The sequence below is a fragment of the Dendrobates tinctorius genome, unplaced genomic scaffold (genome assembly GCF_039654945.1).
Source record: "Dendrobates tinctorius isolate UK_male_01 unplaced genomic scaffold, ASM3965494v1 ptg000138l, whole genome shotgun sequence".
Taxonomy (NCBI): Eukaryota; Metazoa; Chordata; class Amphibia; order Anura; family Dendrobatidae; genus Dendrobates; species Dendrobates tinctorius.
In genome coordinates, this window is record NW_027361806.1 from 17635264 (window position 1) to 17707352 (window position 72089).

General features: G+C 44.8%; 2 protein-coding genes across 2 annotated transcripts; both read right to left on the minus strand.

Moving 5' to 3' along the window:
- Positions 1 to 7641: 7641 nt before the first annotated feature.
- RPE65 (retinoid isomerohydrolase RPE65) lies at positions 7642 to 48945 on the minus strand. The gene is made up of 14 exons (XM_073544762.1): positions 48746 to 48945; positions 47804 to 47886; positions 47269 to 47419; positions 31628 to 31735; positions 31397 to 31538; positions 30547 to 30694; positions 30338 to 30419; positions 25142 to 25274; positions 16560 to 16699; positions 15140 to 15269; positions 14831 to 14945; positions 11782 to 11876; positions 11590 to 11701; positions 7642 to 9201 (listed from the first exon to the last, which is right to left on the minus strand). The coding sequence occupies exons 1-14, from the start codon at positions 48754 to 48756 to the stop codon at positions 9050 to 9052; spliced, it is 1602 nt and encodes a 533-aa protein (XP_073400863.1). The 5' UTR covers positions 48757 to 48945; the 3' UTR covers positions 7642 to 9049.
- A 3933-nt stretch (positions 48946 to 52878) lies between these two features.
- Positions 52879 to 70454, minus strand: DEPDC1 (DEP domain containing 1). Its single transcript, XM_073544764.1, has 12 exons — positions 70292 to 70454; positions 66908 to 67173; positions 66546 to 66702; positions 63002 to 63123; positions 62283 to 62413; positions 62159 to 62206; positions 61828 to 61968; positions 58575 to 59417; positions 56111 to 56283; positions 55859 to 56035; positions 54755 to 54928; positions 52879 to 54462 (listed from the first exon to the last, which is right to left on the minus strand). The coding sequence occupies exons 1-12, from the start codon at positions 70337 to 70339 to the stop codon at positions 54322 to 54324; spliced, it is 2421 nt and encodes an 806-aa protein (XP_073400865.1). The 5' UTR covers positions 70340 to 70454; the 3' UTR covers positions 52879 to 54321.
- Between the last annotated feature and the right edge of the window lie 1635 nt (positions 70455 to 72089).

Below are 72089 nucleotides of genomic sequence, written 5' to 3' on the forward strand. Positions count from 1 at the left end.
TATCACCGCCGCCAGTCACTTCTTCTGTCCCTGCCGCCTCATTCCCTGTAACAAGTCGTCATCCGGATGCAATGCTTGTGCTTCTTCTATCACCGCCCCATAATGACGTTTTGTTTTAGTGAAGGAGGTGAAGTGATCGAAGCTGCGGTCACTTCTCCATCATTGCTACTAAAATATTAACTTTTTGCTGCAGTTTAATGCCTTACTGCCATTGGATCCAATAGTACGTCCAATGGCAGTACCCCTGCTTTGATGTGGGCTCCGGTGGTGAGCCCGCATCAAAGCCGGGACACGTCAGCTGTTTTAAGCAGCTGACATGTGCCCGCAATAGGCGCAGGTGGAATCGCGATCCACCCGCGCTTATTAACTAGTTATATGCCGCCGTAAAACGCTAACAGCAGCATTTAACCAGCGCTTCTGGCCATCGGGCCGGAAATACGCGCATCGCCAACCCCGTCACGTGATCGGGGGTCAGTGATGCGTTGATATAACAACCAGAAGTCTCATAGAGACCTCTATGGTTGGTGATGCCGGATTGCCATGAGCGCCACTCGGTGGTCGGCGCTCATAGCAGAATTACAGCATTGCTACATATAGACGATCTGCTCATCGCCTATATGGAGGCTATTGAAGCAAGCCAAAATAAAAAAAAATGTGAAAAAAGTAAAAAAAAAAAAATATAAATATAAAAGTTTTAAATCGCCCCATTCAAAATAAAACAAAAAAAAAAATCACACATACACATATTAGGTATCGCCGCGTTCAGAATCACCCGATCTATCAATAAAAAAAAAGGATTAACCCGATTGCTAAACGGCATAGCGGGAAAAAAATCAAAACACCAGAATTACGTTTTTTTGGTCGCCACGACATTGCATTAAAATGCAATAACGGGCGATCAAAAGATCATATATGCACATAAATGCTACCCTTAAAAACGTCAGCTCTGCGTGCAAAAAGTAATCACTCACCCAACCCCAGATCACGAAAAATGGAGACACTACGGGTATCGGAACGTTGCACTTACTCTGTCGCCTAATTGGGGGACACAGAACTGTGGGTGTTATGCTGCTGTCCACTAGGAGGCAACACTATGCATAATCTGAAAAAGATTAACTTTGGCTCCTCCTCTGCAGTATACACCCCTGGACGGTGTCAGCCTTCTCCAGTTTTTGCTTAGTGTCGCAAGGAGGCACACCTAGGAGTTTTTTACTCCGTCTTTTTTTTTCTTTTTTTCCTGGATTTTTTTCCAACGGACTACAGATGAAGCAAAGTGGGTCTCCAGCGAGACTCCCGGCATGGCTCCCTCCTCGGTCCCCTATTAGGGGTACCCGGTTGAGGTCGAGGTGGCTATTCCCCATGTCGCTCCTTCCCCAGTCCCTTGGGTACTGGTTCGAAGTTGAGAACCCCCCTCCCTCCTCAGTTCTTTTTAGCTGGGTTGAGGTTGAACTGACGACGAAGCCCCCTGACGGTGACTGCAGCACCCTCCCTAATCCCCCTCTGGGGGTATTAGGTTGAGACACCGCAGGTAGGGCCTGTATCAGGCACCTTTCGGACGCTTACAAGCCCAGGGACCCCAGTCCAGCTGCGGGCTCCTTTTGGGACCGGGTGAGGTGCAGCAAGGTATAGCACTTGTCAGAGACCGGCCTCCCTGCGCCCTGTCTCCGCAGCAGCACCAGCTGCATAGCGCCCCAAAGGGACCCTCCTCAGGGCCCAGTGCGCGTTCAGACCCCACCGCTAGCCTTACTTTTCATTCCGGAGGGGGTCTCGGTTAGATCCTACCCCCCCACGGCAACCGCGCCGTCCTGGAGCGCTGCTGGGCATGAGACCTCAAATTTAGGCCGCGGCTTCGGCCTAGCCGAAGTCGCCGCCTTATTCCCGCCCCCCAGATGACGAAAATGACACTCTGCAGTGTAATAGAAGGGGCGGATCGAGACAGGAAGGGTGTGCTTTTACATAGCTCTGCGCGCCCTTTTCAGCTCTCCGCCCCCTTCCCCCTCCACCTCAGAATTCCGGTGGCCATCTTGCTGCACCCGAAGCTGAAGGCAGCACAGCGGTATCTGGGGGGCACAGGACTGGGATTTATCGGCGCTAGACCTAGGGGGCGCACCGGTGGGGCAAGATCTCCGTACTCAGCTGTGAGTTCATATAACCTATAATGCTCCCCTATTCCTTTTCCTCTGCGTAGATACCCCTGTAGGGCCTCTGCCGGAATGGGCGACTCAGATGTCGCAGTCTGACAGTCTATAGATAACCTGACCTCCACATTACTGCAGGGTCATGTCTCGTCTATGAACGTTACACAGCAAAAGGACATCCGGTCTCAGGGACATGCCGTTTCCGATAGCTTGAGCCGTAAGCGGACCCACAGGTCGCGTTCATCTGCGTCCTCACATAGCACTAGGTCGTCCCCCTCCAGGGAGAGACACAGTGGCTCCAGGTCACCTAGACCGTCCCCTGATAGAGAAAGACAATGCGGATCTCCACAATGATCCCAGACCACAGAACACCTCCGCCCTAGTCCGCCCGCTAGGGAGCTCCTTAGCAACGCGCAAGACTCAGAGGGCATATGTGATTCTAACTCAGATAACGAAACAGAGAACGCTCTGCTCCCTTGTCCCCCTAGCAATACGGCGCTAGTTGAGGATATAATCTCCTCCATCCTTCGGATGCTGGACATTTCTGATCCAACCCCGGAAGCACCAGAACACAAGATTTCCTTCGAGAGTGTTTAGAAACCATCTAAGGTCTTCCCTAATCACCCGGAATTTCAAAAAATACTTTCTAAACATTTTTCGCAGCCTGAGAAAAAATTCGCCAATCGCAAATACTTAGAAGCAAAGTACCCCTTCCCACAGAAGGACACTAAGGAATGGACAGATCCACCTGAAGTGGACCCCCCAGTCTCTAGGCTAGCAGCACAAACGCTTCTCTCGCTGCCGGACAGCTCAACCCTCAAGGACGCAGCAGACAGACAGGTAGAATGCATGGCTCGTTCAATCTTCGAAGCGGCAGGTGCCTCTCTGGCTCCCACATTTGCTTCAGTTTGGGCAGCCAAGGCCATTATGGCCTGGACTAATCTATTGCAACAAGGCCTCCAAGCTTCAAATCCTCAGCTGGCCGACCAGGTGGTGCAAATTGCAGTAGTGGCAGATTACATGGTCCATGCAGCGTTGGATTCTGCAAGAGGGGTAGTGGGAATAGCATCAAACGCCATTACAATCCGGCGTATTCTCTGGCTGAGAGAATGGAAGGCGGATGCGGCCTCAAAAATGTCCCTAACAAATCTCCCGTACTTCAGTGGACGTCTTTTCGGTGAAAAGCTGGATACAATGATATCCAATGCTACCGGGGGTAAAAGTACTTCTCTCCCTCAACTAAAACCAAAACGCACGTTTAAAAGACGTAATCAATATAGTTTCCGATCCTTTCGTAATTCTTCAGGCTGGTCCGTCTCACTCCCAGCACAAAATCGTAACCGCTCCCCCCGCAGAGACAACACACGGGCGGCACAGAGGCCGAACAGGAACTGGCAGTCAAAAGCAAGCCAGACAAAACCCAAAGGAGGAAAAGCTCAGACTTTCCCCTCATCATGACTCATGCCCTCCAGAAGACACCCCACTTGTAGGCGGACGACTGCTACTCTTTCAGCAGGTCTGGCTGCCTATTACAGAAGACAAGTGGGTCAAGGAAATAGTGTCTTCAGGATACAAGATCGAGTTTACTACCAGCCCACCGCACAGGTTCTTTCTCTCCGTTCCTCCAATACCTCCACTCAAAGCTCGAGCCTTCCATCAAGCGGTTTCTTCCCTCCTGCAAGCAGGAGTCATAGTACCGGTTCCAGCAGACGAACGCTTCCGAGGGTTCTACTCCAATCTGTTCGTGGTGCCCAAGAAGGGAGGCAGCGTCCGACCCATACTAGACCTCAAGCAACTCAACAAGTATGTTCGAGTTCGTCACTTTCGCATGGAATCCCTCCGGTCAATCGTTGCGTCCATGGAGAAAGGAGAATATCTCGCCTCCATAGACATACAGGACGCATACCTGCATATACCGATTGCTCCCGCCCATCAGAGGTTTCTCAGATTCGCAATCAACCAAGACCATTACCAGTTTGTGGCCCTCCCGTTCGGTCTCGCCACGGCTCCCAGAACATTTACAAAGGTCATGGCAGCCACCATGGACGTACTACACTCCAGAAGCATAGTAGTCGTTCCATACCTGGACGACCTTCTCATCAAGGCCCCCACCTTCAAGGACTGCGAGGTCAACGTCTCAATCACAATCGACACTCTGAGTCGCCTGGGATGGATAGTCAATTTACAGAAGTCCCTGACTACCCCGAGTCAGTCTCTGGCCTTCCTGAGGATGCTATTCGACACCTACAGGGGTCTGGTGATCCTCCCCAGGGACAAGGCACTGGCCCTCCGTTTGGGAGTTCGCACTCTCCTCCGCAAGTCCCCCCGATCTCTCCGGTATGTCATGAGTACTTGGCAGGATGGCAGCAGCAATGGAGGCGGTACCATTTGCCCAGTTTCACCTCAGACCCCTTCAACTGGCCATCCTCAAATCCTTGGACAGGAATCCGTTCTCCCTCGACAGGGAGTTCTGGTTATCATCGAAAACCAGGAGGTCCCTGCACTGGTGGCTCAAACCAACCTCGCTTGCAAGGGGAAAATCCTTCCTCTCCGGTCAATGGAAGGTTTTGACCACCGACGCAAGCCTTACGGGTTGGAGCGCGGTGCAGCGCAAGGCAAGTGGTCACCAATGGAAGCAAACATGCCCATCAACATCCTGGAGATTCGGGCCATCTTCCTGGCATTGAAAGCCTTTCATCAAATGCTAGCAGACTCTCATATCAGAGTACAGTCGGACAATGCCACGGTGGTGGCATACGTGAACCATCAAGGCGGGACCCGCAGCATCCAGGCGATGAATGAAGTAACACGTATCCTACACTGGGCGGAGGATGCGAGGTCGGTACTCTCTGCGGTCCACATTCCGGGTGTGGACAATTGGGAAGCCGACTATCTCAGCAGACAAGGAATGGACTCGGGGGAGTGGTCTCTCCATCCCGAAGATTTTCGTCAGATCTGCCATCGCTGGGGTACCCCGGACGTGGATCTGATGACATCCCATCTCAATGCCAAGGTTCCCAATTTCATGGCCAGGACACGCGATCCGCGGTTGCTCGGAGCAGATGCCCTGGTTCAGGACTGGACCCAGTTCCAGCTTCTGTACATTTTTTCCACCCCTCCCCCTGATCTCCAGAGTCCTGAGGAAGATCAAACAAGAGGGAGTTCCCACCATCCTGATCGCTCCAGACTGGCCCAGGCGTACATGGTACGCCAACGTCGTGCAACTCACAGCAGACGCTCCCTGGCGTCTCCCCACACGTCCCGACCTTCTGTCACAAGGCCCGTTCTTCCACCAGAACTCAGGGGCTTTCAATTTGACGGCGTGGCCTTTGAGACCTGGGTTTTGACCCAAGCAGGTTTTTCACCGGACGTCGTGAAAACCATGATCAGGGCTCGAAAGCCAGCTTCGGGCAGGATTTATTATCGTACCTGGAAGGCTTTCTTCACATGGTGCGAATCTCGCGGACAGGTCCCACTCCCCTACTCTCTTCCAAAGGTCCTCGGCTTCCTTCAATCAGGCCTGGACGCCAGGCTATCCCTGGGGTTGCTTAAGAGCCAGGTGTCAGCGCTTTCAGTGCTTTTTCAGAGGCGTATTGCTAACAAGCCACAAGTGAGGACTTTTCTCCAAGGGGTCTCCCGATTGGTTACCCCCTACAAACATCCATTGGAAACGTGGGACCTCAACCTGGTCTTGACAGCATTGCAGACACCTCCTTTCGAACCCCTTAAGGAGGTCTCACTCTGCCTTCTATCACAGAAGGTAGTTTTTCTGGTGGCAATCACCTCACTACGCAGGGTGTCTGAACTTTCAGCATTTTCCTGCAGACAACCCTTCCTGGTTTTCCATTAGGACAAGGTGGTTCTCCGTACAGTCCCATCCTTCCTTCCGAAGGTTGTGTCCAGCTTCCACCTCATTGAGGAAATCTCACTACCATCTCTTTGCCCAGTTCCCGTTCATAGGATGGAGAAGGCTCTGCATACGCTTGACCTTGTCAGGGCATTGCGTATTTACGTGTCTAGGACTGCTCCCTTCCGGAAGTCTGATTCACTTTTCATTCTTCCAGAAGGCGCTCGCAAGGGCCTACCGGCTTCCAAAGCCACCCTTGCTAGGTGGATCAAGTCCACCATACAAGAGGCTTACCGCCTTAACAATTCTCCTCTTCCGGCCGGTATCACGGCACACTCTACGCGAGCGGTAGGGGCCTCTTGGGCCAATTCGACATCAAGCCTCGGCATTTCAAGTGTGTATGGCAGCCACTTGGACTAGCCTGCACACATTTACAAAACACTACAGAGTGCATACCCAGTCCTCAGAGTATGCGAGCCTGGGTAGACGGGTCCTGCAGGCGGCAGTACCCCAAATCAGCACAATATTCGTCCACTGCTTCCCACCCAGGGACTGCTTTAGGACGTCCCACGGTTCTGTGTCCCCCAATTAGGCGACAGAGTAAAGTAGATTTTTGTGTACTCACCGTAAAATCTCTTTCTCTTAGCCTTTAATTGGGGGACACAGCTCCCACCCTGTTGCCCTTGCAGGCCGTTGTTACGGTTGGGTTCTCATATTGTTGTTTGAGCTCGTTTATAGTAGCCTTCTCACAGGCATGGTTACGTTTCTCGTATATTCCTCCTAATGCTTTTGCACAAAACTGGAGAAGGCTGACGCCGTCCAGGGGTGTATATTGCAGAGGAGGAGCCAAAGTTAATCTTTTTCAGAATATGCATAGTGTTGCCTCCTAGTGGACAGCAGCATAACACCCACGGTTCTGTGTCCCCCAATTAAAGGCTAAGAGAAAGAGATTTTACGGTGAGTACACAAAAATCTCCTTTTTTTTTTTTAAGCAAAATTTGGATTTTTTTTCATCACTTAGACAAGAAAGAGCCTAGACATGTTTAAAAGTTAGTTATTGCTATTTTAGAAATGAAACCGTTTCTTGGAGAAACTGTTGTGATTTTTTTATAAAGTTCACAAACGACAGCTTATGTGAAGTCTCCAAAGCAGGAGGAGTTGCACCAGTCATGCTGCTGCTGTGGAATTCACCCCCTGCTCTGTATAACATGACATGTTGCGGATTTGATAAAACCTCATCCTCTTTATTGGTATTGTAATAAGTAGCAGATTTTCTGCATGCAATTTTCACGTTGGGAAAACTGCAAAGTATCAGTCAGCCCTTACTTATTCTTGCCTTTACCCTGATGTCAAGATTTATTATTCCTGCAGTTTGGCCATTAATATCAGTGGAGAACATGGCAGCTTGCAAAATATGCAAGAAAACCTATTTTGTACTTTGTACAACTATTATACTGTATATGCACACAATGTATTGAGCTAATCAGATGTCGCCGTGTGATGCTTTACTGGGACGCCGCACTGAGAATCTTCAGCTCCATCCCCCTCCTCCCTCGCTTCTAGTTATTGTTTTACTCTATATGGATTTTCTAATGGCTGAGGATATTTTAGACCATTTACAGCTACTGGCAGGTTTGGAAGATGACACTTTACAAATTTACACTGATAATATTATTATTTATTATTATAGCGCCATTTATTCCATGGCGCTTTACATGTGAGGAGTGGTATACATAATAAATACAAGTACAGTAATCTTAAACAGTACATGTCACGACTGGTACAGGATGAGAGAGGACCCTGCCCGCGAGGGCTCACAATCTAAAACGGGATGGGTGATAATACAGTAGGCGAGGGTAGAGCTGGTCGTTTGGTGGATCGGTGGTTACTGCAGGTTGTAGGCTTGTCGGAAGAGGTAGGTCTTCAGGTTCTTTTTGAAGGTTTTCATGGTAGGCGAGAGTCTATGTTGTGGTGTAGAGTTCCAGAGTAGGGGGGATGCGCGGGAGAAATGTATGTGATTGTGATAAGATGGGAGTACAGAAGGAGATCTTGTGAGGATCGGAGGTTTCGTGCAGGTAAGTACCGGGAGACGAGGTCACAGATGTATGGAGGACACAGGTTGTGGATGGCTTTGTAGGTCATGGATAGGGTTTTGAACTGGAGTCTTTGGGTAATGGGGAGCGAGTGCAGGGATTCACAGAGGGGAGAGGCCCGGGAATAGTAGGGGGACAGGTGGATTAGTCGGGCAGCAGAATTTAGAATAGATTGGAGGGTGCAAGAGTGTTAGAGGGGAGGCCACAGCAGGAGATTGCAGTAGCCATGGGGGAGATGATGAGGGCATGGACTAGGGTTTTTGCAGTTTCTTGGTTGAGGAATGTACGGATCCTTGAAATATTTTTGAGTTGAAGTCGGCAGGAAGTGGAAAGGGCTTGGATATGTGGTTTGAAAGAGAGATCAGTGTCAAGGATAACCCCGAGGCAGCGAGCTTGTGGGACTGGAGAGAGTGGGCAGCCGTTTACTTTAATGAATAGGTCCGTTGGGGGAGCCGCGTGAGATGGGAGAAAGATGATTAATTCTGTTTTGTCCATATTAAGTTTTAGAAATCTAGCGGAGAAGGATGAAACAGCGGACAGACATTGTGGGATTCTGTTTAGTAGTGAGGTGATATCTGGTCCAGAGATGTAGATCTGTGTGTCATCAGCATAGAGATGATACTGAAAGCCATGAGATTCTATGAGCTGTCCGAGGCCGAAGGTGTAAATGGAGAAGAGCAGGGGCCCTAGGACTGAACCTGTTACCTTTTGTTTTATCTAAAGAGGACATGACTGTCCATCAGTAAAACAATGCAAAAGATAAAAGACAAGAGGATGATGCTAAATTCCTCATAGGATCAACGTAAAGCAATAGATACAGAAATATACAAAGGGATGAATATGTGCAGGCTCCGTATGCAGAACTCCTGGACACTGTCGTCTCTCGTCCTCAGACTGGACCTGGACACATTTTGCGGCCTGGATCCGGTACCATAAGGTACGTTGTGTCGCTGCTACATGATAGGTTTCATTTAGGCGTCTTTGAACATGCCGTGAAATGTGACGGGGATGATGGTGTCGACCTCTGCTCTGGCAATTTCACTCATGTCCTTCGCATCCAGGATCAGTAGGAAGGAGGGCTTGTGCCCCACCGCTGGAGCGATGGCCACACTCAGTATGACCCCTGTGTTAATAATACAGGGAAAAGTAATGTTAAAGTCTGACTTTTAGCGGCGCATCCTGAGCAGGGAGCCTTCTCTATGGGGTTCACATGGATTGTTGCATCCCCCTGTGAGAGTAAAATCTGTCACAGGCAAGTGCTGCTTGGCCTTCTGTGGCGGGTATATAATAATAATGATATATAATGTACCTCACGGGGGCTCAGGTGTACTGACCGATCACCAGTCTCCTGCTGCAACTACCAAGATCGGAGATAACACCGATCCCGACTGTGAATCCCTAAGATGCCAAAACTAAAGGCCCTGTTACACATAACGATGTCCCAGCGATCCCACCAACGATCCGACATGGATGGGATCGCTGGGACATCGTTAGGCTGATCGCTGGTGAGCTGTCACATAGACAGCCCCTCCAGCGATCAGGACCAGCGAGCAAGCTGGTTTCCAATGTAAACATCGGGTATCGGCGGCTCTTAGATACCCGCTGTTTACATTGGAAACCAGCGTCGCTGATCGCTGGTCTCTCGCTGCCACACGCAGCGATGCATGCTGGCCAGCGGGAGACCAGCGATCAAAAAACGGCCCAGGACGATGGAGTGCGATCAGCGATACCCAGCAGGGGGGCCGGTCGCTGATCCATGTCACACAGCGATCTCGCTGGCGAGATCGCTATGTGTGACTGGGCCTTTAGTATCTAGATAATTATACAATAGAGTTGAGCAAAAACATTCACAGGACGCTCGTCCGTAGTCAATAACAGCTGTACTAGAGCCCAGCACTTCTGACGCTGCTTTTGATTTTTTTAGCCTTGCACAATGTCATCGTTATGACGCTACCCACGCATGACTTCGCACTGGACCTATTAATCAGAAGCGGTGCCATGATTGCCGGCAGATAGGAGAAGGTTCCCAGGGCTCTGGTCCGGCATCCACGGACTACCAATATGGCTGCTGGACCAGGGACCTGCAAATCATAAAAGTGATCAGACGATCGCTGCTTTAGGTGCTTTAATGTGACAAAAAAGGGGTAAAATAAGTTTAATAAGGTTCAATAAAAATAAAGTCTCCCTCCAAACTTAATTTAAAAATGTGGTTCACCATAAAAAAAAATACATCTGCGCACCTGAACACCACCGTACTCATAATGATCAGTACAATAATGATGGCTTAGTGATCGGACCCAAAGAGTGGTCGTAAATGGCTGCACATCCAGTTGGAAGAATGTCTCAAGTGGGGTACCACAGGGCTCTGTCCTGGGGCCTGTATTGTTCAACATCTTTATCAACGATTTAGATGAAGGAATTGAGGGTAAACTGATTAAATTTGCTGATGACACAAAGCTAGGAGGGATAGCTAATACTAGAGAAGAGAGAGAGAGGATTCAAAAAGATTTAAATAAACTGGAGAAGTGGGCAGCAACTAACAGAATGGTTTTTAACATGGAGAAATGCAAAGTACTACATCTGGGCAATAAAAATGAAAAAAGCATATATAGAATGGGAGGAATAGGGCTAAGTGACAGCACATGTGAAAAAGACTTGGGTATACTAATAGATCACAGACTGAATATGAGTCAACAGTGTGATGCAGCAGCAAAAAAGGCAAATGCAATTCTAGGATGTATTAACAGAAGCATACAGTCTAGATCACGTGAAGTCATTATTTCCCTCTACTCCTCTTTGGTCAGACCTCATCTGGAATATTGTGTCCAGTTTTGGGCACCACATTTTAAAAAAGACATCAACAAACTGGAGCAAGTTCAGAAAAGAGCGACCAGAATGGTGACCGGTCTGCAAACCCTGTCTTATGAGGAAAGGTTGCAGGATTTGGGAATGTTTAGTTTGCAAAAGAGAAGACTGAGAGGAGACTTAATAGCTGTCTACAAATATCTAAAGGGCTGTCACATTGTAGAAGGATCAACTTTATTCTCATTTGCACAAGGAAAGACTAGAAGCAATGGGATGAAACTGAATGGGAAGAGACACAGATTAGATATTAGAAAAAACTTTTTGACAGTTAGAGTGATCAATGAGTGGAACAGGCTGCCACGAGAAGTGGTGAGTTCTCCTTCAATGGAAGTCTTCAAACAGAGGCTGGACAGACATCTGACTGGGATGATTTAGCGAATCCTGCTTTGAGCAGGGGGTTGGACCAGATGGCCCAGGAGGTCCCTTCCAACTCTACGATTCTATGATTCTATGATTCTATGATTCTTTAAAGGGGTAGTCAAGATAGTACCTATAAAAACTACAGCTCACGCTACGAAAAAAAAACAAGACCTCATAGGAAAACACGGCAGTATGATTTTACTATAGATCACACATGATGAAATATTACCGGAAACCACAGAACCAATTAACCCCTTCGCTGAACAATCCCTTAAAATATAGTTACCATCATCTTCCTCCAGGGCGTCGGGGGTCGGGACAAATATGGGCTCAGACGGGTAGGTGTTGGGCTCCTGCCATACCCACGTTTCTTTGCTCTTGACATTCAGTTTAACGAGCTGGAATATAGTATATACAACAGCGTTCTATATCCTCCATCTACAGACGAGTGCAAAATAGTAAATATATATATACTCACCCTGTCAGGAATGAAGTGATTCAGCCCCAGCCCATACGCATACTTGTAATCTCTACCGCAATACGCTTTGTAGTTGATTTGCGGAAATTCGAAAGCTGCGGGAATATTACAGTAAGGATGAGAGAATATATCTTTTGCTGTAAACGAGTCCGTTTAGGGGAAACCTTTGCATAGACTCTGTGGATTTTCCCTTCTAGTGAGTGTGTGTGCTTTCAGGTACTGTGAGCTGTTACAACCTGTATACAGGGCTGCAGAATAAATTGGCACTATAGTCATACTACAATGGTACAGTGGCATGCAAAAGTTTGGGCGCTCTTTGAAATTTGTGTGCTCAGATAATTTTGACCAAAGTTTCAGACCTTTAATCAACCTGTTAGGGTTACAGCTTGTTCACTGTCATCATTAGGAAAGGCCAGATGATGAAAAATTCCTAGCTTTATAAAACTCAGCCTCCTCTAACCTTGTGCCAAAAACGAGCAGTCATGGATTCTTCTAAGCAGCTGCCTAGCACTCTGAAAATGGTGGAGGCCCACAAAGCAGGAGAAGGCTATAAGAAGATAGCAAAGTGTTTTCAACTTGTTCTTTCCTCAGTTTGAAATGTAATTAAGAAATGGCAGTTACCAGGAACAGTGGAGGTCAAGATAAGGTCTGGAAGACAAAGCAAAACTTCAGTGAGAGCTGCTCGTAGGATTGCTAGACAGGCAAATCATTACCCCTGATTGACTGCAAAAGACCTTCAGAAAGATTTAGCAGACTCTGGAGTTGTGGTACATTGTTCTACTGTTCAGTTACACCTGCACAAATATGGCCTTCCTGGAATAGTCATCAGAAGAAAACCTCCTGCGTCATCACCATAAAATTCAGCATCAGAAGTATGCAAAAGAACATCTAATCAAGCAATTTGGAAACATGTTCTGTGGACCGATGAGGATAAAATAGAACTTTTGGCCACGATGATCAAAGGTATGTGTGGAGTAAAAAGGCACAGATTTTCAGGAAAAAAACATCCCGCCAACCATTAAGCATGGGGGTGGATCAATCATGCTTTAGAGTTGTGTTGCAGTCAATGTTACGGGGAACATTTCATGGGTAGAGTGAAGGATGGATGAAATTTCAACAAATTCTTGTTGACATAACACCATCTGTAAAAAAGCTGAAGGTGAAAAGAGGAAGAGGATGGCTTCTACAAATGGATAATGATCCTAAACACGTCACAATTCACAATAGACAACCTAAAAAAGCGCAAGCTGAAGGTTTTACAATGACCCTCAGAGTCCCCTGATCTGAACATCATTGAAAATCTGTGGCTCAGAATAGCAGAGGATGAAAGATGCCCCAGGAATCTCACAGAACTGGAGGAATTCTCCAAGGAAGAATCTCAAACAAGAATCGAAAGACTCTTGTCTGGCTACAAAAAAGCCTTCACAAGATGTGATGCTTGTAAAAGGGGATGCTACTAGGCACTAACCTTGTAGGGTGCCCAGACATTTGCATCAGCCCATTTTCCTTTTTGTAATTTAAAAAAATTGACTATATATATATATATATATATATATATATATATATATATATATATACATACACACTAAAATACAAAGGAAATGTGTCATCCTTAAACTTTGGCCTTTAAGAGAAATATTTAGATTTGAGAGTCCTCAGTGGTTGATACCGTTTAATGGCGAACTGAAAAAATGGTAACAAATTGCAAGCTTACGAGACTACTCAGGTCTCTTCATCAGGCATAGAATCTACGCTTGATGAAGAGACCTGAGTAGTCTCGTAAGCTTGCAATTTGTTACCATCTTTTCAGTTAGCCATTAAAAGGTATCAACCACTGAGGACTCTCAATTCTAAATATTTTTCTATCTACTGGCTAACACGGTACAAAGATATATGCCTTTTAGAAATCATTTCATCTTCAACTTTGCTTAACTGTTCACAATAACAGAAAAGTTGATTGAGGGTGCACAAACTTTTATATGTCACTGTATGTTACCTGATAAGATCACAGCAATCACTGCCACCCAGTGGTCAGATGGAAATTAGCAGCCTTTTCAAACTTAATGAGTTGTGCAAACTTATCTGTGCCAAAGTAAAGCAATATGTAGTAAAATCCACTTCTAATTAGGAGTTGACAAAGGGCAAACCGTCCCTTTAGACAATTAAATTAGAAAGAAAGATGACTCGTGCTGCAGCAGATGCTACAATTAGGAGTTTGCTTGAATCTTAAGAAAAAAACCCCTAAGAAAACAAACCAAAATTAAAGAATTGCCCCTACCCTAGAAAGATAGCTTAGCCTTCGGTCAAGCCACAAAGTGTAACCTAAAAAAAGTTCATTAGTTTAAAAAAATTCTACTAATAAAATCTCCACTGAATATTCACTGATCTGTCAAGGCATTAATACCCAATATTTAGCGTGCAGTCACATATACAACAAGCTGCGATGTTCTGCGTGTCCTGACACCTTTCTATCATAGCCAGCAGTACATTTATCAGCAATTGTGGGAACGGACTAGATGCTTTACTACCCACATACATTAATGACCCTTAGGTGTCCACGACTCGGTCGCTAGTTCACAAGTTCTACTTCCTTGTACTTCATTTGGTAGATACCAACTATTTACCAGGATCACCCCGCGAGACCCGGCGTGTACCGGGGATCACCCCGCGAAACCTGGCTTGTACCGGGGATCACCCCGCGAGACCTGGCGTGTACCGGGGATCACCCCGCGAGACCTGGCGTGTACCGGGGATCACCCCGCGAGACCTGGCTTGTACCGGGGATCGCCCCGCGAAACCTGGCGTGTACCGGGGATCGCCCCGCGAGACCTGGCTTGTACCGGGGATCACCCCGCGAGACCTGGCGTGTACCGGGGATCACCCCGCGAGACCTTACAATTTGTCAATTATCAGTCTCCCTGATCTTTCCGCTCGTCCATTTTTGCTGCTTCCAACTCCTCAACTTCAAGAACTGATTGTTCATTAATGTATCCCACACCCAGACAGGCGCCAATATCACGGCATCAGTTTTATTTTCCATGACACAAACCTTGCCGAGGTCCGGAGAAGAGAACCTCCGGTTCCAGCCAGATAGTACCATCGCTGCGCAGCGTGGCGGTAGCTGTGGTGTACGGCAGATTCACCAAGTTCTTTCCCGAGTCGTGCTGGTATAAGAGCAAAAAATCAGAATTAAACTAGCCTGATGCCATAATTTCATCCCTCACTTCCACTCTGATCCATATTTTCTCCCATATGTATACTAACTACAGGCTGTGCAAGTAGAACTGCAGTGTAAAGCATAGAGGACGCCATAATGTAGCAGAGGCTCTCTTGTGCCCATGGTGGGGATGCACCTTACCTTCTGGATATCGAGGGGCAGGACGTATCTCCGGACTTCAGGTTGGGGAGCTTTCTGTGCCAGTCTCTTCACTTCCTCCCAGTTCTCACGTAAGTTGGCCAGATACAGATAATTGTAGATAAATTCAAAGCTGCAACAAAAAGTGATTCTTGTGACGTCCAGAAGTAGATAGAAGTCACCAAAACAATGGCTAAAGAGAGGAGAGCAGCTGCAAAGAGCATCTCTCTCCGGAGGACCAAGGTGTCTATGTACTTCACTATGACCTGTGTAATGCTCCTTTTTCCCTGCGGGGGTGCTGTGGGTCAATTAAACGCTTGACTACATTTCTTCACAGTTTATTATAATCTGAGATCATCCTGTTTTAGGGGATCTTTCTAAAAAAAAAAAAAAAAAGGATTGTCTTCATTGAAAAACCTCTTTAAATAGAATCTGTCATCAGAAAAAACGCTATTAACCTTCAGATATAGGGTTAACCTGCAGGTGAATAGCGTTATTATGCTGACTGGCGCCTGCACGTAGCCTAACGCTGTGGGGAGAAAATTAACTTTATTCTCCCCAGCAGTTCTTGGTCATAAGGGCAGCGCTGGTTACGCTCTGAGAATAAAGAGCGCCCCTGATCCTGACTGATGGCCACCCCAATGCAGAGAGAGTGTCAGTCAGTGCCACGGGTACGGTTACAGCGGCCGCTGTGTATATTTAGAGAGGTGACTGAAATGGGAACTACTGGGGAGAATAAAGTTCTTTTTCTCCCGGCAGCGTTGGGCCACAAGCAGGCGCCGACCAGCATAATAACACTACTAACCTGCAGATTAACTCCATACCTGCAGGTTAATAGCGGTTTTACCGATGACTGTTTTACTTCAAATAATCTCCACCCTCCTCTTTCGTATTTTTTGGGTTTATAAGGCTAGTTTCACACTAGTGTGTGTTCGACGCAGCGCACGGCGCCGCTAAGCCCCGCCCCCTGCCGGCTACATGCCCGCCCCATCCGGTCATCGCCGCCTACTATCGCACATGGACGCTTGCGATCTGCACACCCTATCTTTAGCTTAGGGTGCGCAGATTGTGCGCTAGTAGGATTTTGGCGTGCGCTGCGCACTTTTGAAGGTGCGCCCGTGCGCGCCGAACGCAGCATGTTGCATTTCGGCGCGCATAGCGCACCTTCAAAAGTGCGCAGCGCACGCCAAAATCCTACTAGCGCACGGCCAGCGCACGATCTGCGCACCCTATGCTAAAGATAGGGTGTGCAGATCGCAAGCGTCCATGTGCGATAGTAGGCGGCGATGACCGCATGGGGCTGGCAGGGAGCCGGCAGGGGGCGGGGCTTAGCGGCGCCTTGCGCTGCGTCGAATAAACGCTAGTGTGAAACTAGCCTAAGACCTTGAGAGTTCCCGTGGTTCAGTTCCATTGATGACGTTACCCCTTCCAGCAGCAAAGATCCACGATGATAAATCCATTGTCTTCATATGTATTAATGTGATGGAAAATGTTGAAGGCCGACGTCCTGTACTTTATATTGAGGTATTCTCCTGTGTGCTTCTCACCAACATGCATCCACACCTATAACACAACGTGTCAGAGAAAGGGTTAATACTAGTGAGGGCTCAAGAGTAAAAATGAAAACAAGACCCCAACCCAACTGAGCCCCGTCAAATGTAATATTCCCCACTGTTCTATAATACTGCCCCTATGTACAAGAATATAACTACTATAATACTGCCCCTATGTACAAGAATATAACTACTATAATACTGCCCCTATGTACAAGAATATAACTACTATAATACTGCCCCTATGTACAGGAATATAGCTACTATAATACTGCCCCCTATGTACAAGAATATAACTACTATAATACTGCCCCTATGTACAAGAATCTACCTACTATAATACTGCCCTCTATGTACAAGAATATAACTACTATAATACTACCCCTATGTACAAGAATATAACTACTATAATACTACCCCTAGGTACAAGAATAAAACTACTATAATACTGCCCCTATGTACAAGAATATAGCTACTATAATACTGCCCCTATGTACAAGAATATAACTACTATAATACTGCCTCTATGTACAAGAATATAACTACTATAATACTGCCCCCTATGTACAAGAATATAGCTACTATAATACTGCCCCCTATGTACAAGAATATAGCTACTATAATACTGCCCCCTATGTACAAGAATATAACTACTATAATACTGCTCCTATGTACAAGAATATAATTACTATAATACTGCCCCTATGTACAAGAATATAACTACTATAAAACTGCCCCATGTACAAGAATATAACTACTATAATACTGCCCCTATGTACAAGAATATAACTACTATATTACTGCCCCTATGTATAAGAATATAACTACTATATTACTGCTCCTATGTACAAGAATATAACTACTATAATACTGCCTCTATGTACAAGAATATAACTACTATAATACTGCCCCCTATGTACAAGAATATAGCTACTATAATACTGCCCCCTATGTACAAGAATATAGCTACTATAATACTGCCCCCTATGTACAAGAATATAACTACTATAATACTGCTCCTATGTACAAGAATATAATTACTATAATACTGCCCCTATGTACAAGAATATAACTACTATAAAACTGCCCCATGTACAAGAATATAACTACTATAATACTGCCCCTATGTACAAGAATATAACTACTATATTACTGCCCCTATGTATAAGAATATAACTACTATATTACTGCTCCTATGTACAAGAATATAACTACTATAATACTGCCCCCTATGTACAAGAATATAGCTACTATAATACTGCCCCTATGTACAGGAATATAGCTACTATAATACTGCCCCCTATGTACAAGTAGTTGTACAGTCATGGCCAAAAGTTTTGAGAATGACACAAATATTAATTTTGACAAAGTCTACTGCTTCATTTTTTCTAATGGCAATTTGCATATACTCCAGAATGTTATAAAGAGTGATCAGCTTAACAGCAATTACTTGCAAAGTCAATATTTGCCTAGAAAATTAACTTTATCCCCCAAAACACATTTCAACATCATTGCAGCCCTGCCTTAAAAGGACCAGCTAACATCGTTTCAGTGATTGCTCCATTAACACAGGTGTGGGTGTTGATGAGGACAGGGCTGGAGATCAATCTGTCATGATTAAGTAAGAATGACACCACTGGACACTTTAAAAGGAGGCTGGTGCTTGGCATCATTGTTTCTCTTCTGTTAACCATGGTTATCTCTAAAGAAACACGTGCAGTCATCATTGCACTGCACAAAAATGGCCTAACAGGGAAGAGTATCGCAGCTAAAAAGATTGCACCTCAGTCAACAATCTATCGCATCATCAAGAACTTCAAGGAGAGAGGTTCCCTTGTTGCCAAAAAGGCTCCAGGGCGCCCAAGAAAGACCAGCAAGCGCCAGGACCGTCTCTTAAAAGTGTTTCAGCTGCGGGATCAGCCACCAGCAGTGCAGAGCTTGCTCAGGAATGGCAGCAGGCAGGTGTGAGTGCATCTGCACGCACTGTGAGGCGGAGACTCTTGGAGCAAGGCCTGGTCTTAAGGAGGGTAGCAAAGAAGCCACTTCTCTCCAGGAAAAACATCATGGACAGACTGATATTCTGCAAGAAGTACAGGGAGTGGACTGCTGAGGACTGGGGTAAAGTCATTTTCTCTGATGAATCCCCTTTTCGATTGTTTGGGACATCTGGAAAACGGCTTATTCGGAGAAGACCAGGTGAGCGCTACCACCAGTCTTGTCTCATGCCACCTGTCAAGCATCCTGAAACCATTCATGTGTGGGGTGGCTTCTCAGCCAAGGGAATGGGCTCTCTCTCAGTCTTGCCTAAAAACACAGCCATGAATAAAGAATGGTACCAGAATGTCCTCCAAGAGCAACTTCTCCCAACCGTCCAAGAGTAGTTTGGCGATCAACAATGCCTTTTTCAACATGATGGAGCACCTTGCCATAAAGCAAAGGTGATAACTAAATGGCTCAGGGAACAAAACATAGAGATTTTGGGACCATGGCCTGGAAACTCCCCAGATCTTAATCCCATTGAGAACTTGTGGTCAATCATCAAGAGACGGGTGGACAAACAAAAACCTTCAAATTCAGACAAAATAAAAGCATTGATTTTGCAAGAATGGACTGCTATCAGTCAGGATTTGATCCAGAAGTTGATTGAGAGCATGCCAGGGAGAATTGCTGAGGTCCTGAAGAAGAATGGCCAACACTGCAAATATTGACTTGCTGCATTAACTCATTCTAACTGTCAATATAACCTTTTGTTACTCATAATATGATTGCAATTATATTTCTGTATGTGATAAAAACATCTGACAAACACAAAAACCAGAGGCCAGCAGATCGTGTGAAAATATAATATTTGTGTCATTCTCAAAACTTTTGGCCATGACTGTATTCTTGTACATAGGGACAGTATTATAGTAGGGGCAGTATTATAGAATATAACTACTATAATACTGCCCCTATGTACAAGAATACAGCTACTATAATACTGCCCCTATGTACAAGAATATAACTACTATAATATTGCCCCTATGTACAAGAATATAACTACTATAATTCTGCTCCTATGTGCAAGAATATAACTACTATAATACTGCCCTTATGCACAAGAATATAACTACTATAATACTGCCCCCTATGTACAAGAATATAACTACTATAATACTGCTCCTATGTACATGAATATAACTACTATAATACTGCCACCTATGTACAAGAATATAACTACTATAATACTGCCCTTATGCACAAGAATATAACTACTATAATACTGCTCCCTATGTACAAGAATATAACTACTATAATACTGCCCTTATGCACAAGAATATAACTACTATAATACTGCCCCTATGTACAAGAATATAACTACTAAAATACTGCCCCTATGTACAAGAATATAACTACTATAATACTGCCCCTATGTGCAAGAATATAACTACTATAATACTGCCCCTATGTACAAGAATATAACTACTATAATACTGCCCCTATGTACAAAAATGTAACTACTATAATACTGCCCTTATGCACAAGAATATAACTACTATAATACTGCCCCTATGTACAAAAATGTAACTACTATAATACTGCCCTTATGTACAAGAATATAACTACTATAATACTGCCCCCTATGTACAATAATGTAACTACTATAATACTGCCCTCTGTACAAGAATATAACTACTATAATACTGCCCTTATGCACAAGAATATAACTACTACCGTTGTGGCCAAAAGTATTGACACCCCTGCAATTCTGTCAGATAATACTCAATTTGTTCCTGAAAATGATTGCAAACACAAATTCTTTGGTATTATTATCTTCATTTAATTTGCCTTAAATGAAAAAAATGCAAAAGAGAATGAAGCAAAAAGCAAAACATTGATCATTTCACAGAAAACTCCAAAAATGGGCCAGACAAAAGTATTGGCACCCTCAGCCTAATACTTGGTTGCACAAACTTTAGCCAAAATAACTGCTATCAACCGCTTCGGGTAACCATCAATGAGTTTCTTATAATGCTCTGCTGGAATTTTAGACCATTCTTCTTTGGCAAACTGCTCCAGGTCCCTGATATTTGAAGGGTGCCTTCTCCAAACTGCCATTTTTAGATCTCTCCACAGGTGTTCTATGGGATTCAGGTCTGGACTCATTGCTGGCCACCTTAGAAGTCTCCAGTGCTTTCTCTCAAACCATTTTCTAGTGCTTTTTGAAGTGTGTTTTGGGTCATTATCCTGCTGGAAGACCCATGACCTCTGAGGGAGACCCAGCTTTCTCACACTGGGCCCTACATTATGCTGCAAAATTTGTTGGTAGTCTTCAGACTTCATAATGCCATGCACACGGTCAAGCAGTCCAGTGCCAGAGGCAGCAAAGCAACCCCAAAACATCAGGGAACCTCCGCCATGTTTGACTGTAGGGACCGTGTTCGTTTCTTTGAATGTCTCTTTTTCTCCTGTAAACTCTATGTTGATGCCTTTGACCAAAAAGCTCTACTTTTGTCTCATCTGACCAGAGAACATTCTTCCAAAACGTTTTAGGCTTTTTCAGGTAAGTTTTGGCAAACTCCAGCCTGGCTTTTTTATGTCTCGGGGTAAGAAGTGGGGTCTTCCTGGGTCTCCTACCATACAGTCCCTTTTCATTCAGACGCCGACGGATAGTATGGGTTGACACTGTTGTACCCTCGGACTGCAGGGCAGCTTGAACTTGTTTGGATGTTAGTCGAGGTTCTTTATCCAACATCCGCACAATCTTGCGTTGAAATCTCTTGTCAATTTTTCTTTTCCGTCCACATCTAGGGAGGTTAGCCACAGTGCCATGGGCTTTAAACTTCTTGATGACACTGCGCATGGTAGACACAGGAACATTCAGGTCTTTGGAGATGGACTTGTAGCCTTGAGATTGCTCATGCTTCCTCACAATATGGTTTCTCAAGTCCTCAAACAGTTCTTTGGTCTTCTTTCTTTTCTCCATGCTCAATGTGGTACACACAAGGACACAGGACAGAGGTTGAGTCAACTTTAATCCATGTCAACTGGCTGCAAGTGTGATTTAGTTATTGCCAACACCTGTTAGGTGCCACAGGTAAGTTACAGGTGCTGTTAATTACACAAATTAGAGAAGCATCACATGATTTTTTGAACAGTGCCAATACTTTTGTCCTCCCTCTTTTTTATGTTTGGTGTGGAATTATATCCAATTTGTCTTTAGGACAATTCTTTTTGTGTTTTTTCATTTAAGACAAATTAAATGAAGATAATAATACCAAAGAATTTGTGTTTGCAATCATTTTCAGGAAGAAGCGGAGTATTATCTGACAGAATTGCAGGGGTGTCAATACTTTTGGCCACAACTGTATAATACTGCCTCTATGTACAAGAATATAACTACTATAATACCGCTCCTATGTACAAGAATATAACTTCTATAATACTGCCCCTATGTACAAGAATATAACTATACAGTGCCTTGCGATAGTATTCGGCCCCCTGGAACTTTTTCAACCTTTTCCCACATATCATGCTTCAAACACTTTTCAGTTTTTGAATTTCCACAAAAATGTAAAATAACAAATAAATTATGTTCAACTTCACAATTGTTTCTCACTTGTTGTTGATTCTTCACCAAAAATTTACATTTCTTATCTTTGTTTGAAGCATGATATGTAGGAAAAGGTTGAAAAGTTCCAGAGGGCCGAATACTTTCGCAAGGCACTGTAATACCACTCCTATGTAAAAGAATATAGCTATTATAATAATACCCCTATGTATAAGAAGTTATATTCTTCTACATAGGGGCAGTATTATAGTAGTTATAGTCTTGTACATAGGGGCAGTATTATAGTAGTTTTATTCTTGTACACAGTAGCAGTATTATAGTAGTTATATTCTTGTACATAGGGGCAGTATCATAGTACAGTTGTGGCCAAAAGTATTCACACCCCTGCAATTCTGTCAGATAATACTCAGTTTGTTCCTGAAAATGATTGCAAACACAAATTCTTTGGTATTATTATCTTCATTTAATTTGTCTTAAATGAAAAAACACAAAAGAGAATGATGGTTACCGGAAGCGGTTGGTCGCAGTTATTTTGGGTAAAGGTTGTGCAACACCACAATAGCTGTAGCTTAGGAATCAGTTGCCCCTCTCAAACATACCAGAACTCGCAAAATCAACAGACAGCCCTGGCACACCAGTCTGACCAAAGAACTGAGGCGGGCTTCCAGGGCTGCTGAGCGGAGATGGAAAAATTCCCACTCCAATGAGGACTTCATCACATTCAAACAGTCCCTCACTACTTTCAAGGCCACACTCGCTGCAGCAAAACAAACCTACTTCTCATCTCTCATATCCTCCCTGTCTCACAACCCTAAACAGTTATTCAACACCTTCAATTCTCTCCTCCTCCCCCCAGCACCTCCTCCCTCTCCACTCATCTCAGCTGAAGACTTTGCCTCATTTTTCAAGGAGAAGATTGATAACATCAGAGACAGTTTTGGTCAACAACCCCCAGTGCCCTTCCTCCTACCTGCCCTGCCCTCCTCCCTCAAAATCAACTTCTCCACCATTACAGAAGTTCGACTCTCCACTCTACTCTCAAGATCACATCTCACTACCTGTGCATTTGACCCGATCCCATCCCACTTCATCCCAAACCTCACCACAGTCTTCATCCCAACCCTAACCCATCTCTTCAACCTATCACTAACAACTGGTGTTTTCCCCTCAAGCTTTAAATATGCCTCAATCACACCTATCCTCAAAAAGCCCTCTCTTGACCCATCCTCTGTATCTAGCTATCACCCTATATCACTTCTCCCCTATGCCTCAAAACTACTGGAACAACACGTCCATCTTGAACTATCCTCCCACCTCTCTTCTTGTTCCCTCCTTGACCACTTGCAATCTGGCCACACCACTCCACTGAAACTGCCCTAACTAAGGTCACCAATGACCTACTAGCCGCCAAGGCCAAGCGACACTACTCTGTCCTCCTCCTCCTGGACCTGTCCTCTGCCTTTGACACAGTGGACCATTCCCTAATGCTACAGACCCTCTCATCTCTTGGTATCACAGACTTGGCCCTATCTTGGATTGCACCATACCTAGCAAACCAGACATTCAGCGTCTCTCATTCGCATACCGCGTCTCTCATTCGCATACCACCTCCTCACCGCGCCCCCTATCCGTCGGAGTCCCGCAAGGTTCAGTCCTAGGGCCCCTGCTCTTCTCCGTTTACACCTTCGGCCTCGGTCAGCTCATAGAATCTCATGGCTTTCAGTATCATCTCTATACTGATGACACACAGATCTACATCTCTGACCAGATATCACCTCCCTACTAAACAGAATCCTTCAATGTCTGTCTGCTATTTCATCCTTCTTCTCCGCTAGATTTCTTAAAACTCAATATGGACAAAACAGAATTAATCATCTTTCGCCCAGACCCACCCCCCAACAGACCTATCCATTAAAGTAAATGGCTGCCCACTCTCTCCAGTCCCACAAGCTCGCTGCCTCAGGGTTATCCTTGACACTGATCTCTCTTTCAAACCACATATCCAAGCCCTTTCCGCTTCCTGCCGACTTCAACTCAAAAATATTTCACGGATCCGTACATTCCTCAACTAAGAATCTGCAAAAACCCTAGTCCATGCCCTCCTCATCTCCCGCCTTGACTACTGCAACCTCCTGCTCTGTGGCCTCCCCTCTAACACTCTCACACCCCTCCAGTCTATTCTTAACTCTGCTGCCCAACTAATCCACCTGTCCCCCCGCTATTCCCCGGCCTCTCCCCTCTGTCAATCCCTGCACTGGCTCCCCATTACCCAAAGACTCCAGTTCAAAACCCTAACCATGACATACAAAGCCATCCACAACCTGAGTCCTCCATATATCTGTGACCTCGTCTCCCGGTACTTACCTGCACAAAACCTCCGATCCTCACAAGATCTCCTTCTGTACTCCCCTCTTATCTCCTCTTCCCACAATCGCATACAAGATTTCTCCCGCGCATCTCCTCTACTCTGGAACTCTCTACCACAACATATCAGACTCTCGCCTACCATGGAAACCTTCAAAAAGAACTTGAAGACCCACCTCTTCCGACAAGCCTATAACCTGCAGTAACCACCGATCCACCAAGCCGCTGCACGACCAGCTCTACCCTCGCCTACTGTATCCTCACCCATCCCTTGTAGATTGTGAGCCCTCGCGGGCAGGGTCCTCTCTCATCCTGGACCAATCGTGACTTGGATTGTTTAAGATTACTGTACTTGTATGTATTATGTATACCCCTCCTCACATGTAAAGCGCCATGGAATAAATGGCGCTATAATAATAAAAATAATGTGACACATATGAATGCCAAAGCAAAGAATGGAAATTCTAAAAAAGTTAGATGTTATAAAAGCATTATAATGGAGAATGTAAGATGACAGGCAGCAGTGTTCTTACTCACACCCATAGTTTCATGAGACTCAAAACAATCCATGTAATTGGCTCCCCAGATGCTCCAGGCAGAGAGGAACTTGAACAGATTTATCTTCACTGGTTGTTCTACAAAAACTAGATAATTTGGAGACATTCCAAAACTGAAAGAAAAAAAAAAACAAGTTACCAGCTAGAGTCCTACAGAACAGATGAATCATCTTATATATAGAAATCGCTGACTATATGTGGGATAAGATGCACAAAGATCAGATCATGAAAGCCAGAACTGTCTGGAAAATCAATCAAGTTTATTATAACAAAGAAAAATTCCAGAGATCAGAATTCCTAGCAGTAAAAAGTTCTTCACATGGGGCAGTATTATAGTAGTTACATTCTTGTACATACAGTTGTGGCCAAAAGTATTGACACCGCTGCAATTTTGTCAGATAATACTCAGTTTCTTCCTGAAAATTATTGCAAACACAAATTCTTTGGTATTATTATCTTCATTTAATTTGTCTTAAATGAAAAAACACAAAAAGAATTGTCCTAAAGCCAAATTGGATAGAATTCCACATCAAACATAAAAAAGAGGGTGGACAAAAGTATTGGCACTGTTCGAAAAATCATGTGATGCTTCTCTAATTTGTGTAATTAACAGCACCTGTAACTTACCTGTGGCACCTAACAGGTGTTGGCAATAACTAAATCACACTTGCAGCCAGTTGACATGGATTAAAGTTGACTCAACCTCTGTCCTGTGTCCTTCCTTGTGTGCACCACATTGAGCATGGAGAAAAGAAAGAAGACCAAAGAACTGTCTGAGGACTTGAGAAACCAAATTGTGAGGAAGCATGAGCAATCTCAAGGCTACAAGTCCATCTCCAAAGACCTGAATGTTCCTGTGTCTACCATGCGCAGTGTCATCAAGAAGTTTAGAGCCCATGGCACTGTGGCTAACCTCCCTAGATGTGGACGGAAAAGAAAAATTGACGAGATTTCAACGCAAGATTGTTTAGATGTTGGATAAAGAACCTCGACTAACATCCAAACAAGTTCAAGCTGCCTTGCAGTCCGAGGGTACAACAGTGTCAACCCGTACTATCCGTCGGCTTCTGAATAAAAAGGGACTGTATGGTAGGAGACCCAGGAAGACCCCACTTCTTACCCCGAGACATAAAAAAGCCAGGCTGGAACTTGCCAAAACTTACCTGAAAAAGCCTAAAATGTTTTGGAAGAATGTTCTCTGGTCAGATGAGACAAAAGTAGAGCTTTTTGGGCAAAGGCATCAACATAGAGTTTACAGGAGAAAAAAGAGGCATTCAAAGAAAAAAACATGGTCCCTACAGTCAAACATGGCGGAGGTTCCCTGATGTTTTGGGGTTGCTTTGCTGCCTCTCGCACTGGACTGCTTGACCGTGTGCATGGCATTATGAAGTCTGAAGACTACCAACAAATTTTGCAGCATAATGTAGGGCCCAGTGTGAGAAAGCTGGGTCTCCCTCAGAGGTCATGGGTCTTCCAGCAGGACAAAGACCCAAAACACACTTCAAAAAGCACTAGAAAATGGTTTGAGAGAAAGCATTGGAGACTTCTAAGGTGGCCAGCAATGAGTCCAGACCTGAATCCCATAGAACACCTGTGGAGAGATCTAAAAATGGCAGTTTGGAGAAGGCCCCCTTCAAATATCAGGGACCTGGAGCAGTTTGCCAAAGAAGAATGGTCTAAAATTCCAGCAGAGCATTGTAACAAACTCATTGATGGTTACCAGAGGTGGTTGGTCGCAGTTATTTTGGCTAAAGGTTGTGCAACCAAGTATTAGGCTGAGGGTGCCAATACTTTTGTCTGGCCCATTTTTGGAGTTTTGTATGAAATGATCAATGTTTTGCTTTTTGCTTCATTCTCTTCTGTGTTTTTTCATTTAAGACAAATTAAATGAAGATAATACCAAAGAATTTGTGATTGCAATCATTTTTAGGAAGAAACTGAGTATTATCTGACAAAATTGCAAGGGTGTCAATACTTTTGGCCACAACTGTAGGAGCAGTATTATAGTAGTTATATTCTTGTACATAGGGGCAGTATTATAGTAGTTATATTCTTGTACATAGGGGCAGTATTATAGTAGTTATATTCTTGTACATAGGGGCAGTATTATAGTAATATATTCTTGTACATAGGGGCAGTATTATAGTAGTTATATTCTTGTACATAGAGGGCAGTATTATAGTAGTTATATTCTTTTACATAGGGGCAGTATTATAGTAGTTATATTTTTGTACATAGGGGGCAGTATTATAGTAGTTATATTCTTGTACATAGGGGGCAGTATTATAGTAGTTATATTCTTGTACATAGAGGGCAGTATTAGAGTAGTTATATTCTTGTACATAGGGGCAGTATTATAGTAGTTATATTCTTGTACATAGGGGCAGTATTATAGTAGTTATATTCTTGTACAGTTGTGGCCAAAAGTATTGACACCCCTGCAATTCTGTCAGATAATACTCAGTTTCTTCCTGAAAATGATTGCAAACACAAATTCTTTGGTATTATTATCTTCATTTAATTTGTCTTAAATGAAAAAACACAAAAGAGAATGAAGCAAAAAGCAAAACATTGATCATTTCACACAAAACTCCAAAAATGGGCCAGACAAAAGTATTGGCACCCTCAGCCTAGTACTTGGTTGCACAACCTTTAGCCAAAATAACTGCGACCAACCGCTTCCGGTAACCATCAATGAGTTTCTTATAATGCTCTGCTGGAATTTTAGACCATTCTTCTTTGGCAAACTGCTCCAGGTCCCTGATATTTGAAGGGTGCCTTCTCCAAACTGCAATTTTTATATCTCTCCACAGGTGTTCTATGGGATTCAGGTCTGGACTCATTGCTGGCCACCTTAGAAGTCTCCAGTGCTTTCTCTCAAACCATTTTCTAGTGCTTTTTCAAGTGTGTTTTGGGTCATTGTCCTGCTGGAAGACCCATGACCTCTGAGGGAGACCCATCTTTCTCACACTGGGCCCTACATTATGCTGCAAAATTTGTTGGTAGTCTTCTGACTTCATAATGCCATGCACGCGGTCAAGCAGTCCAGTGCCAGAGGCAGCAAAGCAACCCCAAAACATCAGGGAACCTCCGCCATGTTTGACTGTAGGGACCGTGTTCTTTTCTTTGAATTCCTCTTTTTTTCTCCTGTAAACTCTATGTTGATGCCTTTGCCCAAAAAGCTCTACTTTTGTCTCATCTGACCAGAGAACATTCTTCCAAAACGTTTTAGGCTTTTTCAGGTAAGTTATGGCAAACTCCAGCCTGGCTTTTTTATGTCTCGGGGTAAGAAGTGGGGTCTTCCTGGGTCTCCTAACATACAGTCCCTTTTCATTCAAACGCCAACGGATAGTACGGGTTGACACTGTTGTACCCTCGGACTGCAGGGCAGCTTGAACTTGTTTGGAAGTTAGTCGAGGTTCTTTATCCAACATCTAAACAATCTTGCGTTGAAATCTCTTGTCAATTTTTCTTTTCCGTCCACATCTATTGAGGTTAGCCACAGTGCCATGGGCTTTACACTTCTTGATGACACTGCGCATGGTAGACACAGGAACATTCAGGTCTTTGGAGATGGACTTGTAGCCTTGAGATGGCTCATGCGTCCTCACAATTTGGTTTCTCAAGTCCTCAGACAGTTCTTTGGTCTTCTTTCTTTTCTCCATGCTCAATGTGGTACACACAAGGACACAGGACAGAGGTTGAGTCAACTTTAATCCATGTCAACTGGCTGCAAGTGTGATTTAGTTATTGCCAACACCTGTTAGCTGCCACAGGTAAGTTACAGGTGCTGTTAATTACACAAATTAGAGAAGCATCACATGATTTTTTGAACAGTGCCAATACTTTTGTCCACCCTCTTTTTTATGTTTGGTGTGGAATTATATCCAATTTGTCTTTAGGACAATTCTTTTTGTGTTTTTTCATTTAAGACAAATTAAATGAAGATAATACCAAAGAATTTGTGTTTGCAATCATTTTCAGGAAGAAACTGAGTATTATCTGACAGAATTGCAGGGGTGTCAATACTTTTGGCCACAACTGTACATAGGGGCAGTATTATAGTAGTTATATTCTTGTACATAGGAGCAGTATTATAGTAGTTATATTCCTGTACATAGGGGCAGTATTATAGTAGTCATATTCTTGTACATAGGGGCAGTATTATTGTAGTTAAATTCTTATACATAGGGAGCAGTATTATAGTAGTTATATTCTTGGACATATGGGCAGTATTATAGTAGTTATATTCTTGTACATAGGGGCAGTATTATAGTAGTTATATTCCTGTACATAGGAGCAGTATTATAGTAGTTATATTCCTGTACATAGGAGCAGTATTATAGTAGTCATATTCTTGTACATAGGGGCAGTATTATTGTAGTTAAATTCTTATACATAGGGAGCAGTATTATAGTAGTTATATTCTTGGACATATGGGCAGTATTATAGTAGTTATATTCTTGTACATAGGGGCAGTATTATAGTAGTTATATTCTTGTACATAGGGGCAGTATTATTGTAGTTAAATTCTTATACATAGGGAGCAGTATTATAGTAGTTATATTCTTGGACATATGGGCAGTATTATAGTAGTTATATTCTTGTACATAGGGGCAGTATTATAGTAGTTATATTCTTATACATAGGGGCAGTGTTATAGTAGTTCTATTCTTGTACATAGGAGCAGTATTATAGTAGTTATATTCCTGTACATAGGAGCAGTATTATAGTAGTCATATTCTTGTACATAGGGGCAGTATTATTGTAGTTAAATTCTTATACATAGGGAGCAGTATTATAGTAGTTATATTCTTGTACATAGGAGCTGTATTATAGTAGTTATATTCTTGTACATAGGAGCAGTATTATAGTAGTTATATTCCTGTACATAGGAGCAGTATTATAGTAGTCATATTCTTGTACATAGGGGCAGTATTATTGTAGTTAAATTCTTGTACATAGGGGCAGTATTATAGTAGTTATATTCTTATACATATGGGCAGTGTTATAGTAGTTATATTCTTGTACATAGGAGCAGTATTATAGTAGTTATAGTCTTGTACATGGGGCAGTATATTATAGTAGGTATATTCTTGTATATATGCGATATTATAGTTGTTGCTGTGAGTTCTTTAGTTCATCCATGATCACAGATGTGAAATATTCTTGTTACCTGTGGACATAGGACGGGGTAAATCTGTCACTACAAGGAAATTGGACAACCACTTTGCTCTTTGTTATGGGATCTTCTTTGTCTGTAACAGTAAATTATCAAATAAATTATCAGAAAGTTCCTTATTACAGCATCCAGTTTTCCGGCGTTTCTGTGATCTATGCCCTTTTATACTGTATAGCCCATATTACGCTCGCTCAGTCGCTCACCTGCCTGCAGAGGAGGAATCATGACCACATTGTATGCAAGTGAAAAGTTCTTCCCGAAGCAGTTTCCTATGTTGTAGACGGTGCCGTCATTCTCGATGTGCGGGTGCGCGGTGACACCGTTGATGGAGATGTATTTACAGAGATCCACCTGAAAGTCAGAAAAACCGGAGCCATGACTTGTAGAGAAATATGTCCTGCATTTTGTGATTCCATTCCTAGTATACTTTTGCCTCCGGTCACTTTCTCTACCATGTCTGATACAAAATGAAGCTACTTTGTATATAACATTGATAAAAAACTATAAAACGTTCCGCCATTTTTTGTCTACAGCTCCTATGTAGATGTATGTGTCTCCTTAGTTACAGACTACAAACAAACCCCATGTAGCCGGATCTCGCAGTCAGGTGTCCTTACCTTTGTCTGGCTCGAATTCTTTTGTTTGGACACAGACCACTGAGTACTATATGAATGCGGGAACCGACCACCTAGGGAAAAAAGTCTGTAACCATGCAGACACATTGGTCTCTATAGAAGCTGTATACTCAGAACGGTAGTAGATTTCTCATTATAGCTTCTTATAAAGATGCTTAAATTTATTATTTTCGGGCAGGAGCCTCTTTACGATGACTAGGTGCCGTAATAGGACTCATGGGGAACCTCCAACGAAAAGTGAAATGGGCCATATACATTCATTCTTTTATCACTAATTCCTCCAATAATCCTCTCCCTATATAGACAACCTGACTGAGAACTCAATCTGTATTATTCTATTTTCCCATAAAGATAAGCGGCTAAATATCCAGTCATTGGCTACTGTATAGCGACATTTTCCCACTTGATCACCAAGTACCTTCTTCACCGTTTCCAGCGTCTCAGGATCGACCTTTGTTATATAATTGGTTTCTGTGCAGGCGTAAAAATCCTCCCCCACGGGGTATATATTCACAAGGGCGTTGTCTGTTATTTCTAAACCTTTAAAGTAGGAAAAAAACCTATGGAGATTCCAAAAAATAATAATAATATATATGTTTAAAATTATCAGCTACCACAAAACTCTGAAATTTCAATGTTTCTGATTTACCTGGAGAATATATTTTTACATGGATCTGGATAAGCAAAGGTACCGAACTCTGTTATTACAATCCTCTTCTCTGTCATTGCTCGGACGTAAGCATCAGTCTTTACAAATCTGTGGTCAAAAGTACCGCACTATTACATATGTACATAAGAGCAGTATTATAGTAGTTATATTCATGTACATAGGAGCAGTATTATAGTAGTTAAATTCATGTACATAGGAGGCAGTATTATAGTAGTTATATTCTTGTACATAGGGGACAGTATTATAGTAGTTTTATTCTTGTACATAAGGGCAGTATTATAGTAGTTATATTCTTGTACATAGGAGCAGTATTATAGTAGTTATATTCTTGTACATAGGAGCAGTATTATAGTAGTTATATTCTTGTACATAGGAGCAGTATTATAGTAGTTATATTCTTGTACATAGGGGCAGTATTATAGCAGTTATATTCTTGTACATAGGGCAGTATTATAGTAGTTATATTCTTGTACATAGGGGCAGTATTATAGTAGGTATATTCTTGTACATAGGAGCAGTATTATAGTAGTTATATTCTTGGACATAGGAGCAGTATTATAGTAGTTACATTCTTGGACATAGGAGCAGTATTATAGTAGTTACATTCTTGTACATAGTGGCAGTATTATAGTAGTTATATTCTTGTACATAGGGGCAGTATTATAGCAGTTATATTCTTGTACATAGGGCAGTATTATAGTAGTTATATTCTTGTACATAGGGGCAGTATTATAGTAGTTATATTCTTGTACATAGGAGCAGTATTATAGTAGTTATATTCTTGGACATAGGAGCAGTATTATAGTAGTTACATTCTTGGACATAGGAGCAGTATTATAGTAGTTACATTCTTGTACATAGGAGCAGTATTATAGTAGTTATATTCTTGTACATAGGGGCAGTATTATAGCAGTTATATTCTTGTACATAGGGCAGTATTATAGTAGTTATATTCTTGTACATAGGGGCAGTATTATAGTAGGTATATTCTTGTACATAGGAGCAGTATTATAGTAGTTATATTCTTGGACATAGGAGCAGTATTATAGTAGTTACATTCTTGGACATAGGAGCAGTATTATAGTAGTTACATTCTTGTACATAGTGGCAGTATTATAGTAGTTATATTCTTGTACATAGGAGCAGTATTATAGTAGTTATATTCTTGTACATAGGAACAGTATTATAGTAGTCATATTCTTCTACATAGGGGCAGTATTATAGTAGTTATATTTTTGTACATAGGAGCAGTATTATAGTAGTTATATTCTTGTACATAGGAGCAGTATTATATTAGTTATATTCTTGTACATAGGAGCAGTATTATAGTAGTTATATTCTTGTACATAGGAGCAGTATTATAGTAGTTATATTCTTGTACATAGGGGCAGTATTATAGTAGGTATATTCTTGTACATAGGAGCAGTATTATAGTAGTTATATTCTTGGACATAGGAGCAGTATTATAGTAGTGACATTCTTGTACATAGTGGCAGTATTATAGTAGTTATATTCTTGTACATAGGAGCAGTATTATAGTAGTTATTTTCTTGTACATAGGAGCAGTATTATAGTAGTTATTTTCTTGTACATAGGAGCAGTATTATAGTAGTTATATTTTTGTACATAGGGGGCAGTATTATGGTAGTTATATTCTTGTACATAGGAACAGTATTATAGTAGTCATATTCTTGTACATAGGGGCAGTATTATAGTAGTTATATTTTTGTACATAGGAGCAGTATTATAGTAGTTATATTCTTGTACATAGGGGCAGTTGTTGTGAGTTCATTCTCTGGTTCACTAGTTGTGAGTTCCCCTTCTGGACTCCCTCTGGTGGTGACGAGAGGTGGTGCGGCTGGTTTGATCGGTGGAGCTCTGCCACCTGAGAATGAGGATGACGATTGAATCTCAGGGTTCTCAGATTGGATTTAAGACAGCTGACGCCCTATTCAGTTGCTGGTGATTCCTTCTGGCTTGTCAGCTCTTGGTTTTCAGCTCTGTTCTAGTCATCTAAAGCTAAGTTTTTCTGCTAATGTTCACACTTGATTTTGTTGGTCTATTCAGTTTTTTGTGTGGTCTGCCAGCCCCAGCTGGGGGCTGAGCTGAATTTCCACTCTTATTTATCAGTATTTTGCCAATTGGCTTTTTGTCCCTTACTAGTTCTTTTTTTGATCAAATAGATTTTTATTAATCAGAATTCAAAACACAGAATATACAGTAAATCTTCCACAAACAATAGATTTACAAATTGAACATCCCTGTTCCCCCCCTCCCACCCCCCCATGTAGACAGCTTATATAACTCTTTTGTCCATAAGATTTCTCTTACACCGTAATTTACCATTAGTCATCCTTTTTACCCATATTGTCAATCAAACCATACAAAACAGAAATGTTCCTATGTCCGGGTATTAATGGTCTATCCACAACACCAGCATTGTAAAATATAGCACATTCCCATCAGTTACCTGTACCGTATTGTAACCAGGGATTCCACAACCTCTCATAGGTTTTAGAATTGCCTCTTTTAGCATATATCCTTTCCTCCAGCCGGATGATACAAGACACCTGTTTCACAAACTCTCTCCCAGAAGGTGGTTCTTTCCTGATCCAGTTGCTCACAATCAGCTTCCTTGCTACATACAATATAGTAGTCTGGCTATAGCAAGCTTTGCACTATTAACTATTTCAATTTCCTCCACATATCCCAGTATGCAGACCAGTGGGTTTTTGGGTATAACACTTCCGTAAGCCCCTTCTATTCTGTTAATGACATTAAACCAGAACGCAGATAGCCTGGGACAAGTCCACATCACATGAAGGATTCCGGCATCAGACCCCCCACATCTTGGACAGTCAGAGTTGTCCCTCAGCCCCATTTTAAACATCAGAAGGGGGGTACGGTTCACACGATGGATCACATAAAGATGGGACAACCTAGCTGGCTCACTCGTAGTGAGTTTGGGGACATATTCTAGGACGCTGTCCCATACCTCGTCAGTCATCACACCAATCTCTCCCTCCCATTTGGATCTTGCTTTAAGTGGGAAACCCATTAAATGTGTATGCAATATATCTTTGTAGGTGTTAGAAATTACCCCTTTTGTAAGTCCATCACCACCACATATATAGTCCAACACTATGTCAGATTGTATCTGCAGGTTTCTGGAAAGTTTTTGAGCCGTGATGGCATGCCGTACCTGACAGTAATGGTATCATTCAGAATCCGGCAACTGAAACTCACTCTGTAATTGCACAAACGGTCTCAGCTCCCCGTTATCCATAATTTGAGACATTAATGTCAGCCCCCTACGTTTCCAGCCTTCCAGTCTCCCAAGTTTCCGAATCTCTGGGAGGTTACTATTATCCCATATAACTGTGAATCTAGTCAACCCGGTCACCCCTCTCACCCTCTTTAGTCTGTTCCACAGGTCTTGTAAGAGTCGCAGAGTGGGACACCCGTCTCCCATTACACCCATCTTCCCATCCTCTAGGCCAAGTATCAACGGGCTTCTATTTAGTACGTATTCCAGCACTCCTCTGATGACGCCTGCCTTCTCTTGATTAGACCACCCTCTGAGATGTTGACTTTGGGCAGCTAAAAAATACAATTCAGGATTTGGTAGTGCCAGTCCCCCTTCATCCTTTGGTCTTTGCAAGGTTTCAAGCCTTATTCTAGGTTGTTTCTTACCCCATACCAAGGCCCTAAACAGTGAATTCACCACTCCGAACCTTTTCTGCGGTATCCAGATTGGGGAGTTGTGTAATATATATAAAAGCTTGGGCATTAAAACCATTTTAAGTAGATTAATCCTTCCCACCACCGACAAGTGTAATTTGTTCCAAGTATCCACCTTAGTTCTTAGAATTGCCATTAGGGGTACTAGATTAGTATTAAGGTACTCAGTCACCGGTAGGGAAACCTGTATCCCCAAATATTTAAACATTTCCACACATTGTAGTTTGTTGGCCCCTATGTCTTCCTGAGCCCATACCACCTCCTTGTCCACTTTAAATAGGCTTGATTTAGACCAATTTATGGTCAGTCCTGAGATCTCACCGAACCCCTCAATGGTCTGCACAGCATGATCCAATGAAGCCGAGGGGTCCCCTAGGAATAACAAAAGGTCATCTGCATACAGGGCCACCTTTTCCTCCAAATCGCCATATTGAAACCCCTTTATTGCCTTGTTGCGTCTAATAGCAGCCGCCAATGGCTCTATCGCAATAGCGAACAGGAGCGGTGACAATGGACAGCCTTGCCTCGTTCCTCTATGCAGCTGTATTCCCGCGGACATTACCCCATTAATCTTAACTCTAGCTGTGGGTTGAGTATACAATAGCTGAATCCACGCAGTAAATTGAGGACCAAAGCCCATACTATGCAGCACTCTCCACAGGTATGACCATTCTACAGTGTCAAAAGCTTTATGGGCATCAAGTGAGGCTATCACCCTCCCACCTGGGTTATCGACTGGCAACTGCAGATTGAGATATAGTCTCCGTATATTGGCTGCTGTTGATCTGTTGGGCATAAACCCCGATTGATCCATATGGATCAATGTATCAACAACACCAGTTAGTCGGTTCGCCAGCACTTTGGCCAGTATTTTCACATCAGCTGTCAGCAAGGATATTGGCCTGTATGAATCTGGAATTCCTGGATTCTTACCGTCCTTAGGAATCACCACTATCACCGCCTCCCACATAGACGCAGGCAAAATCCCTTCTTTCATAGCCTCCTCAAACACTATTAATAGCTTGGGTAGCAGAATTTCTTCTAGGCGTTTGTATATTTCCGCAGGAAGACCGTCTGCTGTCCCTTACTAGTTCGGTCTCTTTTTGCTCTGTCTCAGAATATTTCAGAGTGCTGATATAGTGGGAGAAGTCTAGTGACTTCAGGGTTAATTTTGCTATCAGAAGTGTTGGACATTATTTTTGTAGGTTTTTTTTTGCAAGTTGCAGACAGTGTCTTCCCTTTCCTTTCCTGTCTAGTTAGTTTGGGCCCCATCATTTGCTCAGCCTATTTTCCTGCCTGTGTTTGTGCCTTCATCTTGTTTCACCGTCAATACATATGTGGGGGCTATCTATTCCTTTGGGGTCTGCTCTGGGGCAGTTAGTTTTCCTTTTTCTTGCTTTAGGCTTATGTAGTCCTCCGGCCGTGACGAGGCGTCTAGGTTCATCGTAGGCACGCTCCACGGCTACTGCTAGTTGTGTGGTAAGATCAGGGATCTGCAATCTGCATAACTACCAACCTCTCTGGTTTTCTGTGGCTTAGCTTGTTTTGCTTTTTTCTCCTCGGTGACCCATTCATAACAGAATCACCAGCCATACTGCAGATTCTAGGGTACTCAAAAGCAGGAAAGAATTAAAAAAAAAAAAAAAAAAAAAAAAAAAAGTGTCAGAATTTTTTTTTTTTATATGTATATTTTTTCCTCTTATTCTCTGGGGCCGTAGGAGGATTTTTTTTTTTTAATGGAGATTAAGCAGTTGTCTGATCGTGTGGAGCAGCTCACTACTGAAGTGCGGGGAATTTCCGCCTATCTCGCTCATTCACATGCTGCTGAACCAAGGATCCCTACTCCTGATGTGTTTTCTGGGGATCGGTCTAAATTTTTGAATTTTAAGAATAATTGTAAATTATTTCTTGCTTGAAGCCTAATTCATTGGGGAGCTCTGCGCAGCAGGTTAAAATTGTCATCTCTTTGCTGTGCAGCGATCCCCAGGATTGGGCGTTTTCTTTGACACCTGAAGATCCTATTCTGACTAATGTGGATGCATTTTTTCAAGCCTTGGGGTTGTTGTATGATGAACCTAATGCTATTGATCAAGCTGAGAAAGCCCTATTGGCATTGAACCAGGGTCAGGATTCTGCAGAGTTATCCTGTCAAAAATTCCAAAAGTGGGCGGTCCTTACTACCTGGAATGATGGTGCCTTGGCAGCTCTCTTTCGGAAGGGTTTGTCAGATACCGTAAAAGATACTATGGTGGGATTTCCTGTTCCCTCTGGTCTGGATGATTCTATGTCATTAGCAATTCAAATTGATCGGCGTTTACGTGAACACAAAACTACACGAGAGGAGTTGCCACCTTTTGGACAAATGTCTGAACCTATGCAATGTGATGGGGTTTTGTCTAGGGCGCAACGTCAGGAGTTTAGAAGGCGTAATAAGCTGTGTTTTTTCTGTGGAGACGCCTCGCATATTATTTCTGTCTGCCCAAAACGAGAGAAACGTTTTGCACATACACTTGCTGTGGGCAGTGTACAACCTAAGTTTCTTTTGGCAATTACTCTGATCTGCTCCTTATCCACATTTTCCACAAAGGCTTTTGTGGATTCAGGAGCAGCGTTGAGTCTGATGGATTTGGACTTTGCTAAACGTTGTGGTTTTTCCATGACGCCTCTGCGGACGTCTATTCCTTTGAGGGGTATTGATGCTACTCCTTTGGCGGAGAATAAACCTCAATTTTGGACCCAGGTGACGATGCGGGTTGCCCCAGACCACCAAGAAAATTGTAAATTTTTGGTGCTGCATAATTTGCATGATACTATTGTTCTGGGTTTTCCTTGGTTGCAAACTCATAATCCAGTTTTGGATTGGAAATCTGGGTCTGTGGTGAGTTGGGGTTGTCGGTGTGTTCTTAGGGACGCTCCTGTTTTCTCCACCTCTCCTCAGTCTCATGATATTCCTGATTATCTAGCCGATTTTTCTGATGTATTTAGTGAGAGCAAGTCTGCGTCTTTGCCTCCTCATAGGACAAAGGACTTTCAGAACAGCAGAGAGAATTATAGGTTCCCCCCTGCCTAAAATCCAGGATCTTTATGATAAGAGTATTCGATCCCACGCATTGAAAATTTCATCCGATCCCTCTCACCCGGGACACTCCTCATTCCAACTACTCCCTTCAGGACGTCGCTTCAGAGTCCCCAAATGCAGCACCAACCGCCATATGAACAGCTTCTATCCACTCTCTGTTCAACAATTAAATCCTCATGTGTAGACTATATACTGTATCTGTCTTGTTTGTTACTTGTTGTATCTGTTGTTATATATTATGTTGCCTCTTTGCCACAAAGAATTCCTTGTATATATGTAATATGTACTTGGCGATAATAAATTTAATTGATTGATTGATAGGAGTTATGACTGTGCAATTGAGTTGATGCCTGGGTGTAAATTTCCCAAGGGTCGACTTATCAGTACCCGAACATGATGCTATGCGATCCTATATTAAGGAGTCATTGGAGAAGGGTCATATTAGACCATCCTCGTCACCTTTAGGTGCTGGGTTTTTTTTTGTGGCCAAGAAAGATGGTTCATTAAGACCTTGTATTGATTATCGTTCCCTTAACAAGATGACGGTTAAATATCAGTATCCGTTACCTCTGATGTCTGATTTATTCTCCAGAGTTAAGAGTGCCTGCTGGTTTACTAAGCTTGACCTCAGGGGGGCGTATAATCTTATTCGCATCGAGCACGGGGATGAATGGAAGACGGCGTTTAATACTCCGGAGGGACATTTTGAGTACCTGGTGATGCCTTTTGGGCTCACTAATGCCTTCACTAATGTCTTCCAGTCCTTTATGAATGATATTTTCCGTGACCTTGTGGATAAGTTTTTGATCATCTATCTGGATGATATTTTGATCTTTTCTAGTGATTGGGATTCCCATGTGGAACATGTCCTGACTGTGTTCCGGATTTTGAGGGAGAATTCCCTGTTTGTTAAGGGATCGAAATGCCTCTTTGGTGTACAGAGGATTTTATTTTTGGGATTTATCTTATCTCCATCGACTATTGAAATGGACCTGGCCAAGGTACAGGCCATTTATGATTGGGTTCAGCCTACTTCTTTGAAGGCCCTCCAGAAGTTTTTGGGTTTTGCTAATTTCTATTGTAAATTTATAGCTAATTTTTCTGGTATTGTCAAACCACTGACTGATCTGACCAAGAAGGGCGCTGATGTGCTGAATTGGTCTCCTGAGGCTATCTCAGCATTTCAGGAGCTTAAGCAGAGATTTACTTCAGCTCCAGTTTTACGGCAACCTGATGTCTCACTTCCATTCCAGGTGGAGGTAGATGCTTCTGAGATTGGTGAAGGAGCTGTTTTGTCCCCAATAGACCCTGTGACTTCTAAGATCAATCCCTGTGCCTTCTTTTCTCGAAAGTTCTCCCTATCTGAACGCAACTATGACGAGGGGAATCGGGAATTGTTGGCCATGAAGTGGGCATTTGAGGAGTGGAGACATTGGTTGTAGGGAGCTAGACATCAAGTTGTGGTCCTCACCGATCACAAGAATTTGATTTATCTGGAGTCGGCCAAACGCTTGAATCCTAGACAGGCTAGATGGGCCTTGTTTTTCACGCGATTTAATTTTGTGGTCTCTTTTCTTCTGGGCACTAAGAATGTTAAGGCAGACGCCCTTTCTAGGAGTTTCTTTGCCGATTTCTCTTAGTGTGACCGAGCCTACTACCATCCTAGGTGAGGGGGTAGTTCTTTCTGCCATTTCGCCCGATTTGAGACGCGCCCTGGGGGTATTTCAGGAGAATAAACATGAGCGTTGCCCTATGGGAAAATTGTATGTTCCTGACCAGTGGAGAAATAGAGTGATGTCTGAAATTCATTGCTCCGCATTGGCTGGTCATCCAGGTATTTTTGGTACCAGAGATTTGGTGAGTTGGTCCTTTTGGTGGCCTGCCTTATCTCGTGACGTCAGGAATTTTGTACAGTCCTGTGGGACTTGTTCTCGGTCTAAACCCTGTTCTCGTTCTAGTGGGTTGCTGATGCCCTTGCCGGTGCCCAAGAGGCCATGGACCCATATCTCAATGGATTTTATTTCTGATCTTCCTGTCTCTCAGAGAATGACTGACTGTTATCTGGGTGATTTGTGATAGATTTTCGAAGATGGTCCATCTTGTACCACTCCCAAAGTTGCCATCTTCTGCTGAGTTGGTGCCCTTGTTTTTACAACAGGTGGTTCGGTTACATGGGATTCCTGAGAACATTGTGTCCGACAGAGGAGTCCAGTTTCTTTCCAGATTCTGGAAAGCATTTTGTTCCAATCTGGGAATTCAGTTATCCTTCTCCTCCGCGATTCATCCCCAGACCAATGGACAGACTGAGAGAACAAACCAGACCTTGGAGTCTTATTTGAGATGTTTTATATCTGCTGATCATGATGATTGGGTCTCATTTTTGCCCTTGGCCGAATTTACGCTGAACAATAGAGCTAGTTCTGCCACTTTGATGTCACCCTTTTTTTGTAATTTTGGGTTTCATCCTCAGTTCTCTTCAGGACAAGTGGAATCTTCGACCTACCCAGGTGTGGACACTGTGGTTAAGAGAATGCAGCAGATATGGGATCAAGTGGTGGATAAGTTGTCACTCTCTCAGGAAAAGGCCCAGCGATTTTCCAACCGGCATAGGACCATTGGTCCCCGGTTGAAAGTGGGTGATATGGTTTGGTTGCCGTCTAAGAATATTCCTATGAAGGTTGCATCTCCTAAATTTAAGCCAAGATTTATTGGTCCTTATAAGATTTTGGAAATTCTTAATCCTGTTTCGTTTCGATTGGCTCTTCCAGTTACGTTCAAGATCCATAACATATTTCACAAATCTCTGTTGAAGAGGTTTGTTGAGCCAGTGGTTCCTATGGCAGCACCTCCTGACCCTGTGTTGGTTGAAGGCAATGTGGAATATGAGGTAGAGAAAATATTGGTTTCTCGTTTGGTTAGACGGAGACTCCAGTATTTGGTCAAATGGAAGGGTTATGGTCAGGAGGATAATTCTTGGGTCTCTGCCTCCGATATTCATGCCAATAGATTGGTTCGTGCTTTTCACCGGGCCCATCCTGATCGGCCTGGTGGCGTGGATGAGGGTTCGGTGACCCCTCCTCAAGGGGGGGGTACTGTTGTGAGTTCATTCTCTTGTTCACCAGTTGTGAGTTCCCCTTCTGGACTCCCTCTGGTGGTGACAGGAGGTGGTGCGGCTGGTTTGATCGGTGGAGCTCTGCCACCTGAGAATGAGGATGACGATTGGATCTCAGGATTCTCAGATTGGATTTAAGACAGCTGACGCCCTATTCAGTTGCTGGTGATTCCTTCTGGCTTGTCATCTCTTGGTTTTCAGCTCTGTTCCAGTCATCTAAAGCTAAGTTTTTCTGCTAATGTTCACACTTGATTTTGTTGGTCTATTCAGTTTTTTGTGTGGTCTGCCAGCCCCGGCTGGGGGCTGAGCTGAATTTCCACTCTTATTTATCAGTATTTTGCCAATTGGCTTTTTTCCCTTACTAGTTCTGTCTCTTTTTGCTCTGTCTCAGAATATTTCAGAGTGCTGATATAGTGGGAGAAGTCTAGTGACTTCAGGGTTAATTTTGCTATCAGAAGTGTTGGACATTATTTTTGTAGGGTTTTTTGCAGGTTGCAGACAGTGTCTTCCCTTTCCTTTCCTGTCTAGTTAGTTTGGGCCCCATCATTTGCTCAGCCTATTTTCCTGCCTGTGTTTGTGCCTTCATCTTGTTTCACCGTCAATACATGTGTGGGGGCTATCTATTCCTTTGGGGTCTGCTCTGGGGCAGTTAATTTTCCCTTTTCTTGCTTTAGGCTTATGTAGTCCTCCGGCCGTGACGAGGCATCTAGGTTCATCGTAGGCACGCTCCACGGCTACTGCTAGTTGTGTGGTAAGATCAGGGATCTGCAATCTTCATAGCTACCAACCTCTCTGGTTTTCTGTGGCTTAGCTTGTTTTGCTTTTTTCTCCTCGGTGACCCATTCATAACAGGCAGTATTATAGCAGTTATATTCTTGTACATAGGGGGCAGTATTATAGTAGTTATATTCTTGTACATAGGGAGCAGTATTATAGTAGTTATAGTCTTGTACATAGGAGCAGTATTATAGTAGTTATAGTCTTGTACATAGGGGCAGTATTATAGTAGTTATATTCTTGTACATAGGGGGAAGTATAATAGTAGTTATATTCTTGTACATAGGGGGAAGCATAATAGTAGTTATATTCTTGTACATAGGGGCAGTATTATAGCAGATATATTCTTGTACATAGGGGCAGTATTATAGCAGTTATATTCTTGTACATAGGGGCATTATTATAGTAGTTATATTCTTGTACATAGGGGCAGTATTATAGCAGTTATATTCTTGTACATAGGAGCAGTATTATAGCAGTCATATTCTTGTACATAGGGGCAGTATTATAGTAGTTATATTCCTGTACATACTATAGGAGCAGTATTATAGTAGTTATATTCTTGTACATAGGGGGCAGTATTATAGTAGTTATATTCTTGTACATAGGAGCAGTATTATAGCAGTTATAGTCTTGTACATAGTGGCACTATTATAGCAGTTATATTCTTGTACATAGGGGCAGTATTATAGTAGTTATATTCCTGTACATACTATAGGAGCAGTATTATAGTAGTTATATTCTTGTATATAGGGGGCAGTATTATAGTAGTTATATTCTTGTATATAGGAGCAGTATTATAGCAGTTATATTCTTGTACATAGGGGAAGTATTATAGCAGTTATATTCTTGTACATAGGGGCAGTATTATAGCAGTTATATTCTTGTATATAGGGAGCATTATTATAGTAGTTATATTCTTGTACATAGGAGCAGTATTATAGTAGTTATATTCTTGTACATAGGAGCAGTATTATAGCAGTTATATTCTTGTACATAGGGGGCAGTATTATAGTAGTTATATTCTTGTACATAGGAGCAGTATTATAGCAGTTATATTCTTGTACATAGGGGGCAGTATTATAGTAGTTACATTCTTGTACATAGGGGGAAGTATTATAGTAGTTATATTCTTGTACATAGGAGCAGTATTATAGCAGTTATAGTCTTGTACATAGTGGCACTATTATAGCAGTTATATTCTTGTATATAGGGGGCAGTATTATAGTAGTTATATTCTTGTATATAGGAGCAGTATTATAGCAGTTATATTCTTGTACATAGGGGAAGTATTATAGCAGTTATATTCTTGTACATAGGGGAAGTATTATAGCAGTTATATTCTTGTATATAGGGAGCATTATTATAGTAGTTATATTCTTGTATATAGGAGCAGTATTATAGCAGTTATATTCTTGTACATAGGGGAAGTATTATAGCAGTTATATTCTTGTACATAGGGGCAGTATTATAGCAGTTATATTCTTGTATATAGGGAGCATTATTATAGTAGTTATATTCTTGTACATAGGAGCAGTATTATAGTAGTTATATTCTTGTACATAGGAGCAGTATTATAGCAGTTATATTCTTGTACATAGGGGGCAGTATTATAGTAGTTATATTCTTGTACATAGGAGCAGTATTATAGCAGTTATATTCTTGTACATAGGGGGCAGTATTATAGTAGTTACATTCTTGTACATAGGGGGAAGTATTATAGTAGTTATATTCTTGTACATAGGAGCAGTATTATAGCAGTTATAGTCTTGTACATAGTGGCACTATTATAGCAGTTATATTCTTGTATATAGGGGGCAGTATTATAGTAGTTATATTCTTGTATATAGGAGCAGTATTATAGCAGTTATATTCTTGTACATAGGGGAAGTATTATAGCAGTTATATTCTTGTACATAGGGGCAGTATTATAGCAGTTATATTCTTGTATATAGGGAGCATTATTATAGTAGTTATATTCTTGTATATAGGAGCAGTATTATAGCAGTTATATTCTTGTACATAGGGGCAGTATTATAGCAGTTATATTCTTGTATATAGGGAGCATTATTATAGTAGTTATATTCTTGTACATAGGAGCAGTATTATAGTAGTTATATTCTTGTACATAGGGGCAGTATTATAGCAGTTATATTCTTGTATATAGGGAGCATTATTATAGTAGTTATATTCTTGTACATAGGAGCAGTATTATAGTAGTTATATTCTTGTACATAGGAGCAGTATTATAGCAGTTATATTCTTGTATATAGGGAGCATTATTATAGTAGTTATATTCTTGTACATAGGAGCAGTATTATAGTAGTTATATTCTTGTACATAGGAGCAGTATTATAGCAGTTATATTCTTGTACATAGGGGGCAGTATTATAGTAGTTATATTCTTGTACATAGGAGCAGTATTATAGCAGTTATATTCTTGTACATAGGGGGCAGTATTATAGTAGTTACATTCTTGTACATAGGGGCAGTATTATAGTAGTTATATTCTTGTACATAGGAGCAGTATTATAGCAGTTATATTCTTGTATATAGGGAGCATTATTATAGTAGTTATATTCTTGTACATAGGAGCAGTATTATAGTAGTTATATTCTTGTACATAGGAGCAGTATTATAGCAGTTATATTCTTGTACATAGGGGGCAGTATTATAGTAGTTATATTCTTGTACATTGGAGCAGTATTATAGCAGTTATATTCTTGTACATAGGGGCAGTATTATAGCAGTTATATTCTTGTATATAGGGAGCATTATTATAGTAGTTATATTCTTGTACATAGGAGCAGTATTATAGTAGTTATATTCTTGTACATAGGAGCAGTATTATAGCAGTTATATTCTTGTACATAGGGGGCAGTATTATAGTAGTTATATTCTTGTACATAGGAGCAGTATTATAGCAGTTATATTCTTGTACATAGGGGGCAGTATTATAGTAGTTACATTCTTGTACATAGGGGGAAGTATTATAGTAGTTATATTCTTGTACATAGGAGCAGTATTATAGCAGTTATAGTCTTGTACATAGGGGCAGTATTATAGCAGTTATATTCTTGTATATAGGGAGCATTATTATAGTAGTTATATTCTTGTACATAGGAGCAGTATTATAGTAGTTATATTCTTGTACATAGGAGCAGTATTATAGCAGTTATATTCTTGTACATAGGGGGCAGTATTATAGTAGTTATATTCTTGTACATAGGAGCAGTATTATAGCAGTTATATTCTTGTACATAGGGGGCAGTATTATAGTAGTTACATTCTTGTACATAGGGGGAAGTATTATAGTAGTTACATTCTTGTACATAGGGGCAGTATTATAGTAGTTATATTCTTGTACATAGGGGGCAGTATTATAGTAGTTATATTCTTGTACATAGGAGCAGTATTATAGCAGTTATATTCTTGTACATAGGGGGCAGTATTATAGTAGTTACATTCTTGTACATAGGGGGCAGTATTATAGTAGTTATATTCTTGTACATAGGAGCAGTATTATAGCAGTTATATTCTTGTACATAGGGGGCAGTATTATAGTAGTTACATTCTTGTACATAGGGGGCAGTATTATAGTAGTTATATTCTTGTACATAGGAGCAGTATTATAGCAGTTATATTCTTGTACATAGGGGGCAGTATTATAGTAGTTACATTCTTGTACATAGGGGGCAGTATTATAGTAGTTACATTCTTGTACATAGGGGCAGTATTATATTAGTTACATTCTTGTACATAGGGGCAGTATTATAGTAGTTATATTCCTGTACATAAGGGCAGTATTATAGCAGTTATATTCTCGTACTTAGGGGCAGTATTATACTAGTTATATTCCTGTACATAGGGGCAGTATTATATCAGTTATATTCTTGCACATAGGGGCTGTATTGTAGCAGTTATATTCTTGTACATAGGAGCAGTATTATAGTACTTATATTCTTGTACATAGGGGCAGTATTATAGTAGTTATATTCTTGTACATAGGGGCGGTATTATAGTAGTTATATTCTTGTACATAGGGGCAGTATTATAGCAGTTGTATTCTTATACATAGGGGCAGTATTATAGTAGTTATATTCTTGTACATAGGGGGCAGTATTATAGTAGTTATATTCTTGTACATAGGGGGAAGTATTATAGTAGTTATATTCTTGTACATAGGAGCAGTATTATAGTAGTTATATTCTTGTACATAGGGGGCAGTATTATAGTAGTTATATTCTTGTACATAGGAGCAGTATTATAGTAGATATATTCTTGTACATGGGAGCAGTCTTATAGTAGTTATATTCTTGTACATAGGGGGCAGTATTATAGTAGTTATATTCTTGTACATAGGAGCAGTATTATAGTAGTTATATTCTTGTACATAGGGGGCAGTATTATAGTAGTTATATTCTTGTACATAGGGGCAGTATTATAGTAGTTATATTCTTGTACATAGGAGCAGTATTATAGCAGTTATATTCTTGTACATAGGGGCAATATTATAGTAGTTATATTCCTGTACATAGGAGCAGTATTATAGCAGTTATATTCTTGTACATAGGGGCAATATTATAGTAGTTATATTCCTGTACATAGGGGCAGTATTATAGCAGTTATATTATTGCACATATTGCAATTTGCATGTAATTCTCTCCAAAACAGGATCACTTAATCAATTGGAAAAATTACTAAAGACTTTTGCATTAACAGTCAATTTTTGATGCATTCTAGTTTTGGTCAATTTTTCCATATTTGACAAATGACTCAAAGTCATGTAAATAGAGATTTAATTTGTAGTAGTCCTATAAATGGGGGACATAGCAGAGTACTAATCTCCAATGCCGTGGAACCAGCAGTAAGTAATGGGACCTGGTCCATGCGGCTGATGATGGTACATACCTGCGATGATACGTCACATGTCCTTCCTTGAACTCAAACTTATGTAGCAGAGCTTGTCCATCAAACAGGTGATAGAATTGTTCCGTACCCACCTCAAACAGCCCGGGTCCACATCGCAGCAGACTGCCAGACAGCCATAAGGGTAAGCGACCTGTCCCAGAAGGGATGGAGAGGTGAAAACGAATTGTCAATACGCCCCTGAAGGGTAACATGCCCCAATATACCAACATTTATGTACTTGTATGTTAGGATGTTTTCCTTTATATGTTTAACAGATGCGTCTGTGTTATTCACCTCCTTATGTTACTGCTGTGCGGTTTACGGGTTTTACAGGATGCTCCTGTATGGAATATGTTATTTTATGCAGGACCAAAATGTATCCCATGATTTATCGACCCGGCAGAGGCCAAACGGACACTTTTGGCATATGAATAGAAGCTTTAAGGCCTGTGTGACACGTACGTCAGGAGATTTGCTGCTGCATAGTGAAAGCAGCGCACTGAAAATGGAGCTGTGCCCAGTCAGGTGCCTTTACCTGTGATGTGGACGCTCATTGGGGTGGCCAGTTCCTCCACCGTCTCAAACAGTTTCTTGTAGCCGCCAGCAGGGTGCTCCACGCTGCAAAATAGCAAGAAATGACCAACTCCTGAAAGCACCAGCCCCATACACCACAATCAAACTGAAGGAATCCAAGCTGGCCGGGGATTTAAACGGATTGTACAGGGAGTTATTGCTGAAATGCCCAAAAGTGCCTGAATAAATAAATACCACTGAATACCATCCTTTCTGATCCTCTGCAGGTCCTGTTCCCGTGATCCCACGGTCCCCGCTGGTCCCTTTTCAGTGGACACATGATCTTCACTGGTTTGTGCTTCCTGGTCCTATCTCCACACAAGGCAGGAAATGTCTTTTCAGCCAATCACAGGCTGAGGCGTGTCCCTGCGGTGGCCAGTGATTGGTGTAACGTTTCCTGTAGAGATCAGCGGGGATCGCGAGAGCCGTTATGGGACCTGTGGGGCATCACTGAGCCCTCTGAAAAATAATTTTTATGCTTTGGACTGCCCCTTTTAATAAAGCAATAGTAAATGTATGATTAAAGCAGAATTTTTTTGTTCCATTAATTAATAGTCTCTTACAAAATTGATTCTGTAAAAATGCAAATCCTTGTTTATCTCATACTCCATCCCACAGCCGGAGCTGCATTCACAATTCTGCATAGTGGGAGCTCAGAAGAGAGTCGCCCAGTTAGGCCTCACATACAGGATGAAGGAAAGATAAAAATGAGCAAAGCCATAAGCTAAACAAAGAAAGTATTAGGGAATTGCTACCCGTCATTTCCCCTAATCTATAAAACATTCCTAAAAACAAAGAAGTAGAAACTTTGTAACTAGTGAAAACTTCACGCCTCCTATAAGATGGACTCGATGGGTTTTGAAGCCGTTATCTGACTGCCAATAGCGTCCAACCCGCTACTTACCGACTGACCATGGTGCCTCGTACTAAGGGACGAGCCGCTGCGAAACTGAGTTTTGGGGTCTGAAGTCTTTATTTATAGGGACTTTGATTTGTTTCATGACAATAATCTTCTTAAAGAGCGAGCGCAGCCAATGGGCAAGCGGACGGGGAACAGAAGATTCTTTCAGGACCGGGATTCTCTTGAAGCCGCTCTCTCCATTCAGTCTTTGGCGTCTTTGCTCTCCGCACAAGGAGGCTCTTTGAAAAATGTTTAGTTCTAAATCCTTTCAAACCAGCGGTGGATTAAAGGAAAGAATTCAGTCACACGCAGCAAGACAAGAGATTTTCTCAGTCCAATTGCTACATGGAAAAAGGCTCAGATACGTCTCACCTTGGAGCTCAGTGCATGGACGTCTCGTGACGAGACTGTGAGCCCTCTGGGGGTGTCCGGGAATCTTCCTGTAGGGACATTTACCCTTAATCACTCATTGCCTTCCGTCAAATGGCAAAACACCCGGCATTCCCAAACCTAAGATTAGTGGGGAATAGCCACATGGGATGGACAAAAACGTGCAACATGTGGATTTTTCTGTGGATTTGTGGTCGATTTCTCCTTGGTTTTCACCCTTCCACAAGAAAAAGGGGTATATTTAGGATAGAAATGTTAAGATCTAGGCTAAGGGATAATATCTGGGCAGAATGTAGATGAGATTCGATCACCGTATTGTTTTGGATTTTCCATATCCAAGTCCATACAGGAATTCTGTCCCACGTGGACGGACCCCAAATCTGCCAAGATATGAACTATTCCTTCTAGGAATGTGTTAGAGGAAGATGAAACAAAAAAGGTCAAAGGATTCTTTCCAGTAAAAGCATTGAGGTCACTTCTCTATGAGTAATGGCACCTAGGCAGACCTAGACAGAAAAGACCCCCTATGAAGGAGCGCTGTGCTGAATCAGACCAGGTTTGCTTGTAGTTTTTAACCTTTGAGACACATAATTCTGCATGGGAGCTGTATACACAAATCGAAAGAAACATTTTACTTACAGGGATAGTACCATGCCTTTTTCAGTTATCCCCTTTGGATAGAATAGGGGATAAGTTACTGACTGCTGGTGGGCTGACTGCTGTTTTGATTTTCCATTGGTGCTGCCCAAGACTTGACTACCATCAGCAATCTGAGAATGAGTGGAGTGGAGGTGCGCGTGCTTGACCGTCGGTCCACTCAGAGACCCCCTTCTCTGAATTTCCATTGCCTGGTTCCTAGTAGTTGCACCCCTAGAAATTAGGGGATGACTTAAAACTTGGTAAAAGCCTTTTAAGACTATGTACTAAAAGTTGTTGCATAAGTATTCAGACCCTTAAAAACCCTTGTGCCTCCTATGAGCAGGTGCAATTTTCAGACATGTGAACTCTGTATAATAAGCAATTGTTAGTTATGCAATTTCCTTATTACGCATGGAGGTGTAACCCCTCGGGTGCTGCTGACAATATTCCAGGGATCTATGGACCGAGAATCATCAGTGGCTTTTTCACAAACTCTTTGTCGTGGACTTGTACAACGGGATTACAGCCTCTTATTATTTTGGTTCTGTCCTCAGCTGCTGGGAACTGAGGACCTTTGTCCTAGAACATTTCATAATGAGATTACGTCCGTCACATCAGCTGCATTTTCAGGGGAATTTATCCGAGAACTTTCCGGACTATTATACAAGTGCCTTATGTACAATATTCTCCACTGCCCCGAAGACGGGGACCTCCGTCTAAATGCTGCAGAATCGGCAACACATTCTGCTCCACCAGCGGAAACGCATGGGAGTCCACAGATGTCCACCACCTATGGTGTCCTATCCGCCATGTCATGAAATTAACATTTTTGTCATTATTTTTATCCCATTGTAGATGCAGCAATTATTTGTTTTGCTTATATTTTTATTTTCTCGTTGACTTAGAACAGATCAGTTTTTCGCAGGTTGCGTCACGTTCTCAATGACATCACTTTGGGGCAAATATTGGTTAAGACAAAACGGCAATGTGATCGTTTTATTCCAGGGGCTATTATAATTATGACACCAATGATGTATATTTGTAATAACAGGTTTTACAAAAATATTTTCTTGAAAGTTTTTTATTTTATCTGACACTATGCCCATATTACCAGTATATACAATGGTGACAATAATGCCTCCATATTGTTACTGAATATAACTGAGCCCAGTATTACCACTGTACAGAATAAATAATACTGCCATAAAATGACTACATATAATGAACAAAACACTGCCCTGAGCCCAATATTACACCCATCCAGTGACCATATGGTGGTAGATACCGGCCCAGCAGATTACTGCACAGCTAAAGCCACTGAATCACAGGTGAACTCATCTCCATTTGGAGTCATTAATTTTTTTTTCTCCTCCATCCGCCCCAGACCGTCATGAAGGTTTCTATAATCCTCTCTGCAGAATGTGACACACAGACATCTTTGGATGATTGCTTTTCTGGCACTGTATAGTGCTATAGGCATTCATGGCACTAGACAGTAAGAATCCATCCCTGGTGCCCAACATGCAGTAGTTATATCATCTGCCATTACTACCATGTGATAGAACGGCCGGTGGTGCAGAGCTCACTGATCCCTGTCATAGGAGCCACCAGGGTAACAAGTCCGTTCATGACATTTCTTCCTCCTGAATCTTCCCCCATCACCTGTGAGTGATATTATTGAGAATTGGAAAGAACTGCAGCAACTCAGCCATGGCGTGAAGAACACATAACATTACAGAGCGGGGGGTGGGGCCAAGTGTTGAGGATAGAAAAGTCACCACCGCTCTACTGAACCCATAACTGCTGGCTCCAGAGCTCCTTTCAGCACAAGCCTCTCCTCTGCCGGGAGCTTCATTGCTCAGCAGCTGCATGCAGCCGCACATCACCTAGCACAATGTTGAGTGTCGGATGGAGTGGTGTAAAGCCGCCACCACTGGACTCTGCAGGAGACGTGTTCTGTGCAGTGATGGATCGCAATTCCCTAGCTGCGTCTGATGGAGGAGTCTGGGTTGTGTGAGTCCAGGAGGATGTTGCCCCCTGACTACATTGTGCTGGTGTACAGATGGTGGAGAGGGATAATGATATCGGCTGGTTATTGGGATCCTCAGTTCTAGTGAAATGTTCAGCACAAGACATTGTGGACAACTGTAGCTTCATCTTTGTTGGAACAGTTTGGTGGTGATCCTTTTCCATTCCCCATGACCGTGCCCAGTGCACAAGCTCCATACAGACATGGAGTGAAGAACATGAGTGGGCGCACAGAGCCCGGACCTCCGCCCATCCAACACCTATAACGGGATTTTGAATCTGGCCTCCCTCAACATCAAGGTCTGACCCCACAAATGCCCCCCTGGACGAAGAGACAAAAATTTCCAGACTCCTCCAAAATCTTGTAGAAATCCTTCTCAGAAGAGCAGGAGCCAATATATCTGCAGAGGGGCGACTCCATATTAATGTCTATGGATGTCGGATTGGGGGTGAGGAAAGCTCCTATAGGGGATGGGGCACATAAATTATACAATATATGGCAAAAAGTAGTTGTCCCATCAGATCATAATGTCTTCAGAGGCTGCAGCGTCGGCTCCTCGGGGGCAGAGACATCTGGCACAGGATGACAGCAGCGACAAGTGACCATAGAAACGTCTCTGGTAATAGCCCCTGTGTTATAATAGTTCTGCAGATGTTAACACATGTGGGACAGGCTTATAAAGGCGTGGTTAAAAAAAACAAAACAAAACACTAAAAGGTATAACAAGGCTATGGGACTGCAGATGATCTCTAAGTGCAGCGCTCACGGATTTGACAATAGCCTAAAGTGTGTAACTGGAGCAGCGCAAATGCCAAATCCGTGGAAGCCCAAAGAGTCAGAGCCCAGAGATTTGTCAACTAGAACAGTTTAATATTGCGGGGAAACAGCGGTGTCACATTAAAAGCCACAAGTCCATTACTGGAGGCCTCGAAAGAGAACTTTTTCCCTGCAAGATTAAGTGATTTACTGTTTCCGTGTACAAAGACCGCGGCGACACAGAGGGTGTGAACGCAGCCTTAGGAATCAGGAGGAAATTCACATCCCGAAAATGTACTTAACATAAAAAGAATGTGAGAAATTATACAAACATTCATTTATTATATTTCCATGAATATAAAGTTTTTGCACTTTAGATACAAAAAGTATAAAGATTATTTCATTGTGCAGAAAGTGTAATAAGAAATTTGCAGCAAAATGAAAGCAGAAAACACAACACAAATATATACACAAAGGAGGAGTGCAACATGCAGCGAGCCCGGAGAACCCGAGACAAGCAACTAAAGAGGTCGGTTCTGCGAGGAGGCAACGGGCGATTCAGGGGCTTTTTACAAACAGCACAGATCTCCTAAAGATTGCATGGGCGGCCATTGCTTGTTCCTTAAAGGGAAAGACCAGCGTCATGCTCTACAGGAGGATGAGGAATCTGATTGGCTCAAAGACCCCTGTGTACATAAAGTGTTACTGAGCATGTGCAACTACCACTCCTATAGAGTTAATGGAGCAGCGGTCGCACATGCTCACACTGAACCGCCGAGGGTCCCAGTGGTTGGACTCCACAGGGTAGATGAGAGATGTGGACCATGGAACAACACCTTTAACCGTCTGCAAACTGATGGTGTGCGGCCATTTGGACACTACAACTCCCAGCGTTGCAGACGATTGCTTTCTAGATGGATTGTCCTCAATGCTGGATGGCCAGTGCAGGAGACATGTGCCATTTAATGTGCAAATAGGCAATGTTAGAAATGTCAGGGAAAAAAAAACCAAATCTACAAAAAACACACAGATAGGAAACAGGTCCTGATAAGTCAGCGCTGCTGGAGGTGGCCACACGTCATCCCGTAACGATGGGATGGGTGAAGTTTGGCTTCTCCGGCAGGAAATCATCTTTGGTAATGTTTTCAGGAGCACATCATTTCACAGACGTCAGTTCCGGGGTGATAGCAGATATCTTCGCTGTCCGTCACTTTAACCAATGCCAGAGGAAAAATGAGCAGGAGGGTGAGAAGTCTCAGGTAACAGAAGTGAATAGTGGCCATGCCGAACTCCAGAAAAGGGTCATTATGGGCACTAAGGTGATAGATTTGAGTACATATCTGGTACATGTACAAGTGGGAAAAGCTAGAAATGCTTCAACTATATTACATGTTAAATATGGCATTGCTAGTTAAGAAATTCTGTAATACACGGCTTTCACTTGCAGTACCTTTTTACACCACAATCTGTTGCAGTTTTTAACATAGGTGGCAATGCAACAGCGCCACCAATTGTAAAAGTAATATTTAACATGTAAACATGCTGACGCTTTGCGCTGGTAAGCCAGTGTCATTAATGGGTGAAGATTTTAGGCACCATTTATTTTGATCTGTGAACCTCTTAATAGCCACTCCTGCTGTAAACGTGGATTTTGCGTTTTTCTGTAAGTAGCAGTTTCCCTGAAGTTTAGTAAAAAGAATGAAAATAACGTCTCATTCATGGTGGAGGGGGGTGGTAGACACTTCTACAGGGGTGACCGCTCTAGTCAGTATCTTAAGTTGCGAAACTTTGGTCTTTTCAGGACCAGCATCGGCTGCTTGATGGTAGGTTTGTCTCCGAAGAGTCGGGCTTCACTCTCGGTGGTCGGGAAGCGGCTGCGGTAGATGTCAGGATATTCTTTCTGAAACTGAAGAAGGAAGTGAGTCAATTTGCTCTTCTCTAAATGAATCTTTACACAGGACCCTGATCAACAGGCCACAGGACAGAAATGCATCAAACCTCCCCCCCCCCCCGCCGATTAGTAGGACCGATGCAATGTTATGCTGGAATGAGGATGCCACACCAGGTCTACAGATCAGAAGACATAGGAGGAGGCTCTCGGGACCCACATCTGGCGGTCACAGACTATGGACATGGCAGCCACTGGATCCTTCCATTGTGCATACAGCCCACATGCAGAGCCATGTGTCTCAACTAACCTGTTTGAGTTTCTTCTTCTTGTCCTTCATTGATAGATTCTTGTCCTTCACGATGCTCTCCAGAAGCTCCATGATGGCGGCCTGCGAGGTCACTACCTTCTGCTCTTCGAACTCCTGTGCACTGATCTGCTTACAAAAGTAGAAGCCCGGGGCCAGGGAGGACGGGTCCTTCACCTTAAAAAAAAAAAAATGAGACTTTAGTTATTGTTATTCAAAGAGACCATGACATTGAGAGATTAATTCTAACTGGATGAGGATGAGTCCAGCAGGTCCGTAATGGCGCCCAATCTGACCGGGGTTGGGTGAGGGGGGACGATGGACAAATCTACACAAAGCTCATTTATATGGAAACCTCAGTATAAAACCTTCACTAAATGAGGCTCGGAGAAGGCGACAGGTGCCGGCAGAGCAACGACTGCTGGTGGTCTTCTGCTCTGACTGATGGTGGGTCTTCCAAGATATACATGTGTCTCTAAAGGGCAGTGGAGGTCTTCCCTAGCGGTACAATCCCTTTAAATCTCTGCAGTACATGCATTTTTTATGTTCTGGTACACAAGTCCAACACAATAACACACATTGTACATTTGGGTCAGCATTTTCCTATATACTTGTGTTTTTGCAAGACGAGTTGTTTTTTGTGTTTGTAACATTTTGGAGTACACAAAATATTTTGCTGACTCTTTATTCTATTTTTCTTGGATTGCGGGGGATGCGAGAGGATCTAAAACCCCAACTCAGGCATTTAACTCTTTTTCCTCCTGTACCGTACAGATTAGTGTTATATTGTCAGATGTGATCCTGCTCTTGTTTCATCTACAATATCGCATTATTTAGCCCAAATGTGGATGAGGGTGAAGGGAGAATGAAGATGGCAGTGACAGGAGCCGACACTAGGTTCCTGGTTTTACCAGGATAATCCATCGGCACCTGGCGATCTCATTGACTCTCAGCCAATTGGTCGCTGCCGTTATAGGCCGGTGGGTGCAGTCTGTACGGTGCAGCCGATACCCGCCATGTATTACGCGGACTCAGTGCCGATTATTAGACGCACTGGTCGTGTTCTTCGTCAGGATGGGTCTACATAAGCGGTAATGGACTAGATACCTGGGCTCTCTGCAGATACTGGACGTGATCCTGGACCGCCGTCTGCAGGTAGCAGGGCACTTGGAGGATCTCCTGGTGATGGTCCATGAGGAAAGACACCAATCTCGTCGCCAACAACTCGTCCAGATCCACTTCTTCAGCGCAGCACAAGACGCAGCGGGAGAAAGTCTGGATCATCTGATAGGAAGAATATAAGAAGGAAAAACATGTCCGCAGGGCGCTGCCGCCAGTTCACACACACCAACTTCTTACCAGAGATCTGGTACCCATGGCGTCGTGCAGGTGCGGCATATCCACGTTCTGGCTCATGCGCGAGATCATCCTCATCAGCAGCTGCAGCTTCCGGCGGTTCGGGGGTGGGAGAAGCAGACAGCAGATCTGGAGGGCGTCTATGGCCACCCGCTCCAGATGAGGCTGCAGCAGACCTGAGGGCGGAAGTGAGGAGCGCCGACAGAGGGAGAAGAAAAGCTCCATGAGCTCTAATCATTACACAAAATAACTAAATGGTAAAATTTTACTGATCAAAAGCAAATGATCTACTCTAGTCCCATCCAAAGCTGCATTCAAATTCCCGTTGGCTCCATCCCACTGAGAGATCACAGGGGCAGCCGAGCCCCACTGACTTGTAATGGAGCCGCGTTGTGATACCAGGCACGACCTATTGATTGACTGCCAGGTTTTTTTCTAATCTCTGGCAGCCCCTCTCATCTCCCAGGGGTCCCATAATGCCCCCTGAACTGTCAGTGCAGCTTTGGGTGTGAGTAGAGAACCACAAAACAGTAAAAACTCAAAATAAAGCCTATATAAGGAAAAAAAAAAAAGTCAGATAATCAAGAAGTTGAAAATCTGCAGAATAATTGTTTCCATTTTGCACACAAGAATGAGCCATAGGATTACACAAGGATGGACAGGAGGTGCGAGACCCGTGCAGCCACCACAGGGGGGTCCGATAAAGCAAAGCATAGGAGCATCTTCATGCAGGAGTAGCAGCTTGGTGCCGTTCACACCCTACAGTTATATTCCAGCGCTGATTAACCCCTTACAGGTGCACCAGCCGTCTGCCTGCCACTATGCACCGCTGGCTAGGAAAAAACTAAGGAAACCAGCAGCAGAAGAGACAATTATGTGCAAAGTCACTTTTATATTGTATACGAGCTGCTGCGACGGCCGGACCTGACTTTAGTCACCTTGGAGGAATGCGAGGAGATTGTATTGGAGGACTAGAAAAAAGGAGCGGTCTTCCGACTATGGTGCCGAACAAAGAAGGTAGAGGGAGTTGAGTAACCAGCAATTTCAGGATCAGACTTCAGGGTTTATTTGTAGCCTGTAACCATGAAGACACATAGGTCTGCATAGGAGCTGTATACACAAAACGGCAGGATTTATTTATTTTTAAGGCTTTCCAGAGCAAAGAGGTTGTTCAAGAAATACCGTATTTTTCGCTTTGTAAGACACACTTTTTTTCCCAAAAATTTGGGGGGAAAATAGGGGTGCGTCTTACAATGTGGATATATCTTATCTGTGCTGCCGCTGCGGGTGTCCAGTGCTTGCTGCTGCCGCGCTCTGTCCACCGGGTGCTGCCGCCTCAGCGCTCTGTGCCCCGGTGCTTGCCACCGCCACCGCGCTCTGTCCCATGCTGTGTGGGGGGGGCTCTGCCGTTCCATCCATGCTTTGTCGCCTGTGCAGTGGATTGCTTCCTGGAAAAAGGCCGCCGCGCAAGCGCAGATGGAGATCTCGGCACTGAAATCTTGGGAGATGAGCCCCTCTATGCACCACGGGACAGAGCGTAGCGGCGGCAGCTGCACCGGACGACACAGCGGGTGGCAGCACCAGGGGACAGAGCGGGCGGCAGCACCCGGCAGCATTGGGGGATAGAGAGCGGCAGGCAGCATCAGGTACAAAACGCGGGGACATAGCACAGCGGCTGCATCGGACACCCCCTCATCCTAGCAGCAACGTTCCACTCCTGCCTCTTTCAGCAGCAACCCTGGGACCCCGCTTCCCATCACCCCCGGTAAGCAATAAGACGCCTGGATTATATGAAGCACCACCATTTTATTAAAAAAAAAGTTTTTTCCTATTTTTATCCTCAAAATTTGGGGTGCGTCTTATAATCCGGAGCGTCTTATAAAGTGAAAAATACGGTAAGCCTAATTTACCACTAAAAACTGCCGGTGTCCGATCTATTCAGTTACCCGACCACTGAAGGACGCAATCATTACTGGTGGGATCACATCCCGTTGACAAGTCACCGGACCCCGGAATTAGCCAATCAACCGTCTCAGTGGTCAGATGACTGAAAAGAAAAAGGGTCACAATGGAAGCCATAGGAGCGGCACAGCAGTCTTAGTTCTTGTTGCTCTTCTAGAACAATCACTTCGCTTTGGCAAGTTTTGTAAAGTTTGTGGAAAATCATTTTAATCCGGATGATTCATTACACAGCTTCATTTTTACTCTAGATCCTCTGGAGCAATGTGAAAACTAGAAAACGTACATGGGAGATTAATGGAGGCAAGAAATGCCGGCGCAGGAGGCAGCGTGAAAGAAAGACATCGGATTATAGGAATGGGGTATATAGGGGTAGTTTACGGAGGGCAGGCAGCATTAGGACCACGTGCAGGATTACCAGGACACACAGGCAGCATTAGGACCACATGCAGGATTACTAGGACACACAGACATGCAGAAAACATGCAGTAAATAGCATTAACCTTACTTTGGGTGCCAGTGCAGGGCTGTGCAGCGTGCAGTGCAGGAGAGATTGTGAGGACAGGACTGGAGAGCTCCATATTGCTCTGGCACAAACGTTTGGTGACGGCGATACCCGGCTCGGTCACGTCACTTCCTTCGATAGAGCTCAGGCGTTTCTGCAGTCTACCCTGACCTGTCTGCCCGGGCTTCATGGTAATCTCGGCCACTGGAGTGTTTATACTAGAGCACGACCCGAGACAGTCGCCCATGCTGTGTGATCTGGACAGCGTCCTGCAGTCGGGTCTGTGAGCGCCCCCTGCCGCAGGGTTGTGCCGGAGCAGTGTTCGGGTGCTGCCTACCGCAGCGGGCACAGACGCACAGCTCCCACCATGCTCGACAGATGGAGGTAGATTTGGGGACTGGGTTAGAGAAACCTGAGAACAAGGTCCCGGAGAATCACTCTCATGACTCGGTTCAGAATAGGACACATCTGCGATTCCCTCCAGTGAGCAACTGCGCAGCCGGACTTTAAAAGGCGCCGCGGAGTGCGTCCTGCCGGCGGAGAGGTTCTGGCAGCTGCCGCTTACGGTCCGGCTTGGCCGCCTAGCAAGGGAGTTGTAAAGCTTCTCCCTGTTATTGTGCACAACAAAGTCCTTGTGCTCCCGGCCTAGCTCCCCGAAGCTTTGGTCGTCGTCTTCCTCGTCTTCGTTGGGCACCTTCCGCACCAAGCTGAGGAGCAGGCATTCTGTGGACTTAAAGTTTGTGTTGCTCAATTTTGGGTGCTGGGAGGAGCGTGAAGCAGCCGCATCCTTCTTCGCTTTGTGCTTCCGGTTGCGCTTGTGAGTTACCGTAATGTAGCCACATACAACTAACCGGGAATGAAATAGAAGTTAGAATGTGCAGCGAGCGGGAGAGAAACGTGCACAACGTTAGTCAGCATGTTAGTGCATGATGGAGGCTGAGCACGGGGACATACAAAGGCAGCAAAACGCGTCATGCCAGGCGGCTGCAACAATCACTAAAGAAAGGATCGGACAGAAAAAAATCCTGTCCGCACATCATTACAGACATCTGTCAGGTAACACTGTGCTGCTGAGGACCACCCTGCTTCTCTCCGCTCTGCCCCCATGACATACAGCCCCTTCTGAAATACTCTGTGCCCCATTGCGTGACTTGTCCTACGCAGTCTGCATTCTGCTCCCTATTGTGACACCATCTGACCGCATCTAGGTCTCGTCCCCAGACGATCAGCATTGTCCTGGCCTCACTATGTGGTGCACCACCCTTATCCCACCTTTGGAGGGTAGGAGTGCAAAAATAAAAAGTAAAAGCAATATCTTATGACTGCCTAAGAATGGATTAGGATCAATATCACACTGGGAGACAACACAAAGATCAGCCATAAAAGGTGACCATATCCGAAGCAAAACACTACTGCCCAATGTTTCCCGTCTCACGTGCTACTGTAACTCTAGCAGCCATAAGTCAGCAGAGCATGTATTCTTAACCCCTTCGCGCCGCAGCCCATTTTCGCTTTTGCATTTATTTTTCTCTCCCCTTCTTCCCAGAGCCATAATTTTTTTATTTTTCCGTCAATATGGCCACGTGAGGGCTTGTTTTTTTGCGGGACAAGTTGTACTATTGAACGACTCCATTGGTTTTACCATATCATGTACTCAAAAAAGGGAAAAAAATTCCAAGTGCGGTGAAATTGCAATTCCACAACATTTTTTAGATGTTTTTTTTTTTTTTTTTTTTTTTTTACCATGTTCACCAAGTGCTAGAATTGTCCTGCGGGTATGATTCTCCAAAAAATCCAAATTTTGTTTATATAAAAAAAAAAAAAAAAAAAAAAAGGAATTGCGCCATTTTTCGAGACCCGTAGCATCTCCATTTTTCATGATCTCGGGTTGGGTCAGGGTTCATTTTTTGCGCGCCAAGCTGACGTTTTTATTGATACCACTTATGTGCATATATGATCTTTTGATCACCCGTTATTGCATTTTATTGAAATGTTGCGGTGACCCCAAAAAAATGTAATTCTGGCGTTTTGACTTATTTTCTTGCTACGCCGTTTAGCAATCAGGTTAATCTTTGTTATTGATAGATCGGGCGATTCTGACGCGGCGATACCAAATATGTGTGTTTGATTTCCCCCCCCAATGGGGCGAAAGGGGGGGGGGGGGTGATTTGAACTTTAAAAATATTTAAAAAAAAATTAGAGACTTATTTTTTTTTACTTTTGGCATGTTCCATAGGAGACTAGAAGCTGGCACAACTCGATCGGCTCTGATACATACAGGTGATGATTAGTTTGCCTGTATGTATCCACTGGGCAGGGCTCATAGCAATCTGGCACTGACAACCAGACGTCTCCAGGAGACCTCTGGTTGTCAAACCAACCCATCGGTGACCTGCAATCACGTGACGGGGGTCACCGATGGGCAGATTTCCGGCCCGATGACTGGAAGTGCGCGTTAAATGCCGCTGTCAGAGTTTCACAGCAGCATTTAACGGGTTAATATCGGCGGGTGGATCCCGATTCCACCCGCGGCTATTCCAGGCACATGTCAGCTGTTCAAAACAGCCGATCTGTGCCGTGAAAGATGTGGGCTCACCGCCAGAGCCCACATGAAAGGGGTAGAAGCGAGATGCGCAGTACTAGTACCACTCATGTCGCAAAGGGGCTAAAGGCAAACTGTCAGGCAATTCATGCTGCGCAAACTGTGAGCAGCAGGATGAATCGCAGCCTGGCTGTACAACGCATTTCAGAGAGAATATACTTTAAAGACTGGACCATAGCAGGAGACCAAGCTAGTCCTCTGCCGCCCCTTGCCGGCTCTTCCCAGCGCCGCTGCAGGTGATTGACAGAGAAACCCTCCGGCCAACTGCAAGATACCGGGGGATATCCTTTTTCACTATAGTAATGGGGTCTCCTCACTATTAGGGTGTACTTGGCCCTCAATTTCAAGGGGAGCAATGAAACTTAGTGGCCACTTTCCTTTGCAAGAGCAGTTGATCACCAGGGATCCTACGTGTCACTACAATGCCCCTTCATTGTGCCTAAACTATCACGACTATATCGCAAAGAGCCTGAGGTCTGCTTACCAGCAGTACAGCGTCCGCCGCCATGCAAGACACAGGGGAGGACCCCTTACATGCTATAGTTTGCGATGGAAGCACAAGGGGTATCTGGAGAGTAAAAGCTACAGCCATGGGGTCTCAGGCCACCAGACAGCGAGTGCCGGGGACGTGAGGGGTTACTGGCCAAGACTTACCCAAGATATTCACAAAAAGCTCATAATACTCGTATGTGAGCAGAGGCTCTGGGAGATTCAGGAAGTGGTCAGCGACCGTCCTGAAGACGTCGCGCTCAAAGCCGGGATAGCTGGGCTGGCCCATGTCGTTATTTCTCGGCCCTGTACAAGAACGACATCAGGGTTAGTGGTGACTACAGGCAATGATTGCAATAAATAAGATGTTGCTTAAAGCAGATTAGAACGAAAAATGACCATCGGTGTAGGGTCGGACGAGCGCGCGTCGTCATCAGGGGAAGGGATCGCAAGCGACTGCACCGTGGACCAACCAGCACCGCTCTCCCATACTCACAGTTTGCGAGGCATTTCATGGCAGACAGGACCCAGTGAGGAAGATCGTCTAGAAGAACAGAAGACACGTCAGCAAGACCTAGAAAGCCAGACGGGTCATCCGCATCAGCCCCAAGTGGCCCCACCTGTCTTGTCTTGCAGGAAGACCACGCCGTGTTTGCTGGTGTGCGTCATGTTGTACATGATATGTCCGGGGTTCATCTGCGCAGGATTCAGCACTTCGTCCAAGGACGGCAAAGCGAGGATTTTCTGAAGACTGAAAGACACAAGAGCAAATGAGAAAAGCAGATCTGCAGCTACAACTCCTGGCGGTCCGAACATGCTGGGCCGTGTAGTGAGAAAGAATGAAGGGGCTGCAGAGCCACATCGTGTTCAGTTTGTGGACATCCAGCGCTGCAAAAGAAGCAGCCGAGTCCATTCACTTGTAAGGAGCCAGGCTGCAAGTGGCAACCAGTGGTCAGGATCAATGGGGGTCTGCAAAGATCGACCCCCTACCAGTAATCACAGCTGTAAGATGACGGCTGAATCACACAGATACTGCTGGCAAAGAAGAGCGCGAAGACAGGGAGCCGACATCGGACGGCCAACGTCATAAGGGGTGAAGACCATCGTCCCCACAGTGTAGGGGAGGTCTTCATGTGCAGAAAATCTGCTGCATTTAAAGATTCAGCAAAGTGGATGCGATTTCCAGAAACCTCTGCCCCCGGTGCGTAAGGAGGTTTTTTTTTTTTATTAAACATTTTCCAAATGTAAGAAGATGACAATCCCGAGTCAATACAATCCAACAGGAAATAAAGAGCAGACGTATACGAACACGTATGGCAGCAAGCGGCCGTATACTTACTGGATCAGGGCGATGTTTCCCCAGACTTCTTCTAGATCCTTTTTTGTGATCTCCTTTACACCAGGGTTACCACACTCCATATCCACTTCCATTGGTTCAGCCGCATCATTTTCTTGTTCCCCCTACACAGAATAATAAGAGGTAACACATGCAGCGCTGCAGCCACCCGACAGGCAGAGAAACGCCGGAGCGCTGCAGCCACCCGACAGGCAGAGAAACGCCGGAGCGATGCAGCCACCCGACAGGCAGAGAAACGCCGGAGCGATGCAGCCACCCGGCAGGCAGAGAAACGCCGGAGCGATGCAGCCACCCGACAGGCAGAGAAACGACGCGGCGCTGCAGCCACCCGACAGACAGAGAAACGCCGGAGCGATGCAGCCACCCAACAGGCAGAGAAACGACGCGGAGCTGCAGCCACCCGACAGGCAGAGAAACGACGCGGCGCTACAGCCACCCGACAGGCAGAGAAACGCCGGAGCGATGCAGCCACCCGACAGGCAGAGAAACGCCGGAGCGATGCAGCCACCCGACAGGCAGAGAAACGCCGGAGCGATGCAGCCACCCGACAGGCAGAGAAACGCCGGAGCGATGCAGCCACCCGGCAGGCAGAGAAACGCCGGAGCGATGCAGCCACCCGGCAGGCAGAGAAACGCCGGAGCGATGCAGCCACCCGGCAGGCAGAGAAACGACGCGGCGCTGCAGCCACCCGACAGACAGAGAAACGCCGGAGCGCTGCAGCCACCCAACAGGCAGAGAAACGACGCGGAGCTGCAGCCACCCGACAGGCAGAGAAACGACGCGGCGCTACAGCCACCCGACAGGCAGAGAAACGCCGGAGCGATGCAGCCACCCAACAGGCAGAGAAACGACGCGGAGCTGCAGCCACCCGACAGGCAGAGAAACGACGCGGCGCTACAGCCACCCGACAGGCAGAGAAACGCCGGAGCGATGCAGCCACCCGACAGGCAGAGAAACGCCGGAGAGATGCAGCCCCCCGACAGGCAGAGAAACGCCGGAGCGCTGCAGCCACCCGGCAGGCAGAGAAACGCCGGAGCGCTGCAGCCACCCGGCAGGCAGAGAAACACCAGAGCAATGCAGCCACCCGGCAGGCAGAGAAACGACGTGGAGCTGCAGCCACCCGACAGGCAGAGAAACGACGCGGCACTACAGCCACCAGACAGGCAGAGAAACGCCGGAGCGATGCAGCCACCCGACAGGCAGAGAAACGCCGGAGAGATGCAGCCACCCGGCAGGCAGAGAAACGCCGGAGCGCTGCAGCCACCCGGCAGGCAGAGAAACGCAAGAGCGATGCAGCCACCCGACAGAGAAACGCAAGAGCGATGCAGCCACCCGACAGAGAAACGCAAGAGCGATGCAGCCACCCGACAGGCAGAGAAACGCAAGAGCGATGCAGCCACCCGACAGGCAGAGAAACGCAAGAGCGATGCAGCCACCCGACAGGCAGAGAAACGCAAGAGCGATGCAGCCACCCGACAGGCAGAGAAACGCAAGAGCGATGCAGCCACCCGACAGGCAGAGAAACGCAAGAGCGATGCAGCCACCCGACAGGCAGAGAAACGCAAGAGCGATGCAGCCACCCGACAGGCAGAGAAACGCCGCAGCGATGCATCCACCCGACAGGCAGAAATGATGCGGCGCTGCAACCACACCCAAAAATTACCCCATCAACTCCTAAACATCTGCACACATAAAATATGTCCTTAAAGGGATTGTCTTAGAAAGAGGGATGGCAGATGATGAAGCTATATATTAAGATGAGGAAATGGTTGCACTCAATTGCATTAAGGCCTATCAACGTGAAATACAAGAAGCGTGAATAGCGTAATGGCTTTTGAAATTTAGGAAAAACACGAGAGATGCTTAGCACAAAATTTGGCCAAAAGATGTGAGCCCATTCACCAACATCAAGGTAATCTCATTGAATGAGTCCCTGACCTGACTGCCTAATGTGAACACTTACCTCTGGCTAATAACTTGGTAAAGCCTGTATTTATAGGAAGGTCGGAACCAAATGTGGTTGGATGGAATTAAAATCACAGCCTGATGAAGGGCAGAGTGCCCAGTCAGAAAGCTAGCATACAAATAACAGAAAACTGACGGCACATCTAGAACTAGTCTGAACAGGTGCATACCAAAAAACAGCTTACATATCAAAATGAGGAAATGGTTGCACTCAATTGCATTAAGGCATATCAATATGAGATACAAGAAGAGTGAAAAGCCTGAACATCTGCACACATAAAATATGTCCTTAGAGCAGGGGTCCCCAACCGCCGGTCCGCGGCCCAGCACCGGGCCGCTGCAGTGCCCTTGCCGGTCCGCGGACACAAGGGGAGCCAGGGGCGGTCAGTGGCGTAGCGGGGGCTGGGGCGGCGTGTGTAGCGGCGGCAGGGAGCGATCCAAGCAGCTCCGCTGCCTGCAAGAGGGAATAGCAGGAGCGGAGCTGCAAGGACCCGTCCACTGCGTCCAGCTTCCTGCCCGCCGCCCGCGCTTCCTGTCTCTGACTGACACAGAGAGGAGAGCGCGGCCGCTGCTGTGTCAGAGCAAGGAAGCGCGGGCGGCGGGCAGGTGAGAGGTGGTGTCTGTGTACGTATAATATGTATGTGTGTGTTGGTCTGTGTTTGTGTAGCCTGGCCCTGGAGGAGATGGGGACATGAGGAGAAGGCCATGAGGGGAGTGATGGAGAGACAGCAGTGATGGGGTGAAGGCAATGATGGGGAGAGGGGAGTGATGGGGAGAGGGGAGTGATGGGGTGAAGACAATGATGGGGAGAGGGGAGTGATGGGGTGAAGGGGGTGATGGGGAGAAGGGGGTGATGGAGCACTCATTCAAAACCTATGGTGAGTTGAGTCACATTATAAATGTTATTTAATTATAAGTATGCACTGCTACACTACAACCGTGTCCATAGCCACGCCCCCTTATGGCCAAAGCCCCGCCCCTGCCACACCTCCATCCCCGCCCTGCCAGGCCATGGAAGAATGGTCTTGCTTGAAACCGGTCCCTGGTGCAAAAAAGGTTGGGGACCACTGCCTTAGAGGGCTTGTCTTAGAAAGAGGGATGGCAGATGAGGAGGCTATGTCATTACATCATGATCAGCGGGTCTGACCTCCCGGACTCCCATTGATCCTTGTAGTAAAGGATGCTTGTAGCTGGGGTAGAACAGCAGCCCCTTACAGTTATAGAGGCCCTACACAACCGGTGATCAGGAGATGACAACAGGACAGCACTGCACTCCCTTTATTCTGGGTCACTGGGGGCATAAAGGGATGGCACACACTGGTAACAGGTCATCACTGCATAAAGTGGAAAACCCCTTTAAATCACAACATCCAGTGTCATCACCCAACATGCTGTGTATGGGGTCCAAATGCATGGACGCTACCATTAAGCAATGAGCCTGGCTGATCTGCTCCTTAATACAGCAACTAATCTGAGCAAGTGAAGCTGCAGTGTAAAGCTTAGGGGATGAGTAAAGCAGCAGTTTAAGCCAAAGACGTACAGAGCCGAGCAGATTTGCTACCTTGCCATCCAGAGATCTGTGTCTCCTTGGGGTCCTCTTGGAGAATTGCGGCATTTTGAAGGGATTCTCCTTCTCCTTGAAGACGTTCTCCAAGCTGCTTCTCTTCCACAGAGGCGGACGGCCGGGAAGGGTCTTTATTGGGGACGTGGAGGGAAACCTGTTCCAAAGAAGTTATTAATTATAATGTAGAGCTACGAAGCCCCCCCAATCCTCACCAACACCATGGAAGACAGTGAACGTTAAGCGGTGGTCCTCCTGCAGCTGTAAAACTACAACTCCCAGCATGCCCTGACCACCGCAGGCTGGGAGCCGTATATGTACACTCGCAGGTAGGAGGTCACAGCTGGATGGGGGAACAATACCGGAATAGCTGGTGGGTGTCCTCCAGGTCCTCGCTGCCCCATCTCCCCTTCAGGTCCTCGATGACGTGATTCTTCAGGAACTTCCTGAGGAGTTGGATCGTCTGCTGCCGCGTCACGTCGCTCCCGAAGTTGCTGTTATTTCTCAGGTGGTGATGCAGCCAGTCTATGGCCTCTGAGGCCGTGAAGCAATTTCCATACGTCTTAAAGTTCTGCCGATGTTTCTTCAGGGGCATCCCAGCGCGGAAATACTTGGTGACTTCATTCCACTGGGGGGGGAGGAAGAGAAAAAAAAAAGTTAACGCACATTCTATATATTCTCTTTGTTGCACAAATTGCACCATTCCACTTCTTCTCTGCACATTCACGCCGCTGCAGAATTAGCTCCACCCTGATGTCAGTCGTGGCCGAACTCCTAAACTAAAAATTTCTGCAGCAAAGGCCTCCGCAAGTCTGGAAGATTGTGGTGGGGAGTTTCTACTGCAGATTCCAAAAGGAAAAAATAAGTATTGTTCTATTCCCCGTACTGATCCTCTGCCTTTCCAATGCTTCCCCGGCCTCCAGCAATGACACCGACTGCAGAGATCAGGAGTCAATCACGGGCCGCGGACCAGAGGAAACGCGCGCAGGCCGGACCAGAGGAAACAACCAGACAGGAGACTGGACCAGAGGAAACGCACGGGCCGCGGACAAGAGGAAACAACCAGACCGGAGACTGGACCAGAGGAAACGCACGGGCCGCGGACCAGAGGAAACAACCAGACAGGAGACTGGACCAGAGGAAACGCACGGGCCGCGGACAAGAGGAAACAACCAGACCGGAGACTGGACCAGAGGAAACGCACGGGCCGCGGACAAGAGGAAACAACCAGACAGGAGACTGGACCAGAGGAAACGCACGGGCCGCGGACCAGAGGAAACAACCAGACAGGAGACTGGACCAGAGGAAACGCACGGGCCGCGGACAAGAGGAAACAACCAGACCGGAGACTGGACCAGAGGAAACACACGGGCCGCGGACCAGAGGAAACGCACGGGCCGCGGACCAGAGGAAACGACCAGACCGGAGACTGGACCAGAGGAAACGCACGGGCCGCGGACCAGAGGAAACGCACGAGCCGCGGACCAGAGGAAACAACCAGACCGGAGACTGGACCAGAGGAAACGCACGGGCCGCGGACCAGAAGAAACGCACGGGCCGCGGACCAGAGGAAACACACGGGCTGCGGACACCACGGTTTTTTTGAGTATGAAAAAGCCATAATATATTAACAAGACTTTGATTTTTTTTAAGAGTTTTTGCTCCAAAATCTGCGAATATAACATTTAGTAGAGTTTATTTTTTTTTGTTTAATATGATTATCTGCAGATTTTAACAAATATGTGATAGAAATGGACAAGGCAGCTGTAGGAAGTGACAGCACAGGTCAATAATATTATTAAGGGTCTTCAGCTCCATCTCGAGCACGGTGGCTCAACATCTGCAAGGAGTTTGTATGTTCCCCCCGTGTTTGCGTGGGTTTCCTCCGGGTTCTCCAGTTTCCTCCCACATTCTAAAGACATACTGATAGGGAATGTAGATTGTGAGCCCCATCGGGGACAGTGATGATAATGTGTGCAAACTGTAAAGCGCTGCGGAATATGTTAGCGCTATATAAAAATAAAGATTATTATTATTATTTGTAAGATCTATAGAGACGGCTACTCTTAGTTTGCACCTGTTCACACCAGTTTTCTGTTTGGAAGTGAGAGTCAGTCTTTTGTTATTTATATGATATTTGTCTACTTTGGACACATCATAGGAAGAGCTCAATCATACAAGTCAATATCCTAAGAAAGTCCTGCAGCGCATGGATGAAATCCATCTTGCACTCATTGTTCTATAATCTGCAGCTTTTCCGTCCCGTGTGAAGTTTCCCTCATATTTGGGAGCACTCTGTCGCCTGCAGAGCGGAGCTTTGTTATTCCTATCGGATCCGTACTTGCTGTGTGCGCTCAGACAGGAGCTGGGCAGTGTTCAGTGTGGGGGTCTCAGGACCTGGACCCTCAGCAATCTGCAAGAAATGGCAGCGCCTCACAAGGATGAAAAAAAAAAAAAACAAAAACAAAAAACAGTTTCTGAAGATTAGTTACTAATCGACCTCGACTTGTACAGAGTTCTGTGTGCAGGAAAACGCGTCCGGTCAGGGTCTCAGTAACGGAATGATCCGGACAGACGCATCATATGGAATATAACCTGCGTGTTGTAGAGCGCAAGCGCCATCAGTCCGGGGGGGAAACCACACACCAGAAGGAGATGGAGGGGACAACAGCAACGATGGCGGGAAACTGGGGGTCAGCCTGGAGCAGCACGACCCCAAGAAACCCTGCGCTCACACCAGATCATCACTCCCATCAATATCTGCAGCCGGATGCTGGAAGTATTGGGAGGACGACACAGGAGAAAAGAGAAGAGATGGCCAGAGGGGAGGCGAAACGCAGAAGAGAAGGCCAGAGGGGAGGCGAAACGCAGAAGAGAAGAGATGGCCAGAGGGGGGGGGGAAACGCAGAAGAGATGGCCAGAGGGGGGGGGGGGGGGCGAAACGCAGAAGAGAAGAAGAGATGGCCAGGGGGGGAGGGCGAAACGCAGAAGAGAAGAAGAGATGGCCGGGGGGGGGGGGCGAAACGCAGAAGAGATGGCCAGAGGGGAGGCGAAACGCAGAAGAGTAGAGATGGCCAGAGGGGAGGCGAAACGCAGAAGAGTAGAGATGGCCAGAGGGGAGGCGAAACGCAGAAGAGTAGAGATGGCCAGAGGGGAGGCGAAACGCAGAAGAGTAGAGATGGCCAGAGGGGAGGCGAAACGCAGAAGAGAAGAGATCGCCAGGGGGGGGGCGAAACGCAGAAGAGATGGCCAGAGGGGAGGCGAAACGCAGAAGAGATGGCCAGAGGGGAGGCGAAACGCAGAAGAGAAGAAGAGATGGCCAGAGGGGAGGCGAAACGCAGAAGAGAAGAAGAGATGGCCAGAGGGGAGGCGAAACGCAGAAGAGAAGAAGAGATGGCCAGAGGGGAGGCGAAACGCAGAAGAGAAGAACAAAAAACTAGAGGAAATATAACTGGAGAGGTGACTGCAACACGATCTAATGTACACAGCACATTATATATATACACACACACACACAGTACTATATACATACATGACATTACACACAGTGTCCACACCACCCGTGTCACGCACATGTATACAATATGCAGCCATCACACCGGTCACATGTGCTGTGTATTTATGGTGTGACACACACTGTGTATATATATATATATATAGATGTCGCACACACAGCGTAGACTATGCCACACATCCCGTATATATCAGTCATCCCGGGTGACACCGGGCTCAGCAGACGTCGTTACCAGTTTGGTGGCCCGGTACGGCCCCGGGGTGATGATGCGACTCTCCATTGCCCGGTTCAGGTCACCGGAGCCGCCCGCGGCCCTTTAATCCGCCCGAGACACGTGACCTCCGGACCCGCAACTGTCCAGCACGGAGGTTTGAAAAACGAGCACAAAGCAAATCGAGCTGTGATTGGCTCAACGGTAACGACACGTGATACACTCTCAACCAATCAGCGTTTAGGACGCGATCTAGACGCGGCGCTTGTCACACTGCTCACAGAGCGCCGGCAGAGGGCGCTGTGCTTATGTGCCGAAGAACGGGAGGCGGCGCGGCATATATATATATACCCGGGGACTACAGCTCCCAGCGTGTCCTGGTGGGCACTTCACGTGCGGACCGTTAAACTGCTGTTCCTAGAATGTTTTGATAATCTGTGGCTGTCTCGGTTTGCTGGGAGTTGTGCTTCCACACATGGGGCCGGACGTTGCAGAACATTTAGGCTGAGTTCACACGTGGCGTTTTTTTCGCGTTTCCGCGGCGGTTTTAACCGCGCGATTTTGCCGCGAAAAATAAGCATCCCATGCATTCCTATGGGATTCCGCAATGCTGTGCTAATGCTGCGGTTTTTACCGCGGCGGAATCGCTTCGCGGTAAAAACCGCAGCATGCTCATTAATTTGCGGAATCGCGGCGATCCCGCACCCATAGGAATGCATTGTTCCGCTTATTTCCCGCATGTGGCTGTGCACACCATGCGGAAAGTAAGCAGAACATTTGCGGATGGTACCCACAGTCCGGAGGAGAGGAGACTGTCCTCCGGGCTTTGGGTACCATATCCCTGTAAAAAATAGAATTTAAAATAAAAAATATTGTTATTCTCACCCTCCGACGTCCCGCGCAGTCTTCCCGCCTCTCTCCACGCTCTCGTTCCCAGTAATCCTTTGGGAAAATGCCCGCGATGGCGTCCGTTCTCGCGGGATCGCGAATTACCGCGATACATCGTGATCCCGCGAGAACTGACGTCATCGCGGGCATTTTCCCAAAGGATTACTGGGAACGGCTGCGCGGGACGTCGGAAGGTGAGAATAACACCATTTTTTTTTTTTTTTTTTTACATTCTATCTTTTACTACTGATGCTGCATAGGCGGCCTCAGTAGTAAAAAGTTGGTCACACTCGTCAAACACTATGTTTGATGAGTGTGACCAACCTGTCAATCAGTTCTCCAAGCGATGCTACAGATCGCTTGGAAAACGCTAGCATTCTGCAAGCTAATTACGCTTGCAAAATGCTAGTTTTTCCGCGGGAAAATCGCGGGAATTTAAAATGCGATTTTCCCGCGGACTGGAATTCCGGAATTCTCACGGTAATTTCCGCGAGAGTTCCGGTACGTGTGCACTTAGCCTAAGGCTGTGTGCACACGGTGCGGTTTCTGCTGCGTTTCCGCAGTGGTTTTGGCCCTGCGGAAACGCAGCAGTTCCGCTGACCAAGTACAGTACAATGAAACCCTATGGGGTTTCAAAAACACTGTGCTGACGGTGCGGTTTTTTCCGCGCGGTTTTGCTGCGGATTACAAACCGCAGCATGTCAATTGTTTGTGCGGTTTCCGCAGCGGTTTCATACCTCTACCATAGTAGAGGTGTGAAACCACAGGGCAAAACCGCAGACCAAAACGCAGGAAAACCGCAGGTCACTTTACCTGCGGTTTTACCTGCGTTTCCGCGCGGAAAAAAACGCAGCGGAATCCGCAACGTGTGAACATAGCCTAACTCTTCCTGTACATAGATTCACACAACCAGGGGCTACATAGACATTAT

Bases quoted from the DNA above. Each gene is read 5' to 3' on its own strand.
- DEPDC1 (XM_073544764.1), bottom strand. From the start codon at position 70,339: ATGGAGAGTCGCATCATCACCCCGGGGCCGTACCGGGCCACCAAACTG. The intron at 62,414-63,001 runs GTAAGTATACGG...TGTGTCTTTCAG, and splicing joins GGAAACATCGCCCTGATCCA to TCTTCAGAAAATCCTCGCTT. The intron at 56,036-56,110 runs GTAAGAAGTTGG...TCTTCCTATCAG, and splicing joins CCATGGGTACCAGATCTCTG to ATGATCCAGACTTTCTCCCG.
- RPE65 (XM_073544762.1), bottom strand. The intron at 30,420-30,546 runs GTGAGCGACTGA...TTACTGTTACAG, and splicing joins GATTCCTCCTCTGCAGGCAG to ACAAAGAAGATCCCATAACA. The intron at 11,702-11,781 runs GTGAGTATATAT...ACTATATTCCAG, and splicing joins ATCACTTCATTCCTGACAGG to CTCGTTAAACTGAATGTCAA.